We start from the raw sequence: 72,089 nt of genomic DNA on the forward strand, positions 1-72,089 counted from the left end.
CAGCAAACATAATTTTCAATGGTGGAAAGCTAAAAACATTTCTTCTGTGATCAGGAGCAAGGCAAGGATGTCCACTCTCACCACTTTTTATTCCACACGGTTTTAGAAGTCCTAAGCATGGCAATCAGAGAAGAAAAGGAGGTAAGAGGAATCCACACTGGAAAAGAAGAAGTAAAATTCTCACTGTTTGCAGATGACATGATATAGAAAATCCTAAAGATGTTGCCAGAAAGCTACTGGAACTCATCAAAATGAATTCAGTAACATAGAAGGATACAAACTTAATACACAGAAATCTGTTGCATTTGTATACACTAACTGCTCCTCTTCTCTGGTTTAACTGAATATGATAGTGAACAAAGGGATCCAGCCCCCCGTAGGAAAGGAGCAAGATGAAGGTATCACGTCCTCACACACAGTCTAGATCACAGTACTGGGCCAGTGACACCAAACAAGAACTCCATGGTCCACAATAATTTTCTTTCTCACACATTTGCTAATCATAATACTAAAGAAGAAAACTTAGATGTTCACCTGTAATTTCACCACTCTAGCACAAGAAATAACTTTTACTTGCCTTTGTAAGTGTATCCACATGTACACATAGTTTTTCCAAAATGCATACGCAATCCTTTTGTTTTATTTTACCCTTTTTCAGATTCTGGCCCAATTATTAGAGTTTTAATGACTATATAATGTGCTATAATTTACTTATGTAAACCCAGGTTACTGAATATTTATACTATTTTCAACATGGAGTTTTGCTAAGTTGAGAAATGCAGTGACAGAAGATAAAGTGCTCTCACTGGAGGATTTTGTTGGTCCTGAGAACAAAACCAGCCGAGAGCTGAGAAGCCGGTGTGAGAACATTGACCTTGAGGGAACAAGGGTCAGGCTGAGGCTCTGTGACAAGAGGCCACATTCGAATGTGACCAGGTCCTGGGGCATTATCAGAGAAAAGCACGTGTGTGGGAAGGTGCCAGGAACTGGTTTGGGAAAGTTAGAGCAGGCCCCTGAGACAGTCGGGTGGGCAACCCGGTTGGACACCTCTGAAACCTGGTGGTCAGGACAGTGAGCAGTTAGGCTGAACCAGTCCTGCCCGTCCAGGCCTGGGTGGCAGGTCGCACACCAGACATGCAGATCCGTGTGCAGATGGTCCATCAGGAGAGGCACCCATGTGCCCACCCTGCAGCAGGTGCTGGGCAGCAATGTGAGCATGACCAGACCACCCCACAGCACGAAGGGCAGCCCTGGGGACTCTTTAGCTCAGGATTTACTACAGTGGAGGAGAATTTGTTGAGAATTTCTATACTTACAAGATTGGATAAGAAAACCAGACAGTTCAGGGTACATTAACTTCTCCCCAAGATAATTTTTTGACAGTCACAAAGGCTAGGTCCCAAGACTTTCAGAAACCCCCAAGTTTATGAACACATCAGTGCTTGGACTGTCTTCCAGCTTTCTCTGGAAATTGGTTTCTATTATGTGTGCATGCTCAGTCACTCAGTCGTGTCTGAGTCTTTGCAACCCCACGGACTGTAGCCCACCAGGCCCCTGTTTCCATTAAGAGCCATTTATTTCCTGGGAATTTCCTCTCGCTGCATGCTAACCATCTTTCAACTCTCATTAAGTTTTGTCTCTCACTTAATGAGCACGGGGCATAGTCGGCTGGAAATCCTCTTCAACAGTTTCACCAATCAGCTGTCTGTCACTTGCGGGCTGGTGGCCAGAGTGAGGCTGGGTCCTGCGCACTCCCAGCTCCCCAAGGCTGAGGTCATAGGGAGCCCTGGCCGTTCTGGCAAATGCTTGTGTTGTAGCCTCGGTGAGATGAGGAATCCCCACCAACCATCCTGAACCCCAGAGAGCAGTCAAATGGGAAATGCTGAGTCTGTGGGTAAACAGAAGCTCCCCGAGGGCTGCAGAACAGAAAAACAGAGCAGTGTCTGCAACTGGATGAAATCCAAGAGGCCGCTTCAATTCCAGGCAGTACCAAACCCGTCCACAGAGTTGTTCTGCCCAAATAAGCACTAGTTGTGTGTTTTAAATCTGCCAACCCAATATGGACTTTCTTTCCCCTTTTCACATTGCTTGGAGGGAGGAGGAGGATGGGTAAAATTTAGACACATAGCTCCTTACCCATAACTGCTGAATCCTCTGCTAAAACACAGGGTCGACCTCCGACCAGGCTGTGTTTACTGTCTGTATCTAACCAAACCCATCAACCAGGACACCTCACCTGAAGGTGCTGGAGACATTGCAAGTGATCTTTACACGAGACCAAAAGGTTTCAGAAGAGAGGAACGTTTGAGGGCAGGGTGCCCACTCATCACGATGTGATGCTGCGCTCTGGGGGTCAGCTCCCACTTAGAGAGGCAGGGCTGACTCCAGATAAGAAAACACCCAGTGTCTGGTCCACCTCAACAGGCCTCCTTGGGAAGGACTGCACATCACTAAGCTTGGGATTTCCTGGGCGATCTTAGCCCTGCAACTCCACAACATGTCCCTCACCCCGCGGCTCCTCGGGCCCTGCCCGGCCCCTCGGCGGGGCCTGTTGGCCCACTGAGTGCTTTACAGAGAGATGTTTGCCATGGGCATGTCAGCAGAAGAAGTGGCGTGGGCAGTAACCCCATGACACCATGCCCCCAGTCTCTCTGCTTCTCAAGGCTTATGAGCCTCAGATAAAATGATAAAATAGTGACTGTTTGTTAACTGTGGGCTTTGATGTAGTTACTCTTCTTAATATTTTTCATATGTTCATTTATATCTTGAGTGTTTATTATTCCATTAAAAACACAGTAGAAATAAGATGAAGATTACCTAAACATAAAATTACTAAACTATATTCCTGGGAGCAATAATCTTAAAAGGCCCTAAGGAGGATTCTCAAAGTAGGAAAATATACTGATTCCAGGCCTAGGCTAGTATGGTCAATGGTCCCAGTTTCAGGAGGACTGAGGGATGTTGTATCAATTTCAAAACAATGTTATCTTACTAAATATGTGTTTAATTAGCACCCATGATGCATATTCCACAGGCTTGTAAGCCATTTAACTCAGCATCTGTGAAAAGCAAGAATCCGATTCCAAACCCTGTAGCAGCTCTCCTGGGATTTAATGAGCCCCTGGGGGGCTGGCTGGACAACGGTGACGGGCCCAGCACTGCGTTGTGTGTATCCTGTGCTGCAGAGCCAGTGGGGGACGCAGAGAGACTGTGATTTTCCAGGGTCTTCCTTGGGTTTCTTTTCTCTGCCCTGTCTCTAACACTGTTTTTCCACCAAAGCGATCTCTCAGACACTCTTTCATCTCCACATAGAAGTTCCCCTATCTAATCTCTTCTTCCTTGGATTCACACTTTATATGAAAACACATTCTAAATAAATGCACCCACTCCAGATTTCTCCCTTGAGCTCCCAACTTTAACATGCTGCAGTTTAGTGGACATCTCTCTTTGGATGCTCCAGAGGCTCTTCAATCTCATCAATTTCCCTTGAAAAGCTATGACCTTGTTTGTATGGGGTCTACCTTATTGAATTGTCACACTTTACTAAAGGTGTAAATCTGGATTTATTTTTCTTTACAAAGGTGTAAAAAAGATTTACAAATGTGTAAATCTGGATTTATTTTTCTTTCCTCCTTTTCTCTATCTCATACAATTACCAAAATCTTGTAAATTGTAGGTCTGTCAGAGCTCTGTACTGTTTTGTTTTATTTGAACCACCATAACTCAACCTTTCATCATTTCTCCTTTGTTTATTCCAATAGACTTTTAACTTTCTTGCTCTTTTACAGCCTGGATCTCTCCAAATTTCCAGAAGAATGCATTTAGTGTCTTACAGATATGTTATTACATGTCTATTTAAAATCCTCCCGTGGAGCACCCAAGCTTTCAGCATAAAATCTGACATCCTGTATCGAACATCTTAGAACCTCCAAGATCTTGTCCTGAGAGTCTCTGTAGCCTTGCCATCATTGTAACCCTCCTACTGTTACACTCTTTTCATCTTCAAGACTCAGTTCCTTTTCCCCAGCATCTGTACTAGCTTTTCCTCTAACAAGGTGGGGTTATATCTACTGATGAACAATTGGAAGCAACTGGTGAGCTACACTGAGCAGAGAAGGACAGGAAACATGTGTCCCTGGACCTAAATTATGCTGGCCTCTGACTGCCCCACATGGGCTGCAGAGGGTAACAGAGTCAATTTATCAGATACAGTTATTTTAAACAAAGTCTTGAAATACATGAAATATATCCTTACTTAGCTTTAAAATACTGAAACAAAACTGTTGAAAAGAAGGGATAAACAAACAGTTCAACAATAACTGGAGGCTCCAATACGCTGCTTTCAAATATACGCAATAACTAGATAGAAGATCAACAAGGAAATAAAAGGTTTGAACAACACCAACTAGCCCAACAGATAGAACCGCAGCAGAATACATGTTTCTCTCAAATGTACATCAAACATTCTCCTGGCTAGACCATATGTTAGGACATAAAACAAGCTTCAGTAACTATAAAATAATGGCAAATCTAAAATGTGTGTTCTCTGATGACAGTGGAATTATATTAGAAATCAATAAAAAATGTGGAAATCTTTAAAACATGAAAATCAATGGGTCAAAGAAGTCACAAGAAAAAGTAGAAAATACTTAAGAGGTAAGTGAAAAAAAATACTAAAATTTAAGGAGATCAAATAAAGATGTGCTTAAAGGGAAATTTTTGACTGTAAACATAATTCAAAAAAGAAGAAAGATCTCAAACTAATAATCTAACTACCCATTTTAAGAAAATTGAAAAAAAGTAAATTCAAAGCAAGCCCTATATTTATGGTCTATTGATTTTTTCAACAAGATGTGAATACAAATCGATAAGGAAAGAATGATCCTTTTAACAAATGATGTGAAAACTGGATTACACAAGCAAAAACAATGAAGCTAGACCCTGATCTCACACTGTACACAAAAGTAATTCAAATGGATCAAAGACCTAAATATGAAAATTAAAACTACAAAAAGTCTAGAAGAAAATAAAGAAGTAAATCTTTATAAGCTTGGGTTAGAAAATTTCTTTTGTGAATATGACCTAAAAAGCATGACCAATCTTTTTTTAAAAGATACATTGAACTTCTTCAAAATTTAAAATGTTTGTGCTTTAAAGGCCACTATGGAGAAAGTGAAACATATAGAATGGAAGAAAGTATTGCGCTAGTCAAAAAGTTTGTTTGGATTTTTGTAAGATGTTATGAAAAAAACTCAAATGAACTTTCTGACAAACTCAATATTTGAAAATCATGTATTTGATAATATCCTCTCTACAGAATACTATAGAAAGTTATAACTCAACAACAAAAATACAAATGACCTAATTTTAAATGTACAAATTGCTTGAATACATGTATCTCTAAAGAGGATATATATGTTTGTGTGTGTGTATATGCAGATGTAAATAAGTTCGTGAGAAAAGGAAGCTCAAATGACAATGACATACCACTTCACATCCACTAGAATGGCTAAAATAAAAAGACAGATAACAACAATTGTTAGTGAGGATACAGAGAAAGTGAAATCATTACACCTTGTTGATGGTGTTGTAATATGATGTGCCACACTGGGAAACAGTTTGGCAGTTCCTCGAGATGTAAAACACAGAGCTTCCACATGACCCAGAAATTCCCTTCCTTGGTATATGCCTGAAATAAGCACAAAAATTTGTACATGAATATTTAAAGTAGCATTATTCATCAAAAAGTATAAACAATACAAATGTCTTCCAACTTACGAACGGGTAAACAAATGTGATGTTTCTAGAGTGGAATGTCACTCAGCCATAAAGAAGAATGGAGTATTAGTTCATGCTACAACATGGATAAATCTAAAATCTCTGACTTAAACTAGACACAAAAGATTACACCCTGGATGATTCCAACATATGAAATGTCCAGAATAGGTAAACTTTACAGAGACATCAGTAAAGTAGTCATTGCAAAGAGCTGAAAGAACTAATGGGTGCTGTGTTTCTTTTGAGAGATCTCCCTGTTGGCTCAGTGGTAAAGAATCTGCCTGCCAATGAAAGACAGGCAAGTTTGATCCCTGCGTAGGGAAGAATCCTGGAAAATGGGGAATTCACTGCAGTATGCTTGCCTGGGAAATCCCATGGACAGAGGAGCCTGGTGGGTTATAGTCCATGGAGTCGCAAGAGTCAACAAACAACAATTTTTTTAAGTTAGATAGTAGTGATGGTTGCACAATCCTGTGGATATACCCAAACCACTGATCTTTGCACTTTAAAAGTAAGAATTGGCAGTGGCGGGCAGAGGGGGTGCAGGTAAATTTATCTCAATAAAACTGTTACAAAAAAAAAAAGAAAGAAATTGGCCAGTAGAATAAAAAGAGGGCCATGTGAGCCTGGGAGGCAGAGCGGACCACCTCTCAGGAGACACATTATTTACGATTTCAGGCTCAATTCAGGAATCTACCTCAGCCATGTTTTGTTGTTATTCATTTCTCAAGACTACATCTCTTTCTACCTCTTCTACTTCCAGTTAAATCTCACTGTATTCTGGTTACCTTGGAGCTCATGTCTGTGATCAGCCAGCCACTGTCTGCTCTGCGGGACCATCCCGGCACACTCAGCTCATACCTACACATCAAAACTAGGGTTTGAACAAGGGTCAGAGCCTTGGCCTTGGTAATCTCGTTACATGAGGGCTTTGATTTAAAGTTTTAAGCAAAGCCATATCACTGTTACTGAGTTTTTAATCTTTGCAGCAATGAGCAGGCCTATCTTGCATGTGTAGGAATGTCAGTAGGTGTAACACATAGCCACTTAAGTGGCATGGGCACGTGTGGAGGAGAGAAACAGGAAGGCCAGGCCTATGATGTCGATCAGATTAGATTTGGCAGGTCTTTCTGGCCTGACAATGAGACCATTATATTATCTGAAAGGGCGTATGTTTACTCAGCAATTCAGATGATGCAGAATGTACCTGACGCTGGCAATTAGTAAACAACGCAGTGCTTTTTGCAAAGAAGCCAGTATCGTGCCAGGATCTAAAAACAGAAATATAGGACATGACACAAATGCCCCGGATCCCAACTCAGAAGCATCTCTGCATCCCACTTTGCTTCCCTGGACCACTTGTTGCCTCAGCGTGGCCCTGCGTCTGTCCTCACCCAGACTGTGGAAATCTAATTGTTCCTCTGCCTGCATCTGAACCCTGTCACTGGTCTTCTCACAATCTCTAGACACATCTGCCCAAAAGGAACAATGTCACAACCCACAGTATTATGCACACACCATGGGCAAAGCCCTTGTTCTTAGCATCCCTGTTGAGCCCACTCGAGATGCTGTTTCTTACAGCTCTGCACCTGGCCGTTCATTCACTGACCACCACGGGGCACCGCGAGAAAGGCCGCTCATCTTCCCAGGAAAGCTGTCCGCTTGACAGGCAGGGACGATGGATACACAGCTGGGTTCAGGCAGATACAAGGAGTGGACTGTCTCGCCCTGCCGTGTGCAGCCACCTCTGGGCCGCTGGCAGCCCCAGCTCCAGCCCCTGTGCTCTCGGGGACTTGCATACCATCCGTGCTCGTTCACTACCTGAGAAACTCCTTTCAAGGCCCAGGTCAAGCTTGAGCTCTCCTGTGACTCCTCCCCAGCCCCTCCGAGGCCGTGGCTGACCCTCCTTCTTTGACCTGTGCTCCCCCACGATCAGGACCACCACTGTGATCCTGAGTTATGTGAGCTCGGAAACTCTGGGCCTAGGTCATTTCTTTCCCATCAAAGCATGACGTATAGTGGAAATAGAGTAATATTTTTGGAAGAAATGAATGAAGAGATCATTCCAACTATTTATCACTGATGAGATTTTCCTGGAACTGTAGCATTACCTTGAAATTTATAATTTGGAGTATGACTTATTCAGATCAAGGAATTCATGAGTCTTAAAATTGGAATATACTGTACAAGCCATGTGTAAATTTCTTTATAAACCTCTCAGCCAGTCTGTTTCAGAATTTCCAAGGATGGGCTACTCTTCACCCCACAGGGGATTCACTCCTTTTTTTTTTTTTTTTTTTAAGTAACTGGCTTTTTTCAGTTCTTAGAATGCCCTGCACCCCTTCCTACTCGGCAGGGAGACCTCTTTGCCTGAGACATCCTTCTCCCCATGATTCTTCTCAAAGACAACTTGCTCAGGGAAGAATTTCCTGAACTTAGCAGCAGGTCAGGAGCCCCCACCACAAACTCCCAGCGCTCTCTGTGATGTCCCCTCACAGATTGATCACAGCAGCAAGCAAACAAGACTTTTGAACTTGGTCGGGGTTTCTATCTCACTTAGACTTTAAGCAGGTCCAGTTGATCTTAACCACCACTGTGTTCCCAGGTCTCAGCCCAATGCTTTGCATTCTGTGCTCACTTAATGTCGTGTATGAAATGAATGACTAGGTAAAATCACCTTTTGAAAATGTATTCTTATACTGAGCTGGAAACCACTTCCTCTTCAATTCTTACTCTATGGACTTCATGTCTGTGTTCCCCCAAATCCATACATTAAAGCTCCAACCCCCAGTGTGACGATAGGATAGTAGGAGGGGCTCTCGGGAGGTGATTAGGTTTAGATGAGGTCATGAGCAGGGCAGCCACCATGGGGTCAGTGCCCCTGGGGGATGAGAGACAGACTGGAGAGCTCTCTCTCTCAGCCACATGAAGACACAGCCAGAAGGCTGCAGTCTGCAAGCCGGAAGAAAGTCTCACCAGGAACTGCACTGACCTGCACCTTGACCTTGGACTTGCAGCTTCCAGAGGTGTGAGAAGTGCTTCTGTCCCGCAAGGCACCCAGATTACGGTATCTAGTTACACAGCCTGAACAGACAAGAGCACTTACCATCAGTGTGTGCATGCATGCCCAGTCGCTTCAGTCATGTCCAACTCTTTGTGACCCTCCATGGACTGTAGCCCACCAGGCCCCTCTGTCCATGGGATTCTCCAGGCAAGAATACTGGAATGAGTTGCCATTTCCTTCTGCAGAGGATCTTCCCAACCAGGGATCAAAACTATGTCTCGTGCCCGACTCCTATGTTGCAGGCAGATTCTTTACCTGCTGAGCCACCAGGAAAGCCGTTACCATGAGTCCTGTTTGTCAAATCATCCTCTACTGGCGAAGACACCAGTATTGGGGAGCTGGCTCTGTTGGTTAAGTTTTCAGTGGGGCCAGAGCTGGGAGGGTAATGTGTCTCATTCTGATTGGAGATAGGTCACATATTTGATGTGGGCTGAGTTCCCACTACATTTTACCTGCAGGAATCAATGCTACACCCAGGATCTGGTTAATTTAGGATGGCACCTCCAGGCCAAGCAGCTGAGAAGACCATTCCTCAAACCACAGGCTTCCCCAGACCCTGCTCCAGAGTTTCTGGACAGGTAAGCTCATGGAGAGAGGCTTTGAGTACTGTCTCTAATAAAATGCCCTGCATTTAAAGATTGGAAAAGTATCTCTTGCCAGAAAAAAGCAAGCTGGAGTCTTCTAGAATGTGTGCAGCCTATTTTTTTCTCCCAGGGTTCCAAAAGCACTATAGCCAGGTCACAGGTCCTAAAAGATTCCTTACATTAGCACAGAAAAAAAAAACAGAAGCATATGCTCGATAGCACTAATTATTAGAGAAACAGAAATCAAAACCACAATGAGGTATCACCCCACACCTGTAAGAATGACCATCGTCAAAGTCTAAAAACAAGAAATGCTGGGGAGGGTGTGGCAAAGGAGAAAGGGATCCCCCTGCACTGCAGTGGGGATGAGGGCTGGGGCCGCCACTGTGGAGGGCAGCATGGAGGTTCCTCGGGAAGCTAAAAGTAGGACTGCTACAGGATCCAGGAATCCCACTCCAGGACAGATATCCAGACAAAACTCTAAGCGCCAAACATGTTCATCAGCGGCTCTATTCACAATAGGTAACACATGGAAACTATCTGAGTGTCCACAGACAGAGGAATGGTTAGAGAAGAAACGGTACATGAATACAGAGAACAAAATAATGTCACTTGAAGCAACACGGATGCAACTGGAGACTATCAGACTAAGTGAAGTAAGTCAGAAAAGGAAGACAAATGCCGTATGGTACTACTTCTGCGCTCGGTCTCCTTCCGCGCACGGTCTACTCACCGCTCATGTGCTCAGTCGCTCAGTCGTGTCTGACTCTTTGCGGCCAGGCTCCTCTGTCCATGGAATTTCCCAGGTAAGAATGCTGGAGTGGGTTGCCATTTCCTACTCCAGGGAATATTCTTGACCCAGGGATCAAACTTTCATCTCTTGCATCTCCTGCATTGGCAGGCAGATTCTTCACCACTGTGCCACCTAGGAATCCCATGGTACCACTGACACGTGGAATCTAAACTATGACACAAATAAACCTAGCACCAGACATGGGATCTGCCAGGGACTTGCCCTGGGGCTTCCGGCCTGCAAAACTGAGAAATAAATGTTTCCTGTTTAAGCTGCCAGCCTGTGGTACACTGTTACAGCAGCCGGAGGTGGCTTAGGCAGGAGACCTTGCGGGAGTCCTGTGATCTCTCCCTACCAATTTCTTACCAAGGAGCTCCATTCTGCTTGTCTTTCTCCGAGGTGCTCACGCAGGGTGCAGCATTTTGGGTTTCCTTAACAAGGACCCCAAACCCTGGGTTTTTATACATTCTTCTATTTTCCTCCATCTGCCAATTGTACATCACAGGCCCTCCTCTCAGACAGGCCAGCTTTTCCGTGATTATCTGTGTGATCCTGAGAGAATGTCTTGAAGTCTCTGAACTAGATGGCTCTCATCTGTAAAATGGAAATTATGACACCTACTTTTCAGAATCCCTGTAAAGGTTAGCTACATTGATGTTACATTGCTCAGTCTGGCACACACAGACCCCCACACCTTGGCTGGAAACAATATTTCTTGGTTCCTATTTCAAAACAGAAATTGACACTATGGTCACGCCTGTCATGTCATTTTAATACTCAGGACTATCTCAAGATGATTTAAGTTTTTAAATTCTTAAAAGAATTTAAAGAGGAAAACTTCCTGTTTTTAAGATACGGAAAACCCTAAGGACACACCTGGGAGCTCATGTCTCCAGCAGTCTCCCCAGCAGGCTCCAAGGCGCTGGTGGAAATCCAGGCCAGGCTGGTGGAGTCAGAAGCTCCAGGAGGATGGTTAGGAGGATCATTCACACTTGGAATTTGAGTCCTACGTTCATCTTGTGTGTGTTCTGAACAGACGGGGCTTTGTCATTAGGATCTTAGGCCATTTATGGTGTCTCCTCCAGAGGGACCTTGGGCAGTAGCCACCCTGAAGCTCACATCTGTCCTCACTGAGCTGTGGGCTGGAGGATGATTCAGCCCCAGGAGCATTCCCGGGGAGGGGACTGGTTGGTTGAGCAGCACAGCATCCTGTCGGATCTCAGAACCTGGGTGGTGGGTGATGCCTGACAGGCTGCAGGGTCACAGGGTAGGGCAGAAACCTGGGTTTAGGGTTCAAAGCAGCACACCCACTGAGGGGAGTCTAGGAGTTTCTGGAGGTTATCCAAATACCATTTCAAATTTGCATTTCTTGGAGTATTAAAGTAATGGGCTTCCCATGGCACTAGTGATAAAGAACTTGCCTGCCAATGCAGAAGACGTAAAAGACTCAGGTTTGATCCCTGGGTTGGGAAGATCCCCTGGAGGAGAGCATGGCAACCCACTCCAATAGTATACAACTTTTTAGTACATTTGGAGAAGACAGGAAAGTTTCTTTATGCAAAGAGCATCTAAGACCCACCACTAGAAATAACCATCGTTAAATTCTGTGCTTCTTCCCAGTGTATTTCTTTTCCTCCTCCACCTTCTCCTCCCCATCCTTGTGCTCCTCTCTCTCCTTCTTCTCTGCTGGACCACTGTTTCAGCCAGGAAATTTCTGGTGGCGATTTTACCTGTCCTGGCTACACTTGGCATGGCTGGAGATGTTTGGGGATGTCAGGAATGCTGAAGCTAAACATCCCACAGAACACACATGTACACATGTGCACACTCACACATTAGCACATGCGCACACACACACACACACACACAAACATACAGACCAAGGGTTTACTTGGGCCAAACATCAACGGTGCCAAGATTGAGATCTTCTCTCCTAGACTGTGCACTTACCTCATCTGGCAGGACTGTTAAAGCAAGGCTCCCAGACCGCATCCCAGAATTTCTGGTTCCACAGGTCTGGGTGGGACATGAGGCTTGCAGCTCCCAAGGGAGGCAGATGCTGTTGGCTCACACTGACGAGTGGAAAGAACTCACCCGGGAGGGTAACTCTCAGGTCTTCCTCCCGTTCCCTATCACCCTCCCCGAAGACATGGGGTGAACCTGCCCTGTGGAGAAGTGCAGCAAACAAGTGTCCACTTTTGTCTGCCATGCGGGGATGGGGGTTAAAATCTGACGGCCTCTGAGCCTGGCCCCCATCTGTCTGCATCCAGTCCTTCGAGGTGCAAGGCAGCGCTCTCCTCTGGGCCACATGGAGGTGATGGACCCTCTGCAGGCACAGCCTGTCCTGAGGGCACGTGTCCCTCCACTTCTGCCAAACTGGGCACGAGGAGTAGGAAGCCCACCTGACTCAGAGCCCAGCTCAGCCTCTGTCAGCCCAGGACTCCCACCATGAGCTCCTATGCTTGCCTCTCCCAATGTCAGCAGACTTCTGGAGAGCTTCTGAACTCAGAGAGGAACAGTGCACAGCTCAGGTGTCCCTGTAGGCTTCAGCCCAGGGATCCTTGACTGTAAAGTGATGAGTAGCCTTGTCCTCACACGGAGCTGGGTGGGGGTGCAGATAAGGAGGTGCAGGCCTGTCTCCGCCAGGCCTGGAAGAACGTAACATGGAGCTCCAGGAGTGCAGCCCTCCTGCAGCAGCTCCGGCAGCTGGTTGGGCCAGGTCCCTGGCTGTGCCTGTAAAAGACCTCTGGCTATTGTTTTTAACTTTTTATTTCATATTGGGGTATAGCCGATTAACAGTATTATGATAGTTTCAGATGAGCAGCAAAAGGACTCGGTCATGCATGCATGCTAAGTCCCTTCAGTTGTGTCAGACTCTGTGCAACCCCTTGGACTGTAGCCCACCAGGCTCCTCTGTCCATGGGATTCTCCAGACAAGAATACTGTAGTGGGTTGTCATGCCCTCCTCCAGTAGATCTTCTCTACCCAGGGATCAAACCTGCATCTCTTCTGTCTCCTGCATTGGCAAGTGCATTCATGTATCCATTCTCCCCCAAACTCCCCTCCCATCCAGGCTGTCATATAACGCAGACCAGAGTCCCCAGTGATGTACAGTATGCCCTTGCTGGCTATCCATTTTAAATATAGCAGTGTGTCCAGCAGTCATAAGTTCATTTTCTAGGTTTGTGAGTCTCTTTCTGTTTTGTGAGTAAATTCGTTTGTATCATTTCTTTTTAGATTCCACATATGCAGGATGTTGTATGGTATTTCCGCTTCTCTGACTTATTCACTCAGTATGACAGTCTCTAGACCCATCCATGTTGCTATAAGAGGTCCCTGGCTATTTTTGAAAGGTGCAAACTTTTAAAACTGCAGACAAGCAATTTCTATCAAGCCTGAGCCTATGAAGTAAGAGAAAAATTAGATTAAAGCTTGATTCAAAAAGACAACAGGTTTTTGAGCCACTGGAGTGGGAACTATTTTTGTTCTCTTGAATGTGTTTTTCAGTCAGGGCTGCGGGCTCGGACTTTAAATAGCTGTGTTGGTTCATTGTCAGAGGTCTGCAGAGACCCAGCTCTGGCTTACAAACCACCAGAGCTCAGATGCCAATTCCGCAGGTGAGCCCCAAATGCTTTCATCAGGTCTCAAATGTCTTTGTGTCTACAGAGAATGCAGCATGCCTACCCACCCCCATCCTTGGGTTTGTCCACAGACATGCTGATCTACAAGGGCTCAGCAGGATGTGATTAAACAAGCAGACAAATACATACTAATAATATGACACAAGCCAGTCTTTTGGTTTTAAGGACTCAGTCATCAAGGAGTGATAAGCGTTGTAAAGGAGCACATAATGACACAAAGACCAGATTGTACAGAAGTGTGATTTTTTTAATAAGATGAAATAAATTACCAAAAGCTAAAGAAGCTCTGGGAAGAGAGTGTAATTTACACATTTCCAGGAATCCTGCTTCCCTGGGAAACCATGAGAGGCTGGACTGGGCTGAAAGTTGATTTTGTCATTGGTGTCAGGAAGGAAGCAGCCACGGATGAAAGGAAAAGCTCTGATTAAATGGTGGAAAAAAAGAAGGGCCCCTCAGGAGAAGGGCTGTGAATTCAGGGCAGGCTCCAGGCCCCCGGGGAAAGAGGAGGCAAGACCCCTGAAATCCAGCAGCCATGCTGAGGACCAGAGAAGGACAGAATGTGGCTGTCTGAGGGCCAGCCACAGGAATTCAGCCCAGAAGAAGGATCAGGTCCCAAAGTGAACTGGGGTTAACCCCACCATGGGACCCTAAGCGACGGGGTGAGGGCCAGTGGGCCTTTCTGTCTCAGGAAAAGTCAGGGCAGAGAAGACTGGATTGGTTCGGATGGCGAATGCTTTTGGTAGGCCCAGAAATTAATAACTTCATATTTTTCATCTTGGGGCATCCATGATGTAAAATCTAGAAAGAAAACAAGCATCTAGCCCTGAAAGCAAAAGGAGAGTTTAAGGGAAGAAACCTGCTTTGGAAATCCTCCAGAATGGATGGAACTGACATATAAATGAGCAGGAGAGAGGGCAGGTGACCCAGCCGGTGGCTTGGCTCATGTGACAGTTTTCATTCATAACAGAAAAGGACTGCCCTCCATAGAGGGGCCCGGAAGCTCAGTGGTCACCAGACCAGAAGCAGGTGTGGGGACAGGATGTCCTGGAGGAGACACGGCTGTCAGGTGATTTGACCTCATCTATGCTACGTCCGCTCCCCACACTGAGTCCCCTAGAACTCGCCCAGCACTGCAAGGAAAGGAAGGAAATCAAGGTTATATTGGATCTGAAATCCAAGTCTTTATATGGGTAAGATTAGACTGAGGTGCCTGGAAAGCAGGAGGACCTGCCCGGGTGAGCATGGGGTGTGTGGTACAGGTGCTGACAATTCGGACTGACTGCAAAGACATACGTCACCCCCTCAGGTTCTGCTCATTAAATACACGGGTGATTCTGGAGCAGGAACTCTGAAGTCTCCCCACCGCTTTTCTCAGGATGTCTTTGACTGCAGAATGAAAAGAGGCTGACAACACATTAGGAAAGTGCCAGAAGTTTGGAACAGTACTGTACCTCAGGGAGGAGGAAAAGTAGTGCTTTGTGCTCTGAGAGAATTTTTACTAACATCAATCAGCGTGGAGACCAAGATCAACCTGGACGGGAGTGGAGAGGACAGGTTTGCATGAAGATCATTCATGACCTGGCCAGGTTCTAGCTGGAGAGCAGGGCTGTTTAAGAGGGCTCCTTCAGATTTGTTGACTGGGAGCAATTCTGGACCATGACTTGGTCAAAGATAACCATGGTCCTGAGAGACAGAAGTAAAATAGAGATGAAAATTACTGAATTTAAGTGGGTAAAGAACATGAATTCCCGTAGACATTAATGGTGCAGGGTGAGAAGCCTGGGGTCCTTTGCAGACTCCTTAATAATTGTAGGCAAATGACTTTAGGATGTTTGGTGGCAGAGAGGAGGAAGGGATATCAGACTCCCTGCGTGGGGAATCAGCACATAGCCAAGATGGCGTCAGTCATGTTCTCACTCCACACCCTCTTGCCCTTGGGCCCTTGCCCCACATCCTATAAACAATGACTTTGCATGGTTATGTAACAGCTGAGATCACTTATAGCACTGTGCATGCATGTCATGATGTACTTATTTGGCCATGGACCACTTTTGTTCTATAAACCTATATAAGCCCCACCTGAGAAACCCCTCTTGCTGCTGCTCCAGCCCAAATAAACATGTCTGCAGTTCCTAAGGCTTTTGGAGGTTTCTTCTAGCTTCCCCACTCATACCTTGCCTACCCTGGGTTTAGAAAAGAGTATGAACAGCAAGACACTCTGAAATGGGAAAAAGGGGTCTTTGCAGAGGCAGGAAGAACCCTGGAGTTTGTAAGGGGGAAGCTAAGGAGGACAACACATTTCCTACCAGACTGTGTGTAGATGGGGTAGAGACACATGGTCAGGCATCTCCAAAGTACCACTAGGGAAGTGGTGCTCTCAAAAGCAATCCAGTTTCCACTAAGACAAGCAGCTGGGAGAAGCATATAGCATATAACATATAGCATATAAAAGCAGCAGGGAGAACCCTGCAGGGCCCTTCCAGGGACAGATGGCCCCACCCCACCCCACCATCATCCTCCACCTGCCTCTTGTTTGCAGCAAAACTTTAGCCTCCCAGACGGTCTCCAAATCCAAAGAATACATTTTATCAGAGAAGTGAGAAAATGTAGAAGCCAAGGAGAACGGTTAACCAAGATAATAATAATAATTTAGTCATTAAACAAATTCAAGGACTATTAGTTCTGTCTCAAGGACTATAGATAATATAATGAACCATGTCCTTTGAGCTTCTGCAGATACTGAAACTCCCACCAGGTGGGAAAAGTTAACTGTATGCTGCCTGCAAGCACATAGACCTCAAACAGAGTGAAACCAGAAGGTTAATGAGCCTAACCTTACCATCATCCCGTCAGAAGAATGCCCATGAGCTTGTCATGCACTGTAACCTCCCACTCATCCTGTCTTAGAAAACCTTTCCCTGAAAGCTAGCAGGGAGTTTGGGTCTTTCTCAAACTCCTTGCTTGGTACCTGCAATAAACACTGCACTTTTCTTAACCACGACCCAGTGTCAGTAGATTGGCTTTACTGTATGCAGGTGAGTGGATCTAAGTTTGGCTCAGGAGCATGGGGACCAAGATGGAGAGAGAAAAATGTTGTTGTCATGCACAATGGAAAAAGCTGTGATGGTGTGAGTCGCATGCAAGAAGTCTGGAAAAGTCTGTAAAGAAAGGAGCAAAGAGGATTGAAGATTAAGGGCAATTGCCAGGTGTGGGATCCTCTGAAGGTCGTAGGACTGCAGGGCTTCTGTATTATCCTCAGGCTCTGAGCTGCACCCAGACAGAGAGGACGAGGACCCAGCACAGGGACTCGTAGACATGCACCCCGTCCACTGGTGTGGGAGGAAGGGGTCAGTGTCTGTTTTAAGTTCACTCAAAGTCTCAGTGATGGAGATCTTTTTGGCTGATAGTCACGACACGCTACTTCTCAGACTGACAACTCCTTTCTCCCGGAGCTTCTCCCTCTGCAGGGAAGCCAGAGTGGCGTCTTCTGGCTGAGTGGAACAGTTGACAAGTCAAGATTCATGTTAGAAAGGAACCTTCCAGAACTCAAACTTACTTCGATGGAAATCGTAACAATCACTGCTTTCCCCTGCCTTTTACCATACAGACAGATACAACCACCTTACACACAGCATATGAATCCAAATACATTTACATATTTTACCCAAGACAATCAGCCTTTCAGAATTGCTAAAACTGGCAGTAGCTTTGTATCAGTACTGACAGCCCATTTACTGGACCTCACAGTTATGTCCCGATGCTTCATTCTTCAGATAACCCTGCAAAGGTCCCATGACGTAGGTCTGAGGCTCCCCATCTCACAGGTAAAAATACTGTCTATTTTTAAATCTTATTTTGACTGTACCACATGGCACATCTGTGCCTTCTGCCATGGAAGCTCGGAGCCCTAACCACTGGACCACCAGGGAAGTCCCCAAAATACTACCTATTGTCCACTATCATATAGCTGATGAGTGTCTCCTGACTTGAAACTCTATTACCCCTGTGTTATTTTTCCTCTATATTTCTAAAATGCATTGCCAAAGGAACTCTTCCAAATGTAATTTGAAATAAGGAGAAAAAAGTCTTTCGTTTGAAATATAGTCTAAGCCCTTGAATGCGTTATGAAAGACATTAACCCTGGGGAAAAAAAACTGATATTTCCATCCGTTGAATCACCGTCTGTCTGGAGGCTGAGTGCACCTTGCTTCCCCTGCCTTCATGCCAAGTGTGAGCACACAATTATGCTTGCAGAGAACAAGAGTCATTCTCCTCACCTCCCACCAGAAGACTTTCACATTCACCAGGAAGCGATAACACTCTCTGCCAATCTCCTTATTTGCAAACAATGTCTTTTCTAAACCATTGCAGATAGAAGCATCATCATTTCTTTCAAAGCCAAGCAATAAAGCCAGATGACATATCTGGGAAAGGCATTTCATTTAAAAGAGAATCAAAGACATTCAGTTAGCCCTCATGCAAGAGGCTCCTTTCCAGAATAAGTTGTGTTTATTATCCTTCTGGGTTGATGTGGCGTGGGAATCACTGGAGCAGAATAAATGCTAAAGGAAACCCTCTCGATTTTCTTCTCTGCATTCATCTGGCTGGATGACCAAGATCAGGGCCCGGCTCCAGCTGTGGAATTTGAAAAGCCCATTTCTCCCTCCTTCATTCTGATTCTTCCAGGATTCCACCCTAATTGTTCAACTTTAAAATTACTTGTAAGCGTGCTGGCCAGGTAAATTCACTTAGTATCTCAGTCAGTGTTACATAAGCAGAACTCCCTCAGGGACAGAGATGCAGACCCTCAGAGACACCCCTGCACAGAGAGGGGAGCAGAGTCAAGGGAAAGAGCCAGCAGGGAACCAACCGTGGGGGGTATGTTACTCTGAGACCACCTCTTCTGTTTCCACCCTGAATGATTTCATCTGGGCTCCATCTCCATAGCACCTGGTGGAATGCTTATGTGCACCCACATGGTTGGCTCTTATTAATTATGAATTAAGGATGAACAATGAACAAACTAACAAAACATCAAAGGGAGAAATTTTTGCCTCTACTGCAACCTTGTGTGGCAAGGAACAGGCCAGAAAGAGGACTGTCCTTTGCCTCTGTCCCCTGCACCGCTGCCCTGCCTGTTCTGCTCTGCAGGGCTCGGTCCTACCCATCAAGCAGTCACCGGGTCTGGCCAATTGCTGGTGAACCTCCCGTCCCTGTCTTTTGGCCATTGCTCTTCATTTCAGGAGAACACATGCATTCCTCAGTAAACACATTGGTCGTAGCCAACTTCACCAGACTGTGGGCTGATCTGGGGATTGGACTGAACATTCACCTCTCAAGGCCATGTTTTGTTTCTTTTTTTTTTTTTTTTTTTTTTGAGGCATAGCAAGATCTTTAGACTAAATCCTGGTGGTCCCTCTTAAACCATGTAACTTATATTGGAACTTGAAGCCTTATGCCAGGACTTGAACCTGGCCAAAATCCATGGTCTTCCTGAGATTACTGAGATTATACCCGACTTCAGGACTTAATGAAACTTGGGTTCCTGATGCCTCATCACAGAAAGTATTCAATGAGAATCAAAGCAATATGTAAGAATTTACTTAGAGAGAAACATACTCCACGGACAGAGCGTGGGCCATCTCAGAAGGAGAGAGCAGCACCAGGGTGTGGCATTGTCAGTTTTATAGGGGCAGGTAACTTCATAGGCTAATTAGTAGGAGGGGTATTCCCACTATTTTGGGGAGGGGCAGAGATTTCCAGGAACGGGGCTCCCACTCACTTTTAGCCTTTGATGGTTGACCTCAGAACTGTCATGGCACCTATAGCTGTGTCGTTTAGCTTGCTGACGTGTTACCGTGAATGTATACTGAGGCTTAACATCTAGTGAAAGTCAATTTGTCCACCATCTTGGACCAATCTGGTTCTAATTGGAAGCACTGAAGCTGAAGCTCCAAGACTTTCACCACCTGATGTGAAGAGCCAACTTACTGGAAAAGACTCTGATGCTGGGGAAGATTGAGGGTGGAGGAGAAGTGGGTGACAGAGGATGAGATGGTTGGATGGCATCACCAACTCAATGGACATGAGTTTGAGCAAATGCCAGGACATGGCGAAGGATAGGGAAGCCTGGTGTGCTGCAGTCCATGCGGTCACAAAGAGTCAGACATGACTGAGCGATTGAACAACAAGCTTATGGTGTGTCCCTGGGCTATGTCATTCTTTTAAAGGGTGTGCCCTGCCCCTCTCCCTCCTGCTTCACCTCTGGCCCTGGATTAAACTAATCCTGATAAAATGGAAAGCCTTTCCCCAATACTTATGAGTATTTGTATTTAAAATAGTACCCTACAAGGCCCCAGGGGTTAGGAAGCTGCAGGTCTGTCTTTGGGTGTCTCATGGGCTGATAACAGTCACACTTGAGTCACAGGTGGAGGTGGCACTTTTCCTGCATGAGTCATTTCCTCTTCAATGTGGCCAGGAGACCCCTGGGAACATTGTCTCATCTCTTTTAAATATAAAATAGAAAGTGAACTAGAACAACCAGTAGGGGCTTTCTGCTTGCCCGCTCAGAAAGGATGCTGACAGAGTTGATAGAATCTTTGAAGGACTTACAGCTGGAAATGGGATTCATGGATGTGCCAGGTCTGTCTTCCCCTCCCTTTCCCCTCCACCTCATCCCCTCCCCACCTCTCTCTGATTTTGTCTGCAGTGCCATTCAACTTAATAAAAGCTTTTTCCACATGATGGTCAAATAGTCCCTAGAAGCTTCTGCATCATCTTATTCCAGATTATCCACCCTATCTCATCATTATTCAATATCAGTATCCATTTATTTAACAGTCACTGATAACCTCTGTCCCAGGTGCTTGGAAAATGTCAGTTTAAAAGAAAAAAAAAGACAAGACAAGAAATAAGACCAAATTTCAGGGCCTGAAACACATTGGCCTTGCTTGTTTTATTTTTAATTTTTATATCCTTAGCTTTAATGAATCCTCTTAACAGTTCCAAGAATTAAAAATATTACCCCAAGAAGGACATAAAAGAAACTTAAAGCAAAGCCAATGAAGGACCTTGAGGCCAAACACACTGTGTTAGATTAGGATTCTGAAGAGTGTTTCGTCTGCTCCCTGCCCACTGGACCAGGATGCTGTGACTGGCCAGGCCCGGGTCTTATGCCCATCCTTGAGGTGTAAGAATAAAGGGAGTTGTTGCTAAGGGTCATTGTCCTACCAGGCATAGGGAATTTGGCAAAGGGAAGTGAAAAACAGAACAAAACAGAACAGGCCCAGGACACTACCTTGCTTCCAAACCCCTCTCCTCTCAGGCCCCGCACATCCTTCCTGTGAGGTTGCTCTCAACTGCTCAGGGCTCGGCCCCTTCCTTCACTGCCCCCGATCCTGTGTAACTCTTGCACCCATGAACGTGACAAATGACATCTGTCTTCAGGACCGCTGGACCTCCTTCAAACCTGGTCACCCTTCAGCAGCATTGCATCCCCATCACTGGACCTGGCCATATGCCCAATTGCCTGTTTTACAAGAAGAAACTTGGGAGGCCCAGCCTCTGGCTTCCATCTCCAAAATCTTGTATGTCAAGGATGGACAGAAGACCCGGGCCTGGTCAACCACAGTGTACTTCGCAAGGAACTGGGCCTCTGGCCATGGTGCATATGTAACTCTCCAGAATCCAAAGTTAATACACACGGTGAATCCCCGCAAGGTCATTCATTGGCGCTGCTAAAGTTTCTTTTTTGTTCTTGGTGTAATGTTTTTAATTCTTGGAGCTGTTAAGAAGATTCATCTTCATATGTCATTTCTATTAGTCATGTTCTGTGAACTCAGCAAAACTTTGTCATAGGTTACTAATCTCCTGAATATGTCTGCGTTCAGTTTCCAAAGCTATCCAGACTAAACCCGAGGCATGGCTACTGCTCCACCCAGGAGTACCCATCACATGCCAGGGTCACCCACCTGTCCTCTGGGTCTCCCCTGGGATCCTTGGCCACCAGAGATTCTGGGACATTCCCTGACTAATTCTCTGTTCCTTCCCCCTCGTGTTCCCTCCTTCCTCACCAGGCCCTTTGAAAGCTGGGCAGAGGTGTGTGCTAAGGTACTTCAATCATCTCTGACTTTTTGCGACCCCATGGACTATAGCCCATGAGTCTCCTCTGTCCATGGGACCCTCCAGGCAAGAATACTGGAGTGGGTTGCTATTTCCTCCTCCAGGGGATCTTCCTGACCCAGGGGTGTAACCCTTGTCTCTTAGGACTCCTGCATTGGCAGGCAGATTCTTTACCGCTAGTGCCACCTGGGAAGCCCTAGGTAGAAGCTGTATCCTGCCAGTTCTCCAGGTCTGGCGGCTCTCAATCCTCAGAGCCTGCCCAAAGATGGGACTGGATATGAGAGGCCCCTTAGATTGCTGTCTGTCTGGTGGGCTGAGTACCCAGGAGAGCCCCTCAATTTGTGATTTGTGGTTGTTGTTGCCATTTTACAATAACTTTTATCTTATTAGGAAAGCAACATGCCATCACAGGGACTTCAGAGACTGCAGCAAAGCATCAAGACAAATAGAGCAGACCCTCAGGATGCCACCGGCTGGCTTTGGCCTCCCTCCTGGGCACTGTGAAGCTCACCGAAGCTGTCTAGGCTTGCTTGGTATCAGGAAACCCAGAACCACATGGCACCTATGGCCGTCTCTGGTACCCCTGCCATTCCAGCGGGCATTCACCTGAGCACTGTCTCACTCTCTGTCATCTCAGCAGAAGTAGCCGAACCCTCTACAAAGACAATTCCTTTCTGCAAAAGTTCCACTTGTCATGAAAGCCTGATTTCAAAGGAAAGTCACGTGCCAGTCCCTGATGAGAAGACATTTACAGACACAACACCTGAGGGGGAAAAGCATACCTGCGTGCAATCAAGCATGACCAAATCAAGCTTACCTGTTTCAGAAGTGGAGTCAAAGGTAAAGAGAAGCTGTTCTCACTCCTATACTAGGTCTCCGTTTCCAGAAAAAGACTATTTCATGAGTCAAAGAGGGAGGAAAGCGGCAGGAGGGGAGGCAAGCCAGGTCCAGGGACGCACCAATAACCACAGCTCCACTAAGCTCTGGCACAAAGAAGTAGCATAAGAAAGAATTTGGGATCAAATTTCAGTATTTAATTCCTTCCCTTTGCATCACAACATTAGTTCCATATCAAGTCTCCCAAGTGCCCTTGACCTCATGCAGGTTTCCATGGAGACAGCCCCTCAGGAGAGAAATGAGGCAGCACAGATTTCAGCCTGTCTCGATCCAGGACGGCCAGCCCTAGTTGGACATGGACGCAGACCAGTCCTGCCTCCCCATCCGCCAGCTGCCCCATCCCTCACCTCCACGTCCAGTCATCCACTTCCATGTTTGGGGGCATTTGTTTGGCAAATCTCATGTTCTCTAGACATTTTTAATCAGGTGGAGCAGTGTTGGGATTTCCATATGTGCTGGATGAATTGGACATCACTTCCCCGCTTTTAAGTAATTTTACCTTCAGGGTCTACATCGGCTATTCCAAGTTTGTGTTGCTGGAAATACTAGGGTCAATATATGCTTTAAGAGAAAGACAGGGAGGGGGGAAACAGGAGACGGAGAAAGAGAGCAGTAGAGGAAGAGCTTTTGTTGTTAACTAATTCCCAGTCTCTTAGAGACTAGAAATTTGCACTTGCAAGTATGCAAGTAAAGACAGTGAAACTTCTGTGCTAAATAAATCTGTTAACAGTTTACATATCAAAATGCCCCTTTCCATTTGCATAACACTTACAAATAGAGGAACAATCACAGACCAACTAAAACCAAGAGGTCACTGGCATGTGAGGGTAATATGCTCTCATCCTTACACAGAGGAGAGCACCATCAGAATTTTGCAAAAACCAAGCTGAAAATATTAAATTTAAAAAAAAAAAAAAAAGAGCAAAATCTCTGCTAGGTCTTTATAGCTCTCTGCGGGTACCAAATAGGTTCTCTAATGAGTCCATACTTCTGTAATGCTATACCCAGGACACCTCTGGCAAGCAGATGAATGTAAGTGGTCATCTCTTTTGCTAGTGTTGCAGCTAGGAAAATGATCCAATGGAACCTCAAAAATGAATGCCTTGAAGTACCAACACCCATGTAGTGTATTGCTGTCAACTGGGGTTCAGCAAACTCTTTTGTATAAGCACCTCAGAGACTCACACATTACACACTTAGAATTAGCACCAGGGTCCTTAGGGAATTGGGAGAGCATATAAAAATCATTTTCCTCTACTCAGTCTTAGAAATTCAAGGCCATCACAAGGACACAAAGGGTTTCACAATACTCCCTTTCCCCTTCTCACACTCTCATTTATTCCCCTGATTTCTCCTCACTGGCAAAAGAAGGACGAGATTAGCTCACCTGGGCCAATTCCAAGCCAGGGACACTTCCCAGGTCTGGGAACGACACATTTCCATGTGGTTCTGGCTTGAACCTGGAGCTGGGGGCTCCTCCCTGGGGCCTCCCCCTGCCAGCCCTGCAGAATCCTAAGACCAGCATGACACCGTGGCCTCAGTTCTGGCGCTTTCTGTCTTCAATGGATGTCCTTGCTTTGGGACTTCTTGTGTCCTAGTCTCTCCTTCCACTCTGCTGTCTCTTGCCCCTGGATCTCAACCTTTGACTCGACTCTCAACAACAAAGACGCGTCATCTCCACTCCTAGATGGCTCTATCATATAAGAACAAATACATAAACAAACAAACAAAAAACTTACTTCTTTCCTCAATAAGTGGAACACAGTTTCCCCATTAACTGACCCCACAAGCACCCGTCAAAGTCCCTCCAGAATACAGCAGCGGTAGGAAACCCATGTCAAGTGGAATTAGACCAAACCCTAGCCTGGTTAGGAAGGAGGACTTTGCGGGGAGCCGGCCTGACTGCTCAGGCCCCTTCTCGGCCCTGAGAGAGATCAAAAGGTCCCTCTCTGTCCCGCCACCCCTGATTTGTTAAAGTGCAAATTGGCCTTTCTCACCTCCCTCAAGGAAATCGCTGCAGCCACCATTTGCCTATTTTCCTGACTCTGATAAGATTATCGGGCTCCTGTGAATGGCTTATGTCTAGGTAGTCTTTACCTGATTGTAAGATGCTGGTGCCATGCTCTGCTGGAGTTAAGATAAACTCCTAAAACTAGTATCTGCAGTTCTGCACGTATACAAGTCTTTGATCTAAAATTTGGTGAATCCTGTTAGTATATATATGTATGTTACGCCTCAATAAAGTCGTCGGAATCAGTCACAAGCTGACTCCGTCCCTCTCAACCCCATCTTTCTTAGTCTTTTATTTCTCAGGTGCACTGGTGATTGCGTCCTTGATCTGTTCATCTAGCCGGCAGGCCCGGCAAGTGGCGCCAGAACGAGGAACGTGGGCGGATCCCAGAGCACAGCCACCCAAAAATATTGAAAGTGATCCCGGGAGAAAGCCTCACCTATTCAGGTATCGTTGGAAAACTGTGGGTGGAGAGGGTATAGTTGAGAGTAAAAATTATGGGGCAAAGTAATAGTAGACAGTTCTTTGTTTCTATGTTAAAAACTATGCTAAAAGCCAGAGGAATTTCTGTCTCTAAACAGAAACTAGAAAGATTTCTTGTCTTTGTGGAGGAAACTTGTCCTTGGTTCCCAGAGCAAGGAACTATTAGCCTTGAAACTTGGATAAAGGTGGGAGAACAAATTCAAACAGTTTATACCCTCTGTGGACCAGACAAAGTTCCTCTTGATGCTTATTCTCTATGGACTCTAATAAGAGATTGTTTAAACCCAGAACACGAGAGTAGGAAACTTAAAACAGCCTTGAAATTTATAACACCCAAGTGTTCAGGTGCCCCCCAACGGGTAGCGGAGCACATATATGACTCCCCAATTGTTTCAGGTTCCAGAAAAAATGATAATGAGACTACTGCTCTAGAACAAGACTCAGATTCAGAACTTTCTCCTGATGAGGAAGACGATTTAAAAGAGCAGGCTTTTGAGCATGACAAAGAAGGATGGGATGCCTTTATAGTAACTCCACAAAAAAATAAAGACCAAGGCTCCCCTTTTTCTGAACTTAGAGAGATGCTAACATCCATATCTCAGAGAATGGAACAACTAGACTTATCGCCCATAAATACAACTAAGCCGTTGCATTCTAAAAACGCCATCTGTTATAGCCGGTTTAGATCCTGACCCGCTGCCGCCGCCGGTCCCGCTCCCTCCCCCTCCTCTCGCAGAAGCGCCTTTGATTCCAACAGCGCCAGTATATGTTCCATCTAGCCTAAAAAGGCCAGTACTTTCACCACTACAAATGGCTGTGAAAACAGCCCGAGAACAGGGTGAAAATCTTGAGGGATATTCTATGATTTTCCCTGTTTTTCAAGATGCTAATCATCGGAGGTATCATGAGCCTCTGCCTTTTAAACAACTGAAACAAGCTTGCGCTCAATACAGGCCGACTACGCCGTTTACTCTAGCCATAATTAAAAGTCTTTCATCTCAATACTTGCCTCCTAATCTCTTGTGGTGCTCAAAATACGGCGAGGTCTGTAACATCATTGAAGACCATAACCGCCTTAATGGGCTGCAGGTTACTTTTGACATGCTAATGGAGGAAGGACAATTTCGAAACCTTAATCAACAACTGACCCTTCCTCCCCTAGAATACTAAACGAAGAGGGGCGAGCTGCTCTGGCATTGGTTGAAGAGGCCCTCTCTCAGCATTTTGCTACCTACTGTGATTTTTCTCAACCGTGGGGACTATATGTGTTTCCCTCTAAACATACCCCGACGGCAGTGTTATATCAAAATGCTCCCTTACAGTGGATCCATTTACCTGTATCGCCTTCAAAAGTTCTTACTCCTTTTTTTGATTTCATTAGCCTCCTCATTGCCAAAGGAAGGCGTCTTTCCAGAGAAATGTTGGGAGCCGATCCTGCTTACATTTATGTGCCCTATACCAAAGAACAGCAAGAATGGCTTTTTCAGTTTAATGACTCGTGGGCTTTGGCCTTTTCCTCCTTTACAGGTCAAATTATTAATCATTTACCTTCTGATAAACTTTTGCATTTTGCCAGCCAGCATTCATTTATTTTTCCAAAGAATGTTTCTAATGTTCCTATTCAAGATGCTCTTACGATCTTTACTGATGGATCCTCCAATGGAACTGCTGCCTTTGTGGTTAATGATACCCCTTTCTCCTGGCAGACGAACTATACATCGGCTCAAGAAGTAGAACTTTCAGCCATTCATAAAGTATGCTCACAATATTCCTCACAGTCTTTTAATTTGTTTACTGATAGCAAATACATTGCTCATGCTTTGCAATATATAGAAACCGTTCCCTTTATTTCTACTGTGAATTCTAACATTCAACATTTGTTACGTTCAATTCAGTCTCTGCTGCAACAGCGCACCTTACCCTGCTTCTTTGGACATTTACGTGCCCACACTGGGCTTCCTGGACCTCTATCTATGGGAAATCAGATGGCTGATTCTCACACTAGAGTTTTTCTTTCACAGGTGGAAGCAGCACAGCAATCACATGTGCTACATCACCAGAATAGTAATACTCTTCGTTTGCAGTTTCAAATCCCTTGAGAGACTGCACGACAAATTGTTAAATCTTGTCCTGTTTGCCCTAAGTTTCTTCCAGTTCCACATCTTGGCGTTAATCCTCGCGGGCTTCTACCGAATCATCTTTGGCAAATGGATGTCACTCATGTCCCTTCCTTTGGTGGTTTAAAGTACGTTCACGTATCTATTGACACCTTTTCAGGATATATTGTGGCATCCTTACAGACTGGTGAAGCCGCAAAACATTCTATCTCACATTGTCTTTATGCTTTTTCCATTTTAGGCACACCAAAGATTATAAAAACTGATAATGGCCCCGGCTATGTCTCCTCTGCCTTCAAAAATTTTTGTTCCTCTTTTTCTATCACCCTAAAAACAGGCATTCCTTATAATCCACAGGGTCAAGGCATCGTGGAACGTGCTAATCAAACTTTAAAACTACAGCTTCAAAAAATACAGAGGGGGGAGCTCTACCCCCTTCTACCCAGAAATTACCTTAATCACGCTTTATATATTTTAAATTTTTTAATTTTAGATAAAGAAGGACATTCAGCCGCGCAGAGATTTTGGGACCCTCAGATTTCCAGCAGAAAGCCGATGGTCTTGTGGAAAGACCCGCTGGATAATAACTGGCATGGCCCAGATCCCGTGTTAATTTGGGGGAGGGGTCATGTATGTGTTTTTCCACAGGATGCCGAAGCACCGCGCTGGCTCCCGGAAAGGCTGGTACGCCAGACGGAGGAGATTACTGAATCAGCAATTAGGTCGGCTGACTTTACAGCAGAGGAATCTTCTCCCGACAAATCAGCAGATGCATGAGTGTTAATGCATACTTATATTACGAAAATAGATCTGTTTCTTCTCCTAATGATTTTAATCGATTTGAGGGTAACTACTACCAAGTTTGGGACGAATATTTCTGGATGACCCCTGAAAAAGGACAGCTACTGACCCCTGCTGACATTTGCTGGGAGCAAAAGACTCATGTACCAACATTTGGAGGCCGAGAATTTCCAGGATATCACATGAAACATATGGGACTATTGCCTACCCACAAATGTAAGACTGTAATGGATGTAACGTTTATTGTCAACAAGTCTGTTATTTGGCCAGGGACAGATTGGGAAAATAGCCCTGGTATAAGATGGGTAGCCCCAAATAACACTCGATGGATTTGTGGATACAACCTTTGGCCCTGGCTCCCTGTAGGATGGGTGGGGAGATGTACCCTAGGGTTTGTGTTTACCCCTGGGAGAATTCATAAGCAAAAAATTAGTCAACCTGTTAATTTACCTTATGTTAAAGCCCGGTGGTCACGCTCTGTTTTTCATTGGTATGATTATTTAGCCTCAATTTTTGTGCCCTCTTTAGGAGCCACTGATATTATGCTCAGGGTAGAGGCTTTGAACAATTTTACAAAACAAGCTTTGACAGATACTAGAAGAGCTTTAGAGGCTCTTAATGAAGAACAAAAACAGATGAGAAAAGCCGTTCTACAAAATCGTATGGCTCTGGATATTCTAACAGCCTCTCAAGGGGGAACATGTGCCTTAATAAAAATGGAGTGTTGTGTATATATTCCTGATTATTCCTCAAATGTTTCTGATGCTTTAGAAGATATGAAACAACAAGTAGCCGCTATGGATTTTTCTGACTCCAGCATTTGGAGTCAGATATCTGCCTGGTTTCATAGTGGTTGGTGGAAATCTATAATTTTCATCATTATATGCATATTGTTATTGCTGTGTTTTGGCCCTTGCATTTGTCAATGCTTATCTGAGATGATAAATAAAAGATTGCTGATGTTTTCCCGTTTGCAAACGCGGCCATTTCCTTCAAGGGAGATATAATGGCCATTAGTCAAAAGAAAAGGGGGAGATGCGGGGAGCCGGCCTGACTGCTCAGGCCCCTTCTCGGCCCTGAGAGAGATCAAAAGGTCCCTCTCTGTCCCGCCACCCCTGATTTGTTAAAGTGCAAATTGGCCTTTCTCACCTCCCTCAAGGAAATCGCTGCAGCCACCATTTGCCTATTTTCCTGACTCTGATAAGATTATCGGGCTCCTGTGAATGGCTTATGTCTAGGTAGTCTTTACCTGATTGTAAGATGCTGGTGCCATGCTCTGCTGGAGTTAAGATAAACTCCTAAAACTAGTATCTGCAGTTCTGCACGTATACAAGTCTTTGATCTAAAATTTGGTGAATCCTGTTAGTATATATATGTATGTTACGCCTCAATAAAGTCGTCGGAATCAGTCACAAGCTGACTCCGTCCCTCTCAACCCCATCTTTCTTAGTCTTTTATTTCTCAGGTGCACTGGTGATTGCGTCCTTGACCTGTTCATCTAGCCGGCAGGCCCGGCAGGACTTTCCCACAAGTTGGAATTTAATGTTATGCATTTTCTTTGCTTTTAGCTTTTAAGAAGCTTTCCACTAGCTGCACTCAGAGGTCAACTTCAAAGCAGTGTTGACCCAGTCATTAATTTTGCAGTGAATGCATATTCCATGCCTACTGGTTGTAGACTCTAGGTGCCCAGCAGTGAAAAAGACTCGGACCCACCCTATAGGCAAGCAGTAAGAACATGAAATGGGTTCACACCTTAAGACCACCAAAACTAAACTCTGTGGTGGTCCATCTGGTGACAGCTTATTGAACAAAGAAGTCTAGAGCCAAAGATAAAATAAAGTGTCCCTGTTATAATTAATTGCAAATAACCTTTAGAGTGAAATGTATATCTCATTTTGGTTAGAAGTCCTAAGTTCAAAAGCAAACTTCTCCACTAATAGATGACTATCAACTTATGTCCCAGAATGGACATTAATAACCCCTAATTCTCAAAGCTTCCATAAACAGTAAGCCCAACAACAGATCCTCAAGTTATGTAAAGGAAAACAAATCACCGTATTTTACTTGTTGTGGTAGTCATTGATTTAGGCACATGTGATGTGATATGTGTGCTTAGTCGCTCAGTGGTGTCCAACTCTTTACAACCCCATGGACTGTAGCCCACCAGGCTCCTTTGTCCATGGTATTTTCCAGGCAAGAATACTGCAGTGGGTTGCCATTTCCTTCTCCAGGGGATCTTCCCGACCCAGGGATTGAACCCAAGTCTCCTGTGTTTCCTGCATTGGCAGACAGGTTCTTTACCACTATACAACCTGTGAAGCCCTTGGGCAAATACCATGAATGAAAACTAAAATAAAATTAGCGGGTGCAAGTTCAGTGAGAAATGGGGTATTTACATGACCTCAAAATATTTTTAACAAGTTATTTATATAAAAAATAATAAATAGTACTTTTGAGAGGAGAAACGGAATCAAAATTAATATCACCAATATTGGGACAAACCAACTTTATGAACCCAGTGATATGATCCACTGAGGACACAACGTCACTTACAAAATAATACCACTCAAGCTTGCACTATCTTAACACCAGGTAAACACACGGAGGGGACATACTAGAGATAACTGGCCTGTATCCAAAAACGTCAATGATGTAAAAGACAGAGGCTGAGGGTCTCTCCCAGGCTATGGGAGTCTAAAGAGACATGGCAACTCACCGTGCATATGGGCCAGAGGCTAAACTGCTGTAAAACACATTTTGGAACAACTGAAAGGCTGGAATTGGGCTATAGTTTTGATAAATAATATTGTGTCAATGTTAAAAATCCCTGAATTTAATAACTGTATTGTGGTCGTGTTAGAAAATGTCCTTGATCTTGGGAAACACACTGAAGTATTAAAGGATAAACGATATGACACACGCAGCTTACACTCAAATGGTTTAAGAAAATTAACAGATTAAACACAGAGATAAATAGAAACGTAGACAAGAAACACAGAGCTAATATATAGACGACAGATAATAGACAGATACATAGACAGAAGACGCTACCTAGATGGATGAATATTAAGTAGAAAATAGATAAGTAGGTAAATAATAGATATGTAGATAATATATAGACGACAGATAATAGACAAATACATAGACAGAAGACACTACCTAGATAGATGAATAATAAGTAGATAACAGATAGTTAAGTAGGTAAATAGTAGATACATAGATGATAGATATGTAGATAGATGATGAATAGACATACAATAGATGCATAGATGCATTGATAATAGATAACAGATGACAGACAGACAAACCATGCAGAATACAGCAGTGAGTCTGTATAAAAGGCACAGAGGTCTTCATTATTTTGCTGCTGCCACTCATCTAGAAGTGAAATTATTCCAACACCTACAAGGGAAGGAATGACAGATTACACATCAAATGTCATAGAGTTGGCTCTCATGAAACTGAATATTTTTTTCTCTCTCTTAGTCTCAGATTTTCTATGAGCACAAAGAGAAAATAGCACACCTCTCCTGGACTGGTAAGGAGCTTTAGCAACAACGTGCAAACACCAATTACAGGGTCTCGCATGTAATAACGTGCATTCAGAGGATGCAGGTTGACTGCAAATTGTTGAGTACTTATTCCCACAGTGAAGATAAAGGGAAACTGGGGGATTACCTGCAGCTCAACCTTTGTTACAAACGAAACAGTACTGTGTACCCAGACATTTGCCAGTCCAGGTGAGAGAGGTATCATTTGCTTTCCCTTGGCAAAGATGTTTCCTATCTTGGCTCAGTTTTATTCTACACATAAATATGTGTTCACAACCAATGCCGACTTCAAAAACTGTTCAATGTGTGAGTAGCCTCTAAATTAAAATAATAACATGAAACACAGACGTGCTGAGGTTGACGTTGAACCACAGCTGCATAGAAAACCCAGCAGTGATCCAGACGCTGATGTCCTCGCCAAGAACAGTACCAATGTTTGGAGAAGCCGTTCTGTCTGGGAGGTTTTTGGACCATTAAACAGAGAACAAAATATATTTCTGAAGTGTGAAGGCGAGAGACTGCAGAAAGAACCAGCATTACCCTGAGCCAATACAGGCAGGGAGAATAAGTGGAAGTGAAAATTACTCAGAGATTTCCAGGTCCAGTGCTCAGAGAGAAAGGATCATTTCTGAGCCTGATACCTGGAAAGTAGGTGGCACACCCAGCAGGCGATGCCACTTCCTCATCTTCTAGGTGAGGAAAGTGCCCTCGTTCAGCGAAACATCTTTGCTAAGTCACACGATTCCCGTAAGCAGAGGTCTCCTAACTCACAGGGCCATTTTATCTTTCTGACATCCAGGTAAGGGCACTGAAATTCACGTGCTGTCTAGTTTGCCCTCTGAGCTCACACAAGCCTTTCTTTTCCCTCTGCACCCCTTAGCCTCCTTAATACTGTATTACTGGTCTGTTTCTGCTCCCAAGGAGAAGGCAGTGCTTAGGAAAAATTATGGACCATCTCCTCTGGGTTGCTTTATTTGCCTCCATCAGTGTTACTAAGAGACGCAGATATCTGGGTCAGGAAGATCCCCTGGAGAAGGAAATGGCAACCTGCTCCAGTATTCTTGCCTGGGAAATCCCCTGGACAGAGGAGCCTGGTGAGCTACAGTCCATGGGGTCACAAAGAGTCGGACACAACTGAGAAACTAAACATGTGCCACTAAGTTTTCCTGGAGGCAAGGACCCAATATAGAGAGAAGAAAACTCCAGTGGACTTGGGAGATTTGAGCTACTGGCCCCAGTTCATGCACCATTGCTGATTTTGTTACCCTATAACATTGAAGAATTTGGCCATGTAGTCATTGAACTCGTCCAACCCAGAACTACTAAGGGATGACATCACCCCAAGGCCCCCCACATACCTGACCCTGAGAAAGCAACTGAGAGCTGAAAAAAAGCAAAAAGAGGATGGTTCTGGACCATACAATCATGGGACAGACCAGAATTCTAGACCAAACGTCGAGTCACTGCAGGTTTCCCAGGAACCAGAATGACACTATGAGATTGCAGATTTCTCAATAGTGGACAGTGAGGGCTGGTAGGTAAAACAGACAGAGAACAGGAAGTTATCCATTGGAAATGTGGCTTTGAATATTTTCACTTTTTCAGAGTCACAAAAAAACTTCCAAAGCAGGAAGGCAAAGAACATGCACAGCTGTCTTCTGGAAAGAATTAATTTGCATGGGTTTTTCAGGCTTCCAAGAGTTTGATTAAGCATCAGTTCACGTGTTACTCCCACAGGTAGAAATGATGGCCAGTGGAAGCCAGTTTTCTGCATCCATTTCTTTCTCTGCTCCTCCATACTATCTGGTTCTCCTAAAAGGAGCTTTGACCAAGTAAAACTACAGCTTTGTTCCAAGATATTTTGCCCCCATCGTTGCTTTTAGGTTGGATCAGACATACCCTCTTTGCATCTTCCACACTCAGGGCAGGATGCTATACCCTGCGCCCCCCAGTTTGTCTCTTTGGGAAGAGGTTGGCCACCTCTGTGTGAGGAACGTTGTCTTACCTCCCTCTCATGAAAGCCTCATGTAGAAACCTGATTACTCCTTTCTCTCTCTTCATTTAAACTCTCTGTGGCATCAAATATTTTTAAACTGACAATAATTGCCCTTTTCAGAATAAAGCAGCAGCCAGTTGATGGACTGGGAGGACGGCAGTTCCCGTTTGTCCATTCATCTTGACTAATTAGCCACAAGCAGGAGTAAACAGCCCCACGCAAGAGACTGACTGTAATCTGTTTCTCAAATGTGATTGAGCACAGAAGTGCGTCTTTGAAACATCCATCCTGTCACAATGATAATCATGACACAGGGATGCTTCATTACACGGAGGCAGAGCCAGGCAGTTACAGACATTGCCAACGACGGACTCCATGGATGTTCTCTAAAAACAGAGAATCAACAATCCACCGGCTGGAGCCACTTAGAGTCTGTTTCTAAATGTTCCTGCAGTCTTCTCAAGACAAGCATGAAGCAGTTATGTTATCTGGTTCCCAAACACAGCTGCTAAATTCCAGATCTGGTAGTAAATGAGACAGTTCCAAGGTCTGCTAGAGGTGTTGCAGAGTGATGGACAACCAGCCCTGAGGACAAGTTGCTGACGGCTCTGCCCGGGGAAACGTCCCCCCAAGGGTGGCGGGGGTCAAGCATGTGGAGAAGAATCCTGAATGCATCTCAGAGACATTCCTGTGGAGCTGGGGGTCCACTCTGGGCACGGTGCCTCCTGGGTCAGCTCCGTGGGGTTGCAGGAACAAAGTGGCCCGGGGTGCGGCTCAGACCACAGAGACGCGTGGTCTCCTGATCTGAAGGCGACTTCATGATGGAGCCGCAGCAGGGTTAGTCCCTCTGGCAGCTGAAGGAGGAATCTGCTCCGGCCCTTCACCTTGGCGTGTGGACTCTTTCCCATTCCCCTGTCCTCAGGCCACCTTCCCTCTGTGCTGCCTACGCCCAGGTTTCCCCTTCCTAGAAGTGAGCTTAGACTAAGCGCCCCCATCAGTGACCTCACGTAACTTGAGTGACAAGCTAAGTGTCAGGAACCTCAGTCACATCCTGAGACCCCAGGCGGCGGGGACTTGGACCCAGGAGTTTGGGGGGATACAACCCACCCCTTCTCCTGTACCCCCGATGCATCTGCCTCACTGGTGAGGCATGGGTGTCCAGTGAGCGGACGCACTTTTCAGGAGAAAAGCACCCCCCGCCCAGTGTCCACCTGCAAATCCCCTCGGGGAGAAGGGCTGCTGTCCGCCCTTCGCCCAGTGCCGGGGGCGATCCCAGGAGGCCCAGTGAGGGGGAACCCCAGAGGCAGCGGCAGTCCCCCCATCCCTGGCCCTCCACCCTGGCTTTTGAAACCAGTGCTGCCACACACAGTGGTATTCATACCTGGAGCAGGAGCGGCTGGTCCGAATGGGAATGAAGCCCTTTCCTGGTGGGCTGGACAACAGTCTGCAACACTCCTTCTGTCACTGCAGCCCTTCCTAATGTCCACCTAGAGGCTCTGCTGTAAGGGCCACCTGCAAAGTGGAGAGCAGATGTGTTTCTGGGACTACACCAATTGTTCAACCGATAAAAATAAATCGGTGCTCTGCTCAAAGATCTAACTTGGAGAGAGCTCTTTTCTTTCTTCTTTTTTTGTATTCACAGTTTGCCTTTGAATGGCTATAAGAATTCCAGTCTTTCCCCAACGTCCAGTGTGATTACTTTGCCCTGCAGGTCACCAGCAAAACTGGGAGTGTGTGGTTTACTGCCCGTGGCCAGGGACCGTATTCATCAGCAACTGAGGCTTAAGATGCAGAGCTGGAGATGACATTAGGAGGGTGACTCCTCCTGGCACCTCTGTCCAATGCCTCTGGAGGACAGAGAAATGGGTCCAAGCACATACAAGCAGTACAAGAACTGTTTCTTTATAAGTGAGTATGGTCATTCACATAAACTCAGAGAAAATACTACAGACCCTCAAAACAGCACAGGATTTGAAAACAATTGTAGACAAACTTTAGTCCAAATCAGCAAACAGGTACCTATAAGCAAGAAGGCAGGAGGAGAAGGGGATGACAGAGGATGAGATGGTTGGATGGCATCACCAACTCAATGGACTTGAGTTTGAGCAAGCTCCAGGAGATGGTGATGGACAGGGAAGCCTGGCGTGCCGCAGTCTATGGGGTCATGTTGGATACGACTGGGCAACTGAACAACAACCCATAAGGAAAGTGACATATTAGAAATGTAGCTTATACTGGTTGGATTTCTTAAAACTGGACTGAAACCTGGGAAGAAGTGAAGGCCATTAGTTCTATCTAGGTCTGGTACCTACTGTAAGTGGGAACCAGTCTCAGCCAGCATCCCTGGGCCCTGATGCCATCCCCCATTGCACATACATGACACTTATATGACAGGCAAGTACCAGGAACTAAAACTACCCTCAAGGAACTCAGAGATCAGTGAGGGAAACAGCGTTCAATCATACATGTAGTCAATATCACTGAGTCAATATTGTTATAGGCCATGGAATACTGAGTCAATATTTTTATAGGCATGGGCCCCAAGAGGACACTGGGTGTTAGAGAGAGTTAGGTCCTTCGTTAATTCAACAGCTTTGCATGGAGCCTGAAAACCTCCCCAGGCCGCCTCAGTCCAGCACCAGGCACAAAGACAGTGACCGGAGGAAAAGTCCAGCTTCTGCCTCAGGGGCCTTAGACCCTTGTCAGGAAGACAGGTGATTAACCCAATAAAACCCAGTATGAGTCACAACTCAACTTAATTTGAGGGTCAGAAATCATGATACTTACATGCTATGACAAAGCACCTAGCACAGAGGCAGTGCTCAAAGAAAGGATCCTTGTTATTTTTAACAAACTAAACAGATTTCAGTGTGTGAGGAGGGAACTTACAAACAACAGGAAGTTGTTACAATTTCAGGAGCAAAGCAGGTTAACTTGGGAAGACATGATGGATCGCGTAGCCTTGAGTTAGGTACAAGATCCTTCATTCCCATTTCTGTGGGCTCCTCTTCACCCAGCCCAGACTAATTTTTCTCTCCTAATTTCACTGTCTAGGGGAGCTCATTAAGAGATTTTCCTGATCAGACTAAATGTCTCTTTCCTTAATCCAACTCGTTATGCTTCCAACACCCCCGGTACTGGCCTAAACATTTGAATTTCATTGCTTCCATTAATGCAAATAGAATCTCATCAAAGTCTAAAGATTCCTAGGAGAGCTGAGATGGGATGTCTTCCTCTGAATACAGAAGGCAGCATCCCCTTGGATATTTCCTTTGTTTACAATGTTTCAGACATGAGATCATCAGTTTTGTGCAGAATGAATGAATCCCTTTCCGATTCTCTAAGTGCCTGAAGAGCCCAGCTACCTTAATTCAACTTCAGACCCATTTGTTGTGATGTTTATGATGAGATGAGGGAGGCATGGATAGCAGCCTGCACAGAATTTCTAACTTTCAAGTGTAACTGATACTCAAGTCAAAATGAAGATCTATGAAAGAGAAAAACAGTAATAAAGAGTGAGAGATCACTGTCAAAAACATGGGATGAGCAAGAAACCAGCACTACTCCATAAAGGGGCTATAGAAGTCCAGATTAGTGAGAGCAAATGTGGGTGTGACTCCTTCTCTCCATTTTTACCAGCCCAGAGACATTGATGGAATCAGTAAGCATCCCTTTGCATCTGTTCTCCATCTGAGAAAAAGAGGTAAGACTCCTGATCTCAGAGGTGCAGGAGAACTGAGTGAAGGCAGAGCAGATGCATGTTTGCACAGATGTGGAGAATGGATAAAATATTATGCAAAGAACCAGAGATACCACAGGATTACCTTTCTATAACACCATTTGCAGCAACATGGATGGACCTAGAGACAATCATGGGCTTTCCTGGTAGCTCAGTTGGTAAAGAATCTGCCTGCAAAGCAGGAGACCCTGGTTCAATTCCTGGGTCAGGAAGATCCCCTGGAGAAGGGATAGGCTACCCACTCCAGTATTCTTGGACTTCCCTTGTGGCTCAGACAGTAAAGAATCCACCTGCAATGTGGGAGACCTGGGTTCGATCCCTGGGTTGGGAAGATCCCCTGGAGAACAGAAAAGCTACCCACTCCAGTATTCTGGCCTAGAGAATTCCACAGACTGTATAGTCCATGGGGTCACAAAGAGTTGGACACAACTGAGTGGCTTTCACTGATCACAGATCAGAGACAATCCTACTATGTGAAGTAAGTCAGAAAAAGACAAACAGCATATGATATCACTTCTTTTTTTGAATCTAAAAATGTGACATAAATGAACTTATTTACAGAACAGAAACAGACTCACAGACTTAGAGAATGAATTTATGGTTACCAGGGGAAAGGCTGTGGGAGGGATGGATTGGGAGTTTGGGACTGACATGTACACACTGCTGACTTTAAAATGGAAAACTAATGGGGACCTACTGCATAGCACAGAGAACTCTGCTCAATATTGTATGACAACCTAAATGGGAAAAGAATTTGAAAAAATAGATACATTTATGTATGAAGCAAGCTCAACTTTATTAACTATACTCCAATATAAAATAAAATGTAAAAATAGTTTCTATGAGAATATATGATAAAATCTTCTGCTACTAAATTTAGAAACTTAAGTATAATGGACAATTTTTGTAATAATATAAATTAATACATCTGACCCAAGAAAAAGTAAACAGGCAAAATAAGTTAATTGTTAAAGAAATTGAGATGATATTCAATAGCCTATATACATATTCAACAAACACATACAAGGATCAGGAAAGAGTTGATTCATTTCTTACACAAATTAAAATGAGAATTTTAAAAGGCTGAAAAACACCCAATTCATTATTCAGCTATTATGAGCTTAATACAAGAATTAAAAAAGATAGTGCAAGAGAACATAATTAGATGTCAATCTCATTAAGAGCAAATAGGCGAAAACCATAAAACAATATTCACAAATTAGTTTCCACAATACAATTAATTATATTTAAAAAACCATGATGACCAAGTAGGGTCTCTCTCAAAACCACAAAGATGCTTCAACATCCAAAATCAATTTTAATAATAATACTCCCTATTTTCAGATCAGAAAAGAAAAATCTATAATTATTTCAAATGATGCAAAAACTGGTGAAGTTTAATATTTATTTAATTAATTATGCATTTAGCAAGCTAGCTGGAAATAAAAGAGATTTCTTTAGTCTGGTGAGTGTGAATGTCGTTCAGTCATGTCCAACTCTTTGTGACCTCATGGACTATACAGTCCATGGAATTCTCCAGGCCAGAATACTGGAGTGGGTAGCCTTTCCCCTCTCCAGAGGATCTTCCCAACCCAGGGATCAAACCCAGCCAGGTCTCCCGTATTGCAGGTGGGTTTTTTTTTACCAGCTGAGCCACAGGGGAAGCCCTTAAGTGACAGCTAACAGAAATCCAGAGCAAGTACTAATGGAAAATACTAGATGTGTTCTGTTTAGAGACTAAACAGAACAGGATGCAGATTCTCACCACATCTGTTCAGCACTGTAATGGAGATCCTAGCCAATGCAATGACATTTTTTTAAGAGAAGGAAGAATTAGAGATAAATAAATCTGTCTTTATTTGCAAACAATATACCTTTATTTGTAAATAATATGGCATCTCCAAGACACTCAACGAAGAATGTATTAAAACTGCTTAAAGATAAAATAAAAATAAAAGATTAAATAAAATGAAAAAAAGATAAAATAAATATAATTAATTAATTAAAAAAGATAAAAATAAAAGAGTCAGACATGACTGAGCAACTGAACTGAACTGAAAAATAAAATAGCAAGACACCTGGATATGGCAGAGATCGTCTCCTTGATCAAACCCTTCTTCACAGGGTGTAGAACTTCCTTCTAGGCCTGTTTCCATCTTTCTGTCCTTACTGTCCAGTGCTAGCAAGAGTCCTGATAAGTCCATTTAACCACAATCCCTCATCCTCCACATCTGGTCATCCTTCACGTCTGATGAGTCCCAGTCCTCTACGAGACAAAAGATTGACATACGCGCATTAGTGGTAGCCCAGGACATCAAGCAAAAATTTAAACACAATAGGGTTCTAAAACACAATTTCATTCCCAGTAGCCACAGTAACTATAAGGTGTTCAGAATAAATATTGTTTAAGATATTCAGAAATTTAATTTTTAAAATATATAAATCTCTTCTTAACAAAAAAGAAAACCTGTAAATATATACATAACCTTGTAAAAATATCTTTATGCATATGTCGATATAGAGGTAGGAGCAGACGCAAACATAGATACAGATGCAGAGCAGACACTATATATGGAATTTATATTGATTTAAACCACACTTTTTTACTTTGATAAATAACGATGCTTTATAAGGAAAGCCCTAATTCCTTAATGCTTTTTCTTCAAATCATACTAGCTAATTGTGTCTCTTTAGTTACTATAAATTAATTTTAGCTATTCAAATTGTATAAATTACCATGCTGAATTTTGGCCACTATCATCGTTAATTTATAGATAAATTGGGGTAGAATTGATATCTTCTGTTTTTGGCGCTTCCCTTAGTTATATCTATGGAATTTAGAAAGATGGTAATGATAACCCTATATGCAAAATAGAAAAAGAGACACAGATGTACAGAACAGACTTTTGGACTCTGTGGAAGAAGGCGAGGGTGGAATGTTTCGAGAGAACAGCATCGAAACATGTATATTATCTAGGGTGAAACAGATCACCAGCCCAGGCTGGATGCATGAGACAAGTGCTCGGGCCTGGTGCACTGGGAAGACCCAGAGGGATCGGGTAGAGAGGGAGGTGGGAGGGGGGATCGGGATGGGAATACATGTAACTCCATGGCTGATTCATGTCAATGTATGACAAAACCCACTACAATATTGTAAAGTAATTAGCCTCCAACTAATAAAAATAAATGAAAAAATAAAATAAAATAAATCAATATAAAAACAACACCACTACCAGAAGTACCATAGATATAATTCAGGGCAAAGGTGACATTATAAGTAGATAGGATAAGGATAATTTAAGAAATTATCCTGAGAAACTGGTTATTCAAGTAGGAAATATATACAGTGACTCACAACATACAGAAAAAAAAATCCATGAAGTTCTACACATGACAGCAAAACCTAAAGATCAAGAGGGAAAAAATGCCACCGTGACTTCAAGAAAAGAGCAATTTCTTTAATAAGATGCAAAAAGTACAGATCACAGAAAAAAAGATTGGTAAATATAATTGTACTAAATTGTAAACCTTCTGTTCAGCAAAAGACAGAATGAACAGTTTTTAAAATGTCACAAGCAAGTTAAAACAGTACAAAAAACATGTATAGATAAGAACCAGTGTGAAAATGTGTAAATAAAGAAGGTATGTCACTACGTGTTGTACACAAATTGTATCAAAAAAGACAAACAATCCAGTGAAAAATTAAACAAATGGTATTAGCAGTTAAACAACAAAAGAAGTCCAGATAGCCAATAAACATGAAAAGATGCAGGTGATGTAAATATTAAATAACATAATGACATCATTTTATATCCATGAATCTGGCAAAAATTCAAAAGACTGATAGTGTGAAGAAAGGATGCTGGTGGGAAAGTAAGTCAGCAAGATCATCTAGAACCAACTGGAAGTGAAGTAACAAAGCTGAATATGCATATGACTTTCACTTTATAATTCCAATTCCAGAATTCATTCCAAAATGACTTTACCTGTATGCTCAAAGCAATTTGAAGAATACTATTTTTTAATTGAAGTATAGTTAATTTCCAATCTCATATTAGTTTCAGGTATACAACATACTATTCATTATTTTTTATACAGTATTCTCCATTTAAAATTATTGCAAAATAACAGCTACATTTCTCTGTATTATACAATATATCTTTATTGTTTAATTATTTTACACATATTAGCTTGTACCTCTTACTCCCATACTCCTGTCTTGCTCCTTCCCTCTTCCCCTTCCCCACTAGTAAACACTAGATTTAGTTTCTTTCTGTATCTGTGACTGGAGAGGAGAATGGCAAACCACTTCAGTATTCTTGCCTTGAGATCCCCACGAACAGTATGAAAAGGCAAAAAGATAGGACACTGAAAGATGAACTCTCCAGGTCAGTAGGTGCCCAATATGCTACTGGAGATCAGTGGAGAAATAACTCCAGAAAGAATGAAGAGATGGAGCCAAAGCAAAAACAACACCCAGTTGTGGAAGTGACTGGTGATGTAAATAAAGTCCAATGATGTAAAGAGCAATATTGCATAGGAATCTGGAACGTTAGGGCCATGAATCAAGGCAGATTGGAAATGGTCAAACAGGAGATGGCAAGAGTGAACATCAACATTTTAGGAATCAGCAAACTAAAATGGACTGGAATGAGTGAATTTAACTCAGATGACCATTATATCTACTAATGTGGGCAATAATCCCTTAGAAGAAATGGAGTAGCCATGATGGTCAACAAAAGAGTCCGAAATGCAGTACTTGGATGCAATCTCAAAAACAACAGAATGATCTCTGTTCGTTTCCAAGGCAAACCATTCGATATCCCAGTAATCCAAGTCTATGCCCCGACCAGTAATGCTGAAGAAGCTGAAGTTGAACAGTTCTATGAAGACCTATAAGACCTTCTAGAAGTAACACCCCAAAAAGATGTCCTTTTCATTATACGGGACTGGAATGCAAAAGTAGAAAGTTAAGAGATACCTGGAGTAACAGACAAATTTGGCTTAGGAATATGGGACGAAGCAGGGCAAAGGCTAATAGCATTTTGCCAAGAGAACGCACTGGTCATAGCAAACACCCTCTTCCAACAACACAAGAGAAGACTCTACACATGGACATCACCAAATGGTCAATACCGAAATCAGATTGATTATATACTTTGTAGCCAAAGATGGAGAAGCTCTATATAGTCAGCAAAAGCAAGACCAAGAGCTGACTGTAGCTCAGATCATGAACTTCTTATTGCCAAATTCAGACTTAAATTGAAGAAAGTGGGGGAAACCACTAGACCATTCCGATATGACTTAAATCCAATTCCTTACGATTATACAGTGGAAGTGACAAATAGATTCAAGGGAATAGATCTGATAGAAAGAGTGCCTGAAGAACTATGGACAGAGGTTCATGGTATTGTACAAGAGGCAGTGATCAAGACAAACAAATTCAGAAATGCAAAATGGTTGTCTGAGGAGACCTTTTTATGAATGATACCACACTTATGGCAGAAAACAAAGAAGGTCTAAAGAGCCTCTTGATGAAAGTAAAAGAGGAGAGTGAAAAAGTTGGCTTAAAACTCAATATTCAGAAAACTAAGATCATGGCATCTGGTCCCATCACTTCATGGCAAATAGATGAGGAATGGAAACTGACAGACTTTATTTTTGGGGGCTCCAAAATCACTGCAGATGGTGACTGCAGCCTTGAAATTAAAAGACACTTGCTCCTTTGAAGAAAAGCTATGACTAAACTAGATAGCATATTAAAAAGCAGAGACATTATTTTGCCAACAAAGATTCATCTAATCAAAGCTATGGTTTCTCCAGTAGTCGTGTATGGATATGAGAGTTGGACTATAAAGAAAGCTGAGCACCAAAGAACTGATGCTTTTGAATTGTGGTGTTGGAGAAGACTCTTGAAAGTCCCTTGGACTGCAAGGAGATCCAACCAGTCCATCCTAAAGGAAATCAGTCCTGAATACTCATTGGAAGGACTGATGCTAAAGCTGAAGCTCCAATACTTTGGCCACCTGTTGCAAAGAACTGACTCATTTGAAAAAACCTTGATGCTGGGAAAGATCGAAGGCAGGAGGAGAATGGGATGACAGAGGACGAGATGGTTGGATGGCATCACCGACTCAATGGACATGCGTTTGAGTAAATTCCATGAGCTGGTGAGGCACAGGGAGGCCTGGTGTGCTGAAGTCCATGGGGTCACAAAGCGTCACACATGAATGAGCAACTAAACTGAACTATATCTGTAAGTCTGATTCTGACTTGTTTTATTCATTTATTTTCTAGGTTTCACATACTAGCAATAACATAGAGTGTTTGTCTTTCTCTGTTTGACTTACTTCACTTAGCCTGATAGCCTGCAAATCCATCCATGATTATTGCAAATGGCAAGGTTTCATCTTTTCATGGCTAAGTAATATTCCACTGTATATATACACCACAGTATCTTTATACACTCATCTGTGGATGGACACTTAGGTTGCCTTGGTATCTTGAGTATTGTAAATAATGCTACTATGAACATTGGAGTGCCAATACCTTTTCAAATTAGCATTTTTACTGTCTTCAGATATATAAGTAGAATCTCTGGATCATATTTTTAATTTTTTGAGAAAGCTCCATATTATTTTCCACAGTGGCTGTACCAGTTTACATTCCCACCACCAACAGTGCACAAGGGTTCCCTTTTCTCCACATCCTCACCTACATTTACTATTTGTAAATATTTTGATGATAGCCATTTTGACAGTCATAAGGTGAGATCCCACTTGTGGGTTTGATCTGCATTCCTCTGATTATTAGTGATGTTGAACATTTTTTCATGTGCCCATTGGCCATTTGTTTGTCTTCTTTGGAGAAATGTCTATTCAAATCTGCCCATTTTTAGATGAGCTGTTCTTTGATATTGAATTGTATGAGTTCTTCATATATCTTGGATACTAACCCCTTATTGTTCATATCACTTGAAAATATTTTCTCCCATTCAGTTGGTTGTCTTTTCATGTTGTCAATGGTTTTCTTTGCTGTGCAAAAGCTTTGAAGTTTAATTCATCCCCATTTGTTTATTTTTGCTTTCATTTCTTTTACTTGAGAAGACACATCAAAGAAAATATATTTCCACAGTACAAGTCAAAGAAAGTTTCTGCCTATGTTCTCTCTTAGGAGCTTTATGGTTTCAGGCCTTACATTTAGGTCATTTAATCTTCTTTGAGTTCACTTTTGTATATGGTATGAGGAAATGTTCCAATCTTACTGTTTTACGTGGAGCTGTCCAGTTTTCCCAGCACCACTTACTGAAGATGCTGTGTTTTCCCCACTGTCCATTCTTGCCACCTTTGTCATAGATTAACTGACCATAGGTATATGGGTTTATTTCTGGGCCCTCTATTCTTTTCTATTGGTCTATGTCTGTTTTGGGGCCAGCACCATGCTGTTTTGATTACTGTAGCTTTATGGTGTAGCCTGAAGTCAGGGAGCATGATACTTCTAGCTGTGTTCTCTTTCTCAAGAAAGACAAGTGTAAGGAGGCAACAATGATCAAGGGGAGAATCTCCAGTTTAAGAGGGGTGTGTGAAATACACCGTGATTAATATTCATGGAAGCAAAATGAGTTAGTAGTAGATTAAGTAGGAAAAATATACATATCAGCCATTACTGTGTATAGCAAGAGGAAGAAAAACAAACACATGGATGAATAAGGAGCTGGATTATGATAAAGCCAGTGGGGTAAAATGTTAATTGAGGGAAAGAGGTACCAGACATGTGAGTGTGCTATACAATTATTTGATCTTTTTCATATGCATGAAGTTCTTTATAATAACATTTTGACAATAAAACAAGAAGAAAAATAAGAAGAACTTGTAGAATATCTCTACTTTCCTGGCAACAAAAATGAGGGCAGCAAGAACAAAAATGCTTTCACAATGATGTTGAGGTGGTCAGAGAACTTCCTGCGTCTCCTTGCCACAGTAGCTTGGTTCTTCCCTGGAGAGAAGTGATCTGCAAAGTTTCACTACAACACCCAGAGCATGCTGTTTACCTGTGTGTGACTCATATCAGAGCAGAGACCATTTTGCTGTCACTAATACCTCTTGATTTTTCCAGTGGTCATGTGTGGATGTGAGAGTTGGACTATAAAGAAATGTGAGCGCCAAAGAATTGATGCTTTTGAACTGTGGTGTTGGAGAAGACTCTTGAGAGTCCCTTGGAATGCAAAGAGATCCAACCAGTCCATCCTAAAGGAAATCAGTCCTGAATATTCATTGGAAGGACTGATGCTGAAGCTGAAGCTCCAATACTTTGGCCGCATGATGGCAAAGAACTGACTCATTTGAAAAGACCCTGATGCTGGGAAAGATTGAAGGCAGGAGAAGAAGGGAATGACAGAGGATGAGTTGGTTGGATGGCATCACTGACTCAATGGACACGAGTCTGAGCAAGTTCTGGGATTTGATGATGGACAGGGAAGCCTGGCGTGCTGCAGTCCATGGGGTCACAAGGAGTTGGACACAACTGAGCCACTGAAATGAACTGAACTGATTACCTCTTTATGTCCCTCATCCTTTTGTACTTTAGCCAAGTCAGAGGGCACCAACTGGAGCCCAAAATGTTCTGTCCCTGGAAGGTGCCAGGAATGAATGTAGGAGATAAATCAGTGAGACAGATGATGCCTGACTTCACGATCTACCGCAGCAGCCAGGAGCCACGGAGTGGATCTTAGCATAGAGCTAAGCAAAATATTCAAATCATACAGCTCTACATGAAACTGGCAGCCTCCACTAGGGACACATCTCAGATATGAGAGATTCTCTAACGAGGAGAGGGGTATCCGGGACGTGGAGGCTACCATCACCTTGTTTAGACCTATCTCCCCAGGCAGGAATCATTTCTCTTCTTTTTCGGTTGGGTTTGTTTTTTTGTTTTGTTTTTCCTGCTTCACTCTTGCTTCTCCTTCTCTCTTCCCCCTCTGCTCCCTCATAGCCCTTGAGCATCATCTCATCACTATCTCCCTCCTCCTCACCCCTCACAGTCTGCCTCCTAACCTGCTCTGCTAATACAGCATCTCCTTTTCATCTAGTTTGTAAAATAATAATGAGAATGACAAACTGAGGAGAGAGAAGGTCTCTCAAGTATTCATAATTCACCAAGAGCACAAACACACCCGCAGGTCTGCACGGACGGCAAGACCTTGAATGGTAGTTTGATAGAAAGATCCTATTAACCAAACCCCAGGACAGGGCAGGAGCCTGGAAGGGAATTTTTAATTAGAGGAACTTTATCAACTCCCCTTCCAAGATGACACATCCTGAGCCAAAGGAATTAAATGATCATAAGCATGGGAGATAAAGCACAGTCACATAAAGAATCCTAGTTTCATATCAGAAAAAGGGGTCAGGGCTGGTGGCATCATAGCCATCAGAAGCTGGCTTCCCTGGAACCCCAAATAAACAGAGTCACACCCCACTCCTGAAGGCAGCGCTGAGCCTGATGGGCATTGTGACATCCACCGGGTATGTTTTATGCTGTATGTGGGGATCCAGAGAATAAGACGCACTATAGGCCTCGGCCACAGGCTTCCCTAATGCAAACACTGTGATCCCAGGTACGCTTCTGTCATCTGCAAGAATTCCTCTTCCAGGAAGTGTGAGCTAACAGTTACTATTTGGAGAGTATAAGGATATAAATTAAACAGTGAATGAGTTTGATACTACTCCCCTTCCTCAATTTTCAAATCGAGGAGGGTTAGCATGGAGGGCATTCTTGGAAGTGTCCAGTACAAGGACAGTGGGGCAGAGGGAAAGTGCTAGAAAGAGACAGGGCCACTCTTTTCATGTTTGTTCATTCATTTACTTTTTTTCCTGGTTTTTCCCATCTTTTAAAAATTGAATTATAGTTGATTTTTCAGGTGTATACAAAAGTGATTCAGTTACACATATATATCACATCTATTTTTTTCAGATTTTTTTCCCATACGTTAATAGGTTATTGGGCTTCCCAGGTGACGCTAACGGTAAATAAAGAACCTGCCTGCCAATGCAGGAGACCTAAGACAAGCAGCTTCGATTCCTGGGTTGGGAAGATCCCCTGAAGGACAGAGCATGACAACCCACTCCAGTATTCTTGCCTGGAGAATCCCATGGACAGAGGCGCCTGACTGGCTATAGCCCATAGCGTCACAAAGAGTCTGACATGACTGAAGCAGCTTAGCAGGCATGCACACAATAGGCTATTATGATACAAGACATTGAGTAGTGTTTCCTGTGCAATATAGTAGGTGATTTTTGTTCATCTATTTTATAAATAGAAGTTTGTATCTGTTAATCCCAAACTCTTAATTTATCCCTCCCCTCCCCTTTGGGATACGTGAACTATGGACTTCCAGATGTTCAAGCTGGTTTTATAAAAGGCAGAGGAGCCAGAGATCAAATTGCCAACATCCGCTGGATCATCAAAAAAGCAAGAGAGTTCCAGAAAAACATCTATTTCTGCTTTATTGACTATGCCAAAGCCTTTGACTGTGTGGATCACAAGAAACTGTGGAAAATTCTGAAAGAGATGGGAATACCAGACCGCCTGACCTGCCTCTTGAGATACCTGTATGCAGGTCAGGAAGCAACAGTTAGAACTGGACATGGAACAACAGACTGGTTCCAAATAGGAAAAGGAGTACGTCAAGGCTGTATATTGTCACCCTGCTTATTTAACTTATATTGCAGAGTACATCATGAGAAACGCTGGGCTGGATGAAGCACAGCTGGAATCAAGATTGCTGGGAGAAATATCAATACCCTAAGATATGCAGATAACACCATCCTTATGGCAGAAAGCAAAGAAGAACTGAAGAGCCTGTTGATAAAAGTGAAAGAGGAGAGTGAAAAATTTGGCTTAAAGCTCAACATTCAGAAAACTAAGATCATGGCATCTGGTCCCATCACTTCATGGGAAATAGATGGGGAAACAGTGGAAACAGTGGCAGACTTTATTTTTGGGGCTCCAAAATCACTGCAGATGGTGACTTCAGCCAGGAAATTAAAAGATGCCTACTCCTTGGAAGGAAAGTGATGACTAACCTAGACAGCATATTAAAAAGCAGAGACATTACTTTGCCAACAAAGGTCTGTCTTGTCAGGGCTATGATTTTTCCAGTAGTCAGGTATGGATGTGAGAGTTGGACTATAAAGAAAGCTGAACACCAAAGAATTGATGCTTTTGAACTGTGGTGTTGGAGAAGACTCTTGAGAGCCCCTTGGACTGCAAGGAGATCCAACCAGTCCATCCTAAAGGAGATCAGTCCTGGGTGTTCATTGGAAGGACTGATGTTGAAGCTGAAACTCCAGTATTTTGGCCACCTCACGCGAAGAGCTGACTCATTTGAAGAGACCCTGATGCTGGAAAGATTGAAGTCAGGAGGAGAAGGGGATGACAGAGGATGAGATGGCTGGATGGCATCACCAAATTAATGGACATGAGTTTGAGTAAACTCCGGGAGTTGGTGATGGACACGGAGGCCTGGCGTGCTACAGTCCATGGGATTGCAAAGAGTCGGACACGGCCGAGTGACTGAACTGACCTGAACTGAAATCCCCTTTGGTAGCCATCTGTTTCTTGGAGGCTCTGCCTCCCTCATTCCTGCTTTGCTGTTGTTCAATTGCTCAGTCATGTCTGACTCTGCGACCCCATGGAGTGCAGCATGCCAGACTTCCCTGTCCTTCACTGTCTCCCGGAGCTTGCTCAAACTCAAGTCCACTGAGTCAGTGATGCCATCCAAATGTCTCATCCTCTGTTGTCCCCTTCTCCTCCTGCCTTCAGTCTTTCCCAGCATCAGGGTCTTTTCCAATGAGCCAGCTCTTCACATCAGATGGCCAAGGTATTGGAGCTTCAACATTAGCATTCCTGCTTATGCCCTCAATAATGTGGTGAGACACATCTCTGCCAGCTTCCTGAGAAGACATGAAAGGTAACATTTTTGAGCTTTATGTGCCTAGATGTATATTTAATCTGCTGTGGCTGGTTGAACACCTAGAACTGAAATTTCTCATTTGCAAGTCATTTCCCTTAGACTTCCTATGTTATTCCTCACTGTTTGCAGTGCACACGTCAGCTGGTTTTCAAGCATTGCTGGAAAGTCTGGTTCCACGTCTATAAAGGTCTCTGAAGGTGACCTGTGGGTGGGTCAGTGAGGTCACGGGAATGTGTGTGTCTGGGACCTGCCACAGTCGCTTGTCTCCAGTGCTCTGAACTATCATCACCCTATGACTCAGTGCAGGTCTGTCTTCACCCATTTCGCTGGGCATTCAACCTGAAGATCTGTGTCTTTCAGTTTGGGAAGTGCATTGAATTACTTCCTAAAAATGACTTCTTTCCATTCTCTCTCTGCTTTCTCTTTGGAGTATTGGAGTTCTCATTTGGATATTGGAGTTCCAGGACTTACCCTCCAATTGACATTACCTTTTTTGGTTTTCATTCTATTTTGCAGAATGAAAATCTACCTTCAACTGTATCTTCCAGTTCTTCTATTTAAGTTTTCATTGCTCATACACTTTTTTATCTCCTGGAGATTTTTTGTTATTATTGTTCTCTGATCTAGTGACTTCCTGTCTCAGTGTCAGAAATGTCACATTTTCTCCTAACTCTGAGCATTTTGTAGATTTTTTCAAGTTTTCAATGTCATGCATATGTTATGTTTACTACAAATGTGTTCATATGTTTTGTCTTTTGTTTGCCATTTGTCTTTTTTTTAATGTCTTTCAAGTTAGAGGTTTTATGCAAATACGTATATCTTCTTGACTGCTTTATTAGTGAGAGCAAAAATCTCATCCAAAGCACTGTCTGTGTGGAGAGCATTTATCTCTCAAGTTCTCCAAAGAAGACCTGACTTGACCATTTGGTAGTGACCTCCCTATGTCAGTGTCTGCAGGATTTTCTCACTGATTGATCAGTTTTTCAGAAGAGGAATTCTTTAATCTTCTACAGGGAGATAGGAGTGGTAGTGAGTTGGCTCCTTGTAACCCAAGGCTTTAATGTTTTTCACAATCGCAGAATCTCACATTGTTTCCCACAGATTTTCACTTGTCTCATTCTCCCTCGGTTTCCAGAGCAATCCCTCTGCCTATGGGACAGGAGCTTTGGGATCCTGTCCAGAATCCTTCTGATTTACGCTCTTCAAAACATAAGAAGTATTTTCCAGGATCCTTGAGGCAGGAGAAGGGTTCTCAGGGTGTAAGGGCCATTTATATAGCACTAAAAATTGTCATTATATCCTCCCATCTGCAGGCCTCAGTTTTTCCTCCAAGTCTCAACTCCTAAGACTGTAAAACTGAGTTCACTCTGCTGGGCTCCCCCAATTGCCTAAGTCAGAGTCCAGAGTCTGTAGTCTTGCTAAGCTAGTTTCCTCTCTATCTTTACATAAATGCTTTAAAAGGTTATTTCTGTTATCACTGTGTCCATTCTCTTTGACCTTGTGGGCTTATGCCTTTTACAGATCAGTTTACCACAACAGTGGTGTAATTTTAGGAGGAAACTGGTAAAGCCATAGTTTCATTCACTGTTCGGGAAGTACTTACTTGATCTGTGTGCTTAGTGAAGTTACTGAATTTCTCTGTGACTCAGTTTCCTTATTTTCAAAATAGAGATAGCAATGGTAACCAATTCTATGCAGTGATTTTAAGGATTAGGTAGAAAATACCTATAAAGTACTTAAAAAGGAAACCACATAATACCAGTCACTGAGGCAGAAATGTGGGTCAAATATTCTGAGCCAATCCAGGTAGTTAAAAGAAGACTGTTGAAGGCATTTTCCTTACAATACAAGAGGAGGAAGTTTCCAAGATTTTTTGTTTATGGAGGTTCAGAGGCATGTGCATGTAAATAGAGGAATAAATACAGAAAAAGAGCTCACTTAATATGCACATTATCTACAATCTAAAAAAAGAGTCACTCGGTCATGTCCAACTCTGCAACACCATGGACTGTAGCCCACCAGGCTCCTCTGTCCATGAAATTCTCCAGACAAAAATACTGGAGTAGGTAGCCATTCCCTTCTCTAGGGGATCTTCCTGACCCAGGGATTGAACCCAGGTCTCCCACATTGCAGGCAGATTCTTTACCACTGAGCCACCAGGGAAGCCCAACAACCTAAAGACGTGTGCAAAGATTTCATTTTACTTTAAATGTGGATAAGAGCCCTGACGTTTCTGGTAACCAAGGGTGAGCAGGCAAAATTAATAGTGTCATGCCCTAGACTTCTAGCTGAGCACACATCTTATGTCACCACTGGTTTCTTCATTGGGAAGAGCATAACATAAAATTCCAGAGCATGGCTCACAACCCAGGTTCAAATCCGGTCAGCCACTTAGTAGCTCTGAGTTCTGGTAAATGGCTTCCGTCTCTGAGCCTCACTTCACCACACATGAAACAGAGAGGTCTGCGGCCACCTCCTCAGGGTCCCTGTGTGTTATATGAGACAGCCCGCGATGACGGCAGAACTTCGCACGGAGGACACTGTCAATAACCATCAAGCTGCAGTAGCATTTCATTTTAATGACCACAAACAGAACTCTGAAAGCATGGATAATTTTCACTCGAAACCTTGATTTTCTTATCTATTCCGGAAAGCTCACGGTGTGTCCCAAGTAGAGGTCAGGACAATTTAGGTGGTTTGGAAGGAAATGCGGCGTTTTCAGAGGACAGACGCGTGTTCTCTTCTTCCACAAATGTGCCAAGCAGCTGTCAAGGTGGTGACAGAGAAATGGGTAAATGTGGTAAATATGTGAATTGTCCCATGGCAAACAACTGGCTGAGTTAGATCTCAGCAGGACTGGGGCTTAGGAATCAGTTCTAAGTTTTTCTTTGTCAAAAGACTAAGTTTAACAAGTTAGACCACTTACTTACATAGTGGACTCAGTCACTCCGTGGACTCACCCCATGGACTGCAGCCCACCAGGCTCCTCCGTTCATGGGATTCTCCAGGCAAGAGCACTGGAGTGGGTTCCTGACTCCAGTGCCTTCTCCAGGGGATCTTCCCGACCCGGGGATCAAAGCCAGGTCTCCCACATGGCAGGCAGACACTATACTATCTGAGCCAGCAGGGAAGCTAAGTACACAGACAAGCAGGTACACAATTGCCTGAATAACAAGATTCCAAAGAGCCCGTGGACTCTGAGACACCAAGAAGAGTCCGTGATTCTAACTGTGAAAAATGAGACAGAGATTTAGGGACAATAGATGGAGGGCACATGGCAGGATATCTTAACTGTTCAAAAACCAACCAGTTACAAAAGTAGCTGTCAAGCTCCACTCCCAGGGGCATGGGGTCTATGAGCTTCTCAGAAGCATCCTGTCCCCCAAATGGAGTAGCAACATTCTTGTCAGTTCAGTTCAATTCAGTTCAGTCACTCAGTCGTGTCTGACTCTTTGCAACCTCATGAACCGCAGCATGCCAGGCCTCCCTGTGCATCACCAACTCCCAGAGTCCACCCGAACCCATGTCCATCAAGGCGGTGATGCCATCCAACCATCTCATCCTCTGTTGTCCCCTTCTCTTCCTGCCCTCAATCTTTCCCAGCATCAGGGTCTTTTCCAATGAGTCAACTCTTCACATCAGGTGGCCAAAGTATTGGAGTTTCAGCTTCAGCATCAGTCCTTCCAATGAACACCCAGGACTGATCTCTTTTAGGATGGACTGGTTGGATTTCCTTGCAGTCCAAGGATGAAGGCCATCACCCAGTTGTTGAAATTGCCCATGGGTTTTCTTCCACTAGTATACTCAAACTTTCTGTGGCCGTTCCTGCTGCTGGAATCCTGTCCTCATGGATGTGCCTCCAGAGCTAAAATTAAGCCCCAATTCTGAGCACCTGGCATAGTCACTAAGCATCCCTGGTGGAAGGTACAGCCTCCTCCTGCTGCTGGTCACTGGACTCTCATCGCAACCCACTCCACTCTCATTGAGCCTGGGGCGGGAACCCTGCCTTGCTGAATTATCTTTCACCTGGTTGGCCACATTTCAAGCAAGTGCTTTTCATTTTAACATTTTTGCTTATTTCTTATTATAAAACTAACACACTGTCATTTTTTTTTTTTTTTTGTCTTTTAAAAGCCACCCTTATTTTAAAATTCTGTAAGCACTGCTGAAAAAGGCTGATTCACATATAATTCCTTAAAACAGCGGCATCAATACTTGTTTTCAACTTAATTCATAATCCTGGAGGAGATGAAAGGGCACCGCCTCTCGTTATGGCCCTGGGATTCTCAATTAGAGTTATGGGGAAGGGGTGAAATTGGGCTTGTTGTCACCTGTTTTAGTCCACAGAACCAAGTATTTTAATGATTCACCTTAACGTAAATATCTTTAACTATTTCATAAAACTTGTTACAACTAATTGATATTTTCTGTATGGCATAATTTCTCTGTTCCCAGACTTGTGTCATTCAAAGCATAACAACTCATTCCCTTCCTAATAACATTTTTGTAACCATGAGTTAAGATATGACTGTTCTTCTCTTACAGCCTCAAAAATGTCATTTTTAAAAATATGCCAAGTATAGAGAAACACAAAGAAGATTTTCAATGCCCTCCAGGGATAGCTACAGTTAATATTATTTAATTTTCCAATGATTATTACCTATTTTTTTATAAAAAATAGTCATTCTGTGTGTGCTTGCTGTGTTTCATCTCCTTCTACCATACAGATTTTACTGACTATATGGATCCCATCTTCTGTAAATGCCAAAATGTATTTAACGGACCCCTCTGCATGGAAAGTTAGTATGTTTCAGATATTTCAACATCACAAATAATACTGAAATATTTCAACATCCCTTTTATGGAAGCAAGATCTCCTAGAATTACCCGGCATTTTAACATGACAGAACCCGAAACACAGTCAGACTGCTCCACAGTGGGTGGCATGGGATTTGAGAAGAGTTAATATAGCATATTAAAAAGCAGAGACATTACTTTGCCAGCAAAGGTCCATCTGGTCAAGGCTATGGTTTTTCCAGTGGTCATGTGTGGATGTGAGAGTTGGACTATGAAGAGAGCTGAGTGATGAAAAATTGATGTTTTGAACTGTGGTGTTGGAGAAGACTTGAGAGTCCTTTGGACTGCAAGGAGATCCAACCAGTCCATCCTAAAGGAAATCAGTCCTGGGTGTTCCTTGGAAGGACTGATACTGAAGCTGAAACTCCAATACTGTGGCCACCTCATGTGAAGAGTTGACTCATTGGAAAAGACCCTGATGCTGAGAGGGATTGAGGGCAGGAGGAGAAGGGGACGACAGAGGATGAGATGGCTGGATGGCATCACCGACTCGATGGACATGGGTTTGAGTAAACTCCGGGTGTTGGTGATGGACAGGGAGGCCTGGCGTGCTGCGATTCATGGGGTCGCAAAGAGTCGGACACAACTGAACAACTGAACTGAACGGAACTGAACTGAATAAAATAATTTAGAATCATTATTATTTCAAATGGTTAATGCTTTTAAAGGTGTTTGAAGTAGGGTAAGCTTTTCTCATTTACTTGTAAATGTCACTTAAGTGAAGTGCCTCATTCATCAAAAATGTCAAGGAATATTAGGAATATTTTACTGCACAGTTTTCCAATATAGATAAAATTGTCAGTAGTAACAGCTAACAAATAAGTTTTTTTTCCCTTCTGTATTGGTTATTACTTTTACTCTCCAGAAAAAAAAAAGGGAGGGGGTAACAAGAGAAGGTCAAAGTGAATACATATGGACAAATGGAGGCAAAAATCATTTATTCCAAACTCTCTCATTATTCATTATTCATAGGTTGAAACTGAGGTTAAAAGAGCAAATGACTTGCCCAAGGTCAAGGCAGAAGGACAGTAAGATTAGAGTTCAGATTTCTATCAAACTGGCTTTGTCAAAGCCTTGTGCACTGCTAAGGCCCTAAAAAGTCCACCCAAATTAGTATTCATTGATCAAGCACAGGCAAGTTTATTAGCTGCATTAAGGTGACGGAGGACACACCTTGCCAGAGTCTCAGAGGATGGAAGTGATCTGAGAGGATCCTTACAGGGTTTGGAGATTGGTCTCAAGTGGCTAAGGTGAGTCAAAGGGAGCAACTAATTGGAAATGGATGTGCTTCATGCTTTAGGGTGTTTTTCACTTTTTTCCAAACTGTTATTTTTAACATTTCCAAATAAATACACAAGTTGAAAGAACAGTTCAATTGATGCCTACACATCCTTTATGTGAATATGCTGACTTTTATATACTAAGATTGGTGAGCACAGTGAGGGAACATCTTCATCCCACCTTGATAAGTAAACTATTACACGATACACAAACTGTTGAATAGTCCTGAGAGAAGACCTTTTTACCCAGATAAGCAAGTTCTTTTCCCATAAGAATTGGTTTATCAGAAATTCTCAAAGCAATCGGTGAATTATTGACTGGTTTACAGCCTAAATTGTTCCAGAATTCCCAAAATTTCATAGTACAAATAGTTAAGTCCTGTGGTCACACATGGTGGTCTTGGCGCTCAATCCTGAGAGTTAAATTATGTCAGTGCACACAACTATGCTTCCAACTCTTAGTCACTTGGGAAAGGAGCCTGTAGTAGAGACACAGTCTGGTGTCGGGTTATTCGGCCATCTTAAGAAAAGGAGTTACCTCCAACGGAGGAGTATGTCCTAGACAGACATGCAATAGACAAAGCTGCAAGTGTCAGAAGAACTTTGGACAGTTTCTTCTAGCCCAACAAGTCCTCCTGAATCGAAGACTTAGAAGGATACAAAGTGTGAGAACGTCCTTGCCTGGAGACAAGCTGCCCTTCAGGGATTGCTCCAATCTGAGGTCCGGATTGAGCTGGTTAAAATCAGACACAGTCGGTCATGTTCATCTAACCCCTTTCTTCCAATCCTCATTGATTGAAAAAAAAAGTGTAAGAGTACACTGAATTCCAAACACTTAGCTAAGCATTGCGTGCATGCACACACAGTCCCTTAAGTCATGTTCGACTCTGTGACCGCATGGACTGTAGCCCACCAGGCTCCTCTGTCCATGGACTAAGCATTAGGATATGCCTTAAGAGGTTGTGATGTAGTAAAGGAGACAGAAAGATCTGTAAATCACTCCATTGTAAGGAGAGAAGCCTTCAGAAAAGATCTCACAAAGAAGTTGACATTGTTATGGGCTGCACGTTTGTGTCCGCTCAAAACTCATGTGTGAAGCCTTAACCCTCAAGGTGATGGTATCTGAAGGTGGGACCTTTAGGAAGAGATTAGGGTGAGAGGAGGTCATGAAGGTCAGACCTTGTAAGGGGATTAGTGCCCTTAGAAGAAGAGGAAGGTCTCTCTCCCTCCTCTCCCCTGCTCCCTTCTGTCCCCCGACCCTCCTCTCCCTCTCCTTCCTCTTTAGTCTTCCCTCTCTCTCTCTCTCTCCCCCGATGAGCGTACGGTAAGGGAAGGCAATGTGAGTACACAGCAAGAAGCCTGTTATCTACAAGCCAGGAAGCAGTCCCTCACCAGACTCTCAGTCTCCTGGCACTGGATCTGGACTTGCCAGCCTTCATACCTGTGAAAAAGGAATTTCTTCATTTAAGTCACCTCGTCTATGGTGCTCTGTTACAGAGTGCAAGCACACTAAAATGACATTTAAACTGGGTCATAAAGGATGATGGATTTTGCCGAGTGAAGATAGAAGGGAAGGTCATTTCACAAAAAGCATATGCAAGTGATCTCCAGAAATGATGAATTCTTAGAACACCAGGAAACAAAATGTGACAAGGATCAGAGCAAGATGCAGTGGGAAAGGTAAGCGGGGGCCAAGTCTTTAAGGGACTTCTATGCCCTCCTAAAGAATGTACTCCTTAAGTAGATGTGAGGTAGTGCAGGTCTTTAAATCAACAATTGACCTGGGTTTTATTTTGCTGTATCTGGCACCTTGGTGGAAGATTGATTAAAGCAGGGACAGAAAACTTGCCGTTGGCCAGAGAACCCAGACACTTAACAAATGAAGGAGTGGACTGAAAGGGACCTGTGATGGATAAAAGGAACAGAGGGGACAGCTTAGTCCCCCGAGCCTCTGTCATCGGGCTGCATTTTGCTGGCACCACAAGAAAAGTATGTGAAAACGTCAGTTTCTGACTCAGAAGTCGGGGCAACTCTGGCCTTTAAAAAATGCCCTTCAGCATGGTAAGTGAGAAAATTAAGAATCAAAACAAATTTTTCTTATGCAACTTGCTTTGGTCCTCAGTGACCTAATGGATTGTTTTTCATTCCTTACAGAGTCACTCGCTACATCACTGTTTAGGTCAACCTAACCTTGGATAGCAGTGTTTCAAGAGTCGGTTCTTAGCTTGACAATAAGCAATAGCCTTTTTATTCAGAGCTAGTCACCATTAGCAATCACCGAGCTTTAGATCTGGAAATGGGTTGGGCTCTTCTGAACCCCAGATTTAAGGCCAGCATCTTCCAATAAGCCTGGGATCTACTCAGACTCCTGCCAGTAGAGTGCAGGGTACTGGGAAACACTGGAAATTTTTGAAATGAGAGACTCAGAAGCAATTAAGAGAAGCTGATTTGGGCCGTTGACTTAAAGGATCATCCCTTGTTGACCTACACTCTTGCCTGTGAGTCTCCTGGCTCTTGTAAATTTCCTTCTCAATATGCTGCATGCTCTTCCCATATTTTACATGTGATTGGAGTTTAATGAGTCCTCAAAGCATGCTTAAGATTGATGTTATCTTGAAAATATGCTGGATGTTCACAAAGACACATTTGTGGATGTGTTTCTTCAGAGATCTCCTCGAGTGAGTTTAACGTACACTGCTGAATAGAAAAGTGATAGTCGCCCAGTCGTGTCTGACATTTTGCGACCCCATGGTCTGTCCATGGAATTCTCCAGGCAAGAATACTGGAGTGGATTGCATTCCCTTCTCCAGGGGATCTTCCTGACATGGGGATCGAACCCAGGTCTCCCGCATTGCAGGTGAATTCTTTACCATCTGAGCTACTGTTTAGAAATCTCGTCTAATCAATAGTGTTCACGGGAAATCTTACAGGAAACCAGACACACTGGATATTCCCAGTGCCGATGGGCAGCTGCTACATATTATGTCAAGGACCCACAACATAAGCCACTAAGGTTCCTGAGACTGCATTTCCCAGTGAAAGCAGGCTCACATTTTAGTTGCAGAATTTCCACTTCGTATAAAAGTGACTGGCCACCCACAATGGGCTGAGTGCTATCAGAGTGACAGGGATGTGCTGAACTGGAACTAGAATTAAAATAATGGGGTGGAGAGTTCAGTTCTACAAACTGTTTGCAATTTTAGCTTTTCCGGACTGGCCTTGAGATGTTCATTGCTTCGCTCCACTACTTCTGGGCATTACAAGGTCAAGAGTTGTCCGGCTGTCTGTCTTCAGCGCATTGCCTGAGACCTGGGACAGAGCAGACTACTAAGCAGAGCTGCTGTGTGGTTCTGTGGCTGGCATATAAGTTTGAGTTTGGACAGGCCTTGATTTGAACTCTTCTTGAAAGATTAACTAACACTAACTCCGGTATTTGATTTAACGCATGCCAGTCTCAGCTTCCTCCCCTATAAAATGATAATGATTTTATCTTCTGAAGTCTTATTATTATAATCTTATATATGTATAGTCTTATAATAATCTTATTATTGTTACTTGCAATACATGTCAAGTACCTTGAAAATAATAAGAATGATTATTACTCTGTTAATTCTGAGCCAGAGAACTTAGCTGAATGATCTGGAGAAACCAATTCATTGAAACTGAGACAGTTTCTGTTTTTAAAAATGACTTTTTAAAATTTCTTTATAACTCTCAATCAAGCACTCCAAAACAAGGCAATTAATTTCAATATGTGTAAAAGTTCTCTTTGCAGACTACCCTGTGGTCATCACCCCACCAAGATGACTCACATTTTTTTGGCAAGTACGTGGTCCAAAACAAAGTCAAATGGATAAATATGTCTGGCACGGGGTGGCCAGTGCAGGTGCCACGATATAAGATGCCGTAAATACTCTGAATGACCAAGCTAGAATTGTTATCGCAGGCCCCTCTGAATACATGAGTTTATGACTTCTCCAAGTCAGAAATGGATGGAACGATATATCAAACCCCGGGTGACTTTATTGGACTTACTGTGCCCTCAGCTCCAGGAGAATGGTCAGCCATTTGGATAATACATGAGCCCACTTAAAACCCCCAAATAGGAGGTTTCACCTCATAGGAAATAGATTTGCTCCACCCCTCTGCCTTTGCAAGTAGCAGTCTGTTGGAAAAGTGCAAATAAGCTTTTAGAAATCAGGCCCTTGGTGGCTGAATTTAAGTTGAGATATAGCTATAAGATTCATATCCATTTCCTTCAATCCATCTTAAGAAACTGGTTTAGAAACTCGTAGCTGCAGCCTCCTCTGGCATACAAAACATTCAAATTTCCATCTTTTTCTCACCACTAGAGTTGTACATATTGTCTTTGTATCATCAAGGAGAAGATGTATCATCAAGCAGAGCTGTGATGTAAGGGCAATTTCTTCTAATGCTAGCACCGTATGGGAAGTTAGACCTCCCCAGGGTACCATGGAGCAGAGGTTTTAAACTTCAGCAGGCATGCGCATGTCTTAGTGTGTGAAGCACGTGGAACCTTTGCCCCCATTACACAGATGGGCATGCTGTGTCTCTAGCACTTTAAATGGCACATCCAAAGTCTCTAGAAGCAGTGAGCCAAGGAGCAAGACCTGAAATAAGATGAATACTGCTGTTTGAAAGAAAAGGGCTTGAGTTCAACTTAATGATGAGATGAGAATAAAAGAGCCAAGATGGAGACAGAGGCCTTTGCACCCACAGTTGAAATCAGCGTCCTGTCTCCACACATGGGGTTGGCTGCTTGAAGGAGACCTCCCAGGTGGATGTCAAGTCTGAGGCTGGGGGCAGATCCCATAGCAAACCCAGCCTTTCCACATCCTGAGGCCCGAGGGGACCACATCCTCCACCATACCCTCTCATTTCGGTGGAGAAAGTGTGGAAAATAGTGCCCTCCTCTTAACAATATCCATACTGAGCTGCGCTAGTAGCCATTTTAGAAATGACTGTACTAATTGGGCTTAATTCATTCCTCTCTGAGCTCTCTGCAGATGGGAGTAAGAGCTTCTCTCTGGGGTCACAGAGTGTCAGACATTTAGAGGTTTTGCCAAGGGGGAAAAAAAAGAAAAACTAGAATATTTTCCCCTAATTACCAAAATTACTGTAATTCACAGAATAATCTGGAACAGCTGGTCATCTGTTCAGAAGACAATATCACATCATCACATAAAATCAATGTGAGCCAGGATCCCTGAATTGCCTATTCTTGCCTGCATTAACTCACAGTTGGACCAAATAATAGGAATAATAGATTATCTTCTACGTATGGGCCACAGCCTTTCTTTGTCATTTGGTATATTTTACAGCTGGAAATTTTCGCAACTTTTAACCAGTAAAACAGAAAAGTCATCTGAAGACTTTGTATATGAAAATAGCCACTTCTTACTGCAGTTGTGGGAAGACAATTGGTAATTTTTTTCTCAATTTCTTTAGATCAGGGTGATTTGAAAATCTTGAGTCAAGAGGTATTATGAAAACCCTAGATCTTGCCACTTCTGAGGCACTGGGATATTCCTCATACCTTCGTGAAGGTAAGAGAGGGATGCAACAACGTAGGCAAGAAGTGAGAAAGAAAGTCTGTTGAACAGAGACCTTCACGCTGGTGCCCTGCAGTAGTCAGGTGGGGGGTTTAAAATGGTCTCTGGACAGACATCTCTATTATAGTCAAAAAATTTGTTCACAACACCAATAGAAATTATCAAGAAATAGACTAGAAACTCCTGCCAGCATCACAGGGGCAGCAGCAGAGGCTCAGAATAGGGGAGGCAGAGCAACAGAATTGCATTTGTAAATATCCCACCAGAAAGATGAGAATCAAGCATACTGACGTGAAGCTTCTGTCACACAAGTCTCAGGAGAGGGGGCAAGTGAGGGCAGAGCAGGGAAATGGAGGCAAGAGAAACTGAGGGTTTGAAATTCAAGGGAGATCAGAGGTGAATGTATGTTCATTGTGGACACAAAGTGATGGGACAGGATCACTCATTGTGTTTGCCGAGCACAACCACCCTCAGGATGAAACCCAGAACTGCCCGAACTTTTACCTTCTCCCACGCAGACAGTCACACCCCCTGGTCCTGGGCGCCTGCCCAGCGAAGGACTAAGGTTCATGCCATTGTTTGCCTGAAATCTTTCCCTTGTACGGGTGTCCAAAAGGCTATGATGATCACTGTGTTTACTTGACCCAGTGGATAACCCAGAAACGCACTTACAATGCAGACTCATTCATGGAAAGGCATGCTCCCACCCCCTGGAAGATCAGTCCACTCGGGCCACTGCCTGGCTGCTGCAGAAGACACTCTTTACTCAGTTGCCTTGAATAGGGCAGAACCCAAATATAATTGCAGAGAGAATTCACAGGATCCACTGTTCCTAGAAATCTAAACTTTAAGAATCATGAAAACAGCCTGCAGGTTTCCCAGAGAATCATAGTTAGGATGCTTCTAAGGCAGACTTAGCAAGTAAAAACAAAAGATGACCAGATAAAATACTTTTTAGTCCAAAAATAAACTCTTATTTTATCACCAATACTTTTTTATTGAAGTATTGTTGATTTACAATATTAGTGTTAGCTTCTGGTATACCGCAAAGTGATTCAGCTACACATATACATGTATATATCTATATTCTTTGTTCTATTCTTTTCCATTATAGATCATCATAAGCTATTAAATATAATTCCCTGTGCCATACAGTAAATCCTTATCTGTTTCACATATGGTAGTGTGCATCTGTTAATCCCATACTCCCAATTTATCCCTTCCCAGCCCCGCTCTGGTAATCGTAAGTTTGTTTCTATGTCTGTATATCTGTTTCTGTTTTGTAAGTAAGTTTATTTATACTACTTTTTAGATTCCACATATGTGCTGTGCTGCGCTTAGTCACTCAGTCTCGTCAGACTCCTCGAAACCCCATGGACTGTAGCCCGCCAGGTTCCTCTGTCCATGGGGTTCTCTAGGCAAGAATGCTGGAGTGGGTTGCCAACTCCTCCTCCAGGGCTTCTTCCCAACCCAGGGATCAAACCCAGGTCTCCCTCATTGCAGGCAGATTCTTTACCGTCTAAGCCACCAGGGAAGCCCAAGAATACTGGAGTGGGTAGCCTATCCCTTCTTCAGGGGAACTTCCCGACCCAGGAATCCACCCCAGGTCTGCTGCACCGCAAGCAGATTCTTTACCAGCTGAGCTACCCAGGGAGCCCTTGCATGAATAAGTAGTATTATAGAATATTTGTCTTTTTCTATTGACTTCACTTAATAAAGTAATCTGTAGGCTCATCCATGTTACTGCAAATGGCATTATTTTATCTTGTTATGGATCAATAATACTCTGTTGTGTATATATATATATACACTACATCTTTATTCGTTTGTCTGTCGATGGACTTTAAGTTTACTTCCATTTCTTGACTATTGTGAATAGTGCCACTGTGAACATCAGGATGCATGTATCTTTTTTGATGTTTTCATCTTCTTTAGATACATGCCCAGGAGTGGGCTTGCTGAATATATTTTCAGTACTTGAGGAGCCTCCATACTATTTTCCTGATAAATTTAAATTTTAGTTGTTGTTGTTCAGTCACTCAGCCATGTCCAACTCTTTGCGACCCCATGGACTGTGGCACGCCAGGCTTCCCTGTCCTTCACCATCTCCCAGAGCTTGCTCGAACTCATGTCCACTGAGTAAGTGATGCCATCCAACCATCTCATCCTCTGTCGTCCCCTTCTCCTCTTGCCTTCAATCTTTCCCAGCATCAGGGTCTTTTCAAATGAGTTGGCCCTTTGCTTCAAGTGGCCAAAGTATTGGAGCTCCAGCTTAAGCATCAGTCCTTCCAATGAATATTCAGAATTTATCTCCTTTAGGATTGACTGGTTTGATCTCCTTGCAGTTCAAGGGACTCTCAAGAGTTTTATCCAACACCACAGTTCAAAAGTATCCATTTTTCAGTGCTCAGCCTTCCTTATGGTCCAACTCCCACATTCATACATGATTACTGGAAAACCCTCTCACAAATAATTTGTTAGCATTCAGTTGAGTTCAGTTCTGTCGCTCAGTCATGTCCAACTCTTTGCAACCCCATGAATCACAGCACGCCAGGCCTCCCTGTCCATCACCAGCTCCCGGAGTTAACACAAACTCATGCCCATCGTGTTGGTGTTGCAATCCAGCCATCTCATCCTCTGTCGTCCCCTTCTCCTCCTGCCCCCAATCCCTCCCAGCATCAGGGTCTTTTCCAATGAGTTAACTCTTTGCATGAGGTGGCCAAAGTATTAGAGTTTCAGCATCAGCATCAGTCCTTCCAATGAACACCCAGGACTGATCTCCTTTAGGATGGGCTGGTTGGATCTCCGTGCAGTCCAAGGGACTCTCAAGAGTCTTCTCCAACACCACAGTTCAAAAGCATCAATTCCTCAGTGCTCAGCTTTCTTCATAGTCCAACTCTCACATCCATACATGACCACTGGGAAAACCATAGCCTTGACTAGACGGACCTTCATTGTCAAAGTAATGTCTCTGCTTTTGAATATGCTGTCTAGGTTGGTCATAACTTTCCTTCCGAGGAGTAAGCGTCTTTTAATTTCATGGCTGCAATCACATTTGCTAGCATAAGTCTGTACTAAACATTCATGGCTCTTAGTGTAAATACATTAGTGGGCAGCATTATTACACACTGCATTTCATATTAGAAACCTATCTCCTGGTGATGAGTTTGGACATGAAGAATATGCACGTCCCTCTCCCCCAGACCTGGCTCCCTTGGCGCTAACCTGGCCATGGCAGCTCTGCCACCTGTCAGTCAGCAGCTACACCAGTGTATCTGCAAACACAAGCTGGCCCTAGATAGCAGTCACGGTGATGCATCTTCAGATGTGATCTCCACCAACCTTTTCAAAATTTTTACCCAATTGGAGGGTCCCAAACTTTCATGTTGACAGCTGCCAGCCTCTGCTGCCTGGTGCACTGGCATGAAGCCTGCAGAACTTGCAAATCACAAGCACACATCTATCTATCTTTTGTCCCCTTCAGACACAAGCCAAGGAACTCCATTTCAAACATCAAGTCTGAAATTCTTTCTTTAAAAATAAGAAGAAAGCCTAGCAAAGAGAGCAGATTCTGAGAGAGCGAGGCTAAGCTAACCAACCACTGCAGCCTGAAAATGCTCTGCACTTTGTGCTTGAACCACTGAGGGCAACAGAAAGTTGAAAATTCTGTGTGAATGGGCTCCTTCTCAAGTGAAAACACACACACACACACACACACAGTATTATCCTGGTAATACCACAACATAGCAGCATTGGGTCCTCAACACCATTTTTTTTTTAATTAATGAACTTTATTTTTTAGAAGAGTTTCAGGCTCACAGCAAAATTACACATAAAGTGCAGAAAGTTCTTATATTGGCCCAGTCTCTGCTCCGCCTCCCACACAACCAACATTCCCCACTAAAGTAACAGTACATTTGTTACAATGGATGAACCTGCAACCAACAGTGGTGGGGTCCCAGCTCGCTGCTCAAAAGCCAATAAGGAGGCCAGATTGGTGGAAAGGAAAGCTTGCTTTATCCTGGATGCTAGCAACTGGGGAGGCGGCAGGAAGCAGGCCAACTGCCTCCCCACTGACAATCAGGGTGCAAGGGCTCTTGTAGATGGAGGGAGGGGCTACCTGCAGAAATAGCACAGTCAGCTCTGACAGTCATCTTGAAATTGGTGGTCTGACAGCATCATCTTGAATGTTTTAAACAGTTAGCCCTCAATTCGAGGATCAGTTTGTCCCCATTTCCGGAAGACCAATTCTTGGAGTTGTGGCAGCTTATGTTAGGGCCAGTCTGATGTTCATGTAGTGAATGTCTCCACGTGGTGGGAGTTTCAGTATCTATAAGGCAGCTCACAGAAAATGGCCCAAAATATTATCTATAGCCCTTGAGGAAGAACTAAAGGTCCTTGATTTTCCTTAATGACTGAACTATTATTATTTAGTCTTGTTGGACTGTTTTCCTTTGTCTCTGAATTTTCTCATTTCTGCAATTAAATTTCTTCTTTAGCTAGTTTTTCCACAGACAAAAGGCAGGTTGAGGGCATAGAGAGGAGGGACTATAGGATTCTGCTCCATTTCAAGTCCGCATTGATAAGCATTTGTCACTCAGAGTTTATGGTTTGCCCCATCCCTTCACCTCTAACTCCTGGCAATCACTGATCTTTTATTTCCTTTTTCAGCATGTCATATAGTTGGAAATATACAGTCTGTAGCCTTTTCACACTGGCTTCTTTCACTTCATGACTTGACAGCTTGTTTCTTTTGGATGCTCAATAATATTGCTTGGATGAACTACTGTTTATCCATTCACTTACTAAAGGGCATCTTGGTGGCTTCCAAGTTTTGGCAACTATGAATAAAAACTATTATAAAAATCAATGTGCAGGCTCTTGGGTGAACATAGTTTTCAATTCATTTGGGCAAATGTAAAGGTGCACGATTGCTAGATTGTATAGTAAGAATGTATTTAGCTTTGTAAGAATCTGTCAAATTTTCATTCAAAGTGACTGTGCTATTTGGAATTCCCATCAGCAGTGAAGGAGAGTTCCTGCTACCCTGTATTCTTGCCAGTATTTGGTGTTGTCAGTGTTTTAGATTTTGGCCATTCTAATTCTCAGTGATATTTCATTTTTTGTTAAAGTATAATTGCTGTACCATATATATACAGGTGTACAATACGGTGACTCAAATTTTTTAAAAGTTGTGCTCAACTCACAATTGCTATAAAATAATGGCTTTTTCCCTTGTGTCTTATAGTATACCCTTGTCGCTTGTTTTATGCCTAATAGTTTGTACCTCTTATTCTGCTGCCTTACATTGCCCCTTCCCCTTCCCTCTCTCCACTGGTAACCACAAATTTGTTCTGTATATCTGTGTCTGCTTCTTTTTTTGTTATACTCACTAGTTTGTTGTATTTTTTTATATTCCTTTTTGCTCTCTGTCATTCAACACCTATTCATGATAAAAATTCTCAGTAAACTAGAAACTTGAGGAACTTCCTCAATTTGCTAAACAAGGTCCACAAAAAAATATACATCTAACATCATACCTAATGGCAATAAACTCAAAGCTTTCCTGCAAAGATTAGGAACAAGTCAAGAATGAGTCCTCTTGCCACTGCTTTTGTACGAAATACTAAAAGTCCTAATGCATGCACTAAGCCAAGAAAAGTAAATAAAGCGTACAGTATGTCCCCTATATACAAAGGAGTTCCATTTCACAACCACATTTGTAAGTCTAATTTGTTTGTAAATCTTACAAAGCCTACTAGGTACCCAACTGACATAATCAGCTATATAGTACAGCACTGCAATAGGTTTATAATGCTTTTCACACAAATAATACGCAAACAACACAAAAATTAAAGCGTTTAAATTGTACAGTGCCTTGAGAAGTGCAGTAGCACAGCCCAGCAGCTGGCACGCAGGGGCTGGCACTGAGCGGACGGGGAGAAGGGCTACTGACTGGAGGAGGGAGAGGGGGTGGGAGACGGTGGGGCCGAAGGGTCGTCAGAAACAGGCGACGGGGGGCGAGCTGCAACCTCGCTCACACCTGATGCTAACGGCGCAGGCTCTGGTTCCTTACTGGAGCCAGACGCATATCTGCATCTTTGAAAGTTTGCAGTTTGAAGGTTTGTGTTAGAAGACTTGCTATCTGTAATATTGGGGATGAAGAAATGAAATTGTCTTTGTGCACAGATGGAATAATCATCTATGCGTAAAATCCAAAAGGATGGACAGAACTCTTGGAAATAGTGATTATACAAGGTTGCAGGATACAAGGTCAATATACAAAACTCAATTGCCATTTTTACATTCCAGCAATGAACACATGGGATTTGTAATTGAAAAAAAAATATTGCCATTTACATTAGTAATCAAAAAAGTGAAATATCTCTGTATAAGCTTAGTGAAATATGTACAAACTCTATACAAGAAAAATTATAAAACTCTGAGTAAAGATATAAACAAGAACAAAATCAATAGAAAGTTATCCCATGTTCATTGATAGGAAGGCTAGATATTTTAAGATGTCAGTTTTCCCAACTTGATAGATTCAACATGATCCTAATTAAAATCCCAGAAAAGTATTTTGTTGATATTAACAAACTGACTCTAACATTTATCAGTTCAGTTCAGATCAGTGGCTCAGTCGAGTCCGACTCTTTGCGACCCCATGAATCGCAGCACGCCAGGCCTCCCTGTCCATCACCAGCTCCTGGAGTTTACTCAAACTCATGCCCATCGAGTCGGTGATGCCATCCAGCCATCTCATCCTCTGTCGTCCCCTTCTCCTCCTGCCCCCAATCCCTCCCAGCATCAGGGTCTTTTCCAATAAGTCAACTCTTCGCATGAGGTGGCCAAAGTACTGGAGTTTCCAGCTTTAGCATCAGTCCTTCCAGTGAACACCCAGCATTGATCTCCTTTAGGATGGACTGGTTGGATCTCCTTGCGGTCCAAGGGACTCTCAAGAGTCTTCTCCAACACCACAGTTCAAAAGCATCAATTCTTCATCTCTCAGCTTTCTTCACCGTCCAAATCTCACATCCATACATGACCACTGGAAAAAACCATAGCCTTGACCAGATGGATCTTTACTGGCAAAGTAATGTCTCTGTTTTTTAATATGCTATCTAGGTTGATCATAATTTCCTTCCAAGGAGTAAGTGTCTTTTAATTTCATGGCTGCAGTCTCCATCTGCAGTGATTTTGGAGCCTAAATAAATAAATAAAATGAAGTCTGACACTGTTTCCACTGTCTCCCCATCTATTTCCCATGAGGTGATGGGACCAGATGCCATGATCTTAGTTTTCTGAATGTTGAGCTTTAAGCCAACTTTTTCACTCTCCTCTTTCACTTTCATCAAGAGGTTTTTAAGTTCCTCTTCACTCTGCCATAAGGGTGGTGTCATCTGCATATCTGAGGTTATTGATATTTCTCCTGGCAATCTTGATTCCAGCTTGTGCTTCTTCCAGCCCAGCGTTTCTCATGATGTACTCTGCATATAAGTTAAAGAAGCAGGGTGACAATATCCAGCCTTGACGTACTCCTTTTCCTATTTGGAACCAGTCTGTTGTTCCATGTCCAGTTCTAACTGTTGCTTCCTGACCTGCATACAGGGTTTCTCAAGAGGCAGGTCAGGTGGTCTGGTATTCCCATCTCTTTCAGAATAGGGAGAGGCAAAAGACCCAAAAGTGAACTCAATATTGAAGGAGAAGAACAAGATTAGAGAAATGACACTACCTGACTTTAAGATTTACCATAAAGTTATAGTAATTAAGATGATGTGGTGTTGGGGAAAGCAGAGACTATCAGATCAACAGAACAGAAGAGAGACCTCAGGAATAGGGCCCATAAATACAGTCAACTGATCTTTGGCAAAGGAACTAAAAGAGTCTCTTCAGCAAATGGTGGTGGAACAACTTTACATCCACACACAAAAGGATGAATCTAGACACAGAACTTACACTCTTCACAAAAATTAACTGAAAACGATTTAAAGACCTAAATGTATAACTAAAAAATGTACAACTCCTAGAAGATAGCACAGGAGAAAGCCTAAATGAACTTGGTTATATATGGCAATGACTTTTCAGATACAATACTGAAGTCATTAATGAAAGGAAATTTTGGTAAGCTGGACTTCATTATAGTTAAAAACTTCTGCCCTGTGAAAGATGATGTGAAAATAATGAAAATACAAGTCACAAACTGGGAGAAACTATTTCCAAAAGTCAAATCTGATACAGGACTGTTATCTAAGATATATAAAGAACTTTAAAATTCAGGGATTTACTGGTGGTTCAGCTGGTAAAGAATCCATCTACAATGCGGGAGACCTGGGTTCAATCCCTGGGTTGGGAGGATTCCCTGGAGAAGGGAAAGGCTACCCACTCCAGTATTCTGGCCTGGAGAATTCCATGCACTGTATAGTCCATGGAGTTGCAAACAGTCAGACACTACCTAGTGCCTTTCATCTTCACTTTAAAATTCAACAATAAGAAAATGAAGAACTCTATTTTAAAATGGGCAGAAGAAACCTCATCGAAGAATACATAGGGATGGCAGTTGAGCACATGAAAAAATGTGCAACATCAGATGTCAATAGGGAATTGCAAGTAAATTTTAAAATGAGCTATCTATATACATTGCCCACTAATCCCTTAACAGTCATATGAGTTGCAAATGTTTTCTCCCACTCAGCAGGTTGTCTTTTTGTTTTGCTAATGGTTTCCTTTGCTGTGCAAGGCTTTAAAGTTTAATGTGGTCCCATTCGCTTACTTTTGCTATTCTTTCCTTTAGGAGACAGATCAAGAAAAGTATTCCTGTGATTTATGTCAAAGAGTGTTCTGCCTCTGTTTTTTCCAAAACTTTTACAGTGTCTGTTCTGACATTTAGATCTTAAATCCATTGTGAGCTTATTTTTGTGTGTGGTGTTAGAGATTGTCCTAATTTCATTCTCTTCCATGTAGTGGTCCAGTTTTCCCAGAACCACTTATAGAAGAGACTATATATTCCTGCTCCTTTTGTCATATATTAATTGACTGTAAGTGTGTATGTTTATTTCTGAGCTGTCTGTCCTGTTTTATCAATCTACATTTCTATTTTTGTATCATTACCATATTGTTTTGATTACTGTAGCTTTGTAGTACAGTCTGAAGTCAGGGAGCATGATTCCTCCAACTTTGTTCTTTCTCAAGGCTATTTTGCAATTCATGGTCTTTTATGTTTCCACACAAATTTTACAATCATTTGTTCTAATTCTGTGAAAGATGCTGTTGGTATTTTGATAGGGATTGCATTGAATCTGTGGATTGTCTTGGATGGAATGGTCATTTAAATAATATTGAGTTTTACAATTCAGTCCAAGAACACTGTATATCTTTCCATCTGCCCGTGTGTTCTTCAATTTATTTCATCAGTATCTTATAGTTTTCTGAGTACAAGTCATTTACCTCCATAGGTAGGTTTATTCCTAGGCATTTTATTATTTTTGATATGATGGCAAATGAGATTATTTCCTTAATTTCTCCTTTTGCTAGTTTGTTGTTAGTGTATAGAAATGCAACTCAACATCAAAAAACAAATGACTGGGTTAAAAAATGGGCAGAAGTACTGAAGAGATATTTTTTTCAAAGAGGAGATGTAGCTGGCCAAGAGACACGTGAAAAGATGACTAGCATCACTAGTCACCAAAGAAATGCAAATCAAACCCAAAATGAGACCACCTCGCATCTGTCAGACTGGTTGTCATCCAAAAGAATACAAATAATACATGTTGGAGTAAGGGAATATGTGTGCAGTGTTGATAGGAATGTAAATTAATGCAGCCTCTGTGCAAATCAATATGGAGGTTTCTTAAAGAACTAAAAATAGAACTACCACATGACCCATTTTGTTTCTTAAGGAACTAAAAATAGAACTTAAACAATCATGTGGTTTCTTAAAGAACTAAGAATAGAACTACGACATGCAGGTCAAGAATCAGCAGTTAGAACCAGACATGGAACAACAGACTGGTTCCAAAGTGGGAAAGGAGTACATCAAGGCGGTATGTTGTCACCCTGCTTATTTAACTTATATGCAGAGTACATCATGCAAAATGCTGGGCTGGATGAAGCACAAGCTGGAATCAAGATTGTTGGGAGAAATATCAATAACCTCAGATGTGCAGATGATACCAGCCTGATGGTAGAAAGTGAAGAAGAGCTAAAGTGCCTCTTGATGAAAGTGAAAGAGGAGAGTGAAAAAGTTGGTTTAAAGCTCAACATTCAGAAAACTAAGATCATGGCATCTGGTCCCATTACTTCATGGCAAATAGACGGGGAAAATGGAAACAGAGACAGATTATTTTCTTGGGCTCCAAAATCACTGCAGATGGTGAGTGCAGCTATAAAATTAAAAGACACTTGCCCCTCAGAAGAAAAGCTATGACAAACCTAGGGAGCGTATTAAAACCCAGAGTACATTACCATATGTAAAATAGATAGCCAACAGGAATTTGCTCTATGGCTCAGGAAACTCAAACAGGGGGTCTAGAGGGGTGTGATGGGGAGGGAAATGGGAGGAAGTTTCAAAAGGGAGGGGACATATGTATACCTATGGCTGATTCATGTTGAGGTTTGACAGAAAACGGCAAAATTTTGTAAAGCAATTATCCTTCAATAAAAAATAAATTAATTTTAAAAAAAAGCAGAGATATCACTCTGCTGACAAAGGTCCAGACAGTCAAAGCTATGGTTTTTTTCAATAGTCATGTATGGATATGAGAGTTGGACTATAAAGAAAGTTGAGCACTAAAGAATTGATGCTTTTAAACTGTGGCTTTGGAGAAGACTCT

Source organism: Cervus elaphus, chromosome 18 (assembly GCF_910594005.1).
Source record: "Cervus elaphus chromosome 18, mCerEla1.1, whole genome shotgun sequence".
Lineage (NCBI taxonomy): Eukaryota > Metazoa > Chordata > Mammalia > Artiodactyla > Cervidae > Cervus > Cervus elaphus.